This window comes from Aquarana catesbeiana, linkage group LG09, assembly GCF_042186555.1.
Source record: "Aquarana catesbeiana isolate 2022-GZ linkage group LG09, ASM4218655v1, whole genome shotgun sequence".
In the NCBI taxonomy this organism is placed as follows: Eukaryota; Metazoa; Chordata; class Amphibia; order Anura; family Ranidae; genus Aquarana; species Aquarana catesbeiana.
Window position 1 is genome coordinate 320352344 of NC_133332.1, and position 72089 is coordinate 320424432.

Here is a 72089-nt window from a genome sequence, read left to right on the forward strand (position 1 = left end):
TCTAACTGGATGACATTTAGTTTGCTCTGTGTATCATAAATGCTGGGGCATCCCAATGAGGGAAATGAGGTGGCCACCTCAGTGGGAGGTGGCACTAAGGCTGGAGTGTCCATACTGGATCCTTCTAACCTTTATAGAAACATTGTTTTGTATGTAGATTACAAGCATGCGCTTTAACTACACAGGCATGGCCACTGCTGTCATCATCAGGAAAGCTGTTTCCTATCTACCTGTACTCCAGCATTGCCTTCTGTCAGAAACCATGAAATCAGGCTGACACAGAAGTACAGTTAAATCACACTTGTTTAATAATATAAGTAAAGAGAACAAATGCAGTCAACACAAAAAGCCAAAGTTCAGTAACTGGAACGGATAGTCAGCCAAGCCAGTAGTCAGGGATCAATGTAGTGGAACAGCAAGCAGGACCCGGAGCCAGAAGGGATGTCAGCAAAGCAAGCCTTGAACAGGATCGCAGGAGATAGTCTCTGTGATGTTGACCAAGGCGAAGGCAGAGATCCACTGGGCTGGACGGCTTAAGTAGGCAGGACTGACGAGCAGGATATCATCAACAGCTGAGTAGCTGGAGAGATAGGATCTGGCAATTAGCCGACAGCTGAGCGGCCAGCTCTGAGAAGGAAGGGCTGAGCCCAGCCCTGTCAGCTTTGTGGCATTTCTTAGGGGGGTTCCTGATGGGTACAACAGTGGACCATGTCTGTGCCCAGCTTCTTGTAGTCTTTGTAATAAAACTATGTTATTAAACAAAAAAACTATGTTATCAAAGAAAAAAAAAAGGAAAATGTACTGGGCTGGGACTTCTGAGGCCCACCATTTATTTGATATCAATAGTCATAAAATGGATTTTCCATATTAATCCACAAAATATCATAGGACATCCAAATCCAATACAAATGTTAAAACATCAATGGGATCAAGCAAAACATTGTATCAAAAGTAGTCGATTTCTTGTGGCTCGACGCGTTTCATGGACTTAATCTGCTTCTTCAGGAGCCGTAAAAGTGCTTATTTGTACAATAATCTGAACAGAAACAATCAAGATTATTCAAAAATCATTATTCCTGATAATTATATTATTAGGGTGACATCCACTAGCAAATCATAGATGGGGGGAAAAATGTGCTAGGAGGTGTCACCCTAATAATATAATTACCGGGATTATGAATTTTGAATAATCTTTCACACAATAATCTAAAACAATCAAAATTATTCAAAATTCATCGTCCCGATAATTATATTATGGGGGTGACACCCACTAGCACATCATAGATGGGGGGGAACGGGCTAGGAGGTGTCACCCTAATAATATAATTATCGGGGCGATGAATATTGATTAATCTTGATTGTTTCTGTTTAGATTATGGTGTGAAAGATTATTAAAAATTCATAATCCCAGTAATTATATTATTAGGGTGACACCTCCTAGCACATTTTTTTCCCCCCATCTATGATTTGCTAGTGGGTGTCACCCTAATAATATAATTATCAGGAATAATGAATTTTGAATAATCTTGATTGTTTCTGTTCCGATTATTGTACAAATAAGCACTTTTACGGCTCCTGAAGAAACAGATCATGTCCATGAAACGCGTCGGCCCACAAGAAATAGACTACTTTAGCTACAATGCTTTGCTTGATCCCATTGACATTTTAACATTTGTGTTGTATTTGGATGTCCTATGATATTTTGTGGATTAATGTAGACAAATCCATTTTATGACTATTGATATCAAATAAAGGGTGTTTTCAGCTATATGGAGTGCCTCAAAAGTCCCATTCTAGTGCATTTACTTTTTTGTTTTTCTTCTAGTCTTCATTGGAAACCCCTGTGATAGGTGACAACGCAGAAGCAGGATTACCAGACATTGACAGAGCGTTGTCACCCTATAACAGGAAGTGCCTGAACAAAGACCTTCATGGCAGGATCACTAGGGATTATTTTAACCCCTTCCTGCCGACGCAACGCATATATGTTACCCCACTGCACTGGGCTTTTTTCCGTTGGGGCCACATATATGCATATCTCCCTTTGTGCTGGGAGCGCGCCGCACGGTGTGCTCCCAGCACAGAGAACGGGGTCACACCAAGAGCCCTGGGCCCTGTACTGACAATTGGGACCCGGATCTGCCCGATTTCGGGTCACCTGATCTCCGTGGAAGCCTCTGATTGGCTACCACACTAATTAGTCACTGTGAAGCCCGCCCCTGTGTTTTTCTCTCTGTGAATGGAGAGGGAAGATACAAGGTATCTTTCTTTTTCCTTGCAGAGAGAAAAAAAAGTGTGTGTAAAATAAATAAACAAATAAAAAATAAAATAAATACATAATAAAAAATAAAATAAAAATAAAGAAAAAATAGCTAAATCAAGATTTGATCTGGGTCAGTGCCAGGGTTAGTGTTTGGGTCAAGTAAGAGTGATGATCAGTTACTGTGAAGCCCGTCCCTGTGTTTTTCTCTTTGTGAATGGAGAGGAAAGATACATTTTTTATCTTTCTCTTTCCTTGCAGGGAAGGAAAAAAAAGTGTGTGTAAAATAAATAAACAAATAAAAAATAAAATAAAATTTTCTTGTGAAAACATAAATAAATAAATAAATACTGTACATAATAAGAAAAATAAATAAATAAAAAAATAGCTAGATCAAGATTTGATCTGGGTTAGTGCCAGGGTTAGTGTTTGGGTCAAGTAAGAGTGATGATCAGTTACTGTGAAGCCCGTCCCTGTGTTTTTCTCTCTGTGAATGGAGAGGAACGATACAATTTGTCTTTCTCTTTCCTTGCAGAGAAGGAAATAAAAAGTGTGTGTAAAATAAATAAACAAATAAAAAAATAAAATAAAATAAATACATAATAAAAAAATAAAGAAAAAATTGCTAGATCAAGATTTGATCTGGGTCAGTGCCAGGGTTAGTGTTTGGGTCAAGTAAGGGTGATGATCAGTTACTGTGAAGCCCGTCCCTGTGTTTTTCTCTCTGTGAATGGAGAGGAACGATACAATTTGTCTTTCTCTTTCCTTACAGAGAAGGAAATAAAAAGTGTGTGTAAAATAAATAAACAAATAAAAAAATAAAATAAAATAAATACATAATAAAAAAATAAAGAAAAAATTGCTAGATCAAGATTTGATCTGGGTCAGTGCCGGGGTTAGTGTTTGGGTCAAGTAAGGGTGATGATCAGTTACTGTGAAGCCCGTCCCTGTGTTTTTCTCTCTGTGAATGGAGAGGAAAGATACAATGTATCTTCCTCTTTCATAGAGGAGAAGGAAAAAAAGTGTGTGTAAAATAAATAAACAAATAAAAAAATAAAATAAAATAAATACATAATAAAAAAATAAAGAAAAAATTGCTAGATCAAGATTTGATCTGGGTCAGTGCCAGGGTTAGTGTTTGGGTCAAGTAAGGGTGATGATCAGTTACTGTGAAGCCCGTCCCTGTGTTTTTCTCTCTGTGAATGGAGAGGAACGATACAATTTGTCTTTCTCTTTCCTTACAGAGAAGGAAATAAAAAGTGTGTGTAAAATAAATAAACAAATAAAAAAATAAAATAAAATAAATACATAATAAAAAAATAAAGAAAAAATTGCTAGATCAAGATTTGATCTGGGTCAGTGCCGGGGTTAGTGTTTGGGTCAAGTAAGGGTGATGATCAGTTACTGTGAAGCCCGTCCCTGTGTTTTTCTCTCTGTGAATGGAGAGGAAAGATACAATGTATCTTCCTCTTTCATAGAGGAGAAGGAAAAAAAGTGTGTGTAAAATAAACAAATACAAAATAAAATAAAACAAATACATAATTAAAAAAAAAATAAATAAAAAATAGCTAGGTCTAGATTTGATCTTGGTCAGTGCCAGGGTTAGTGTTTGGGTCAAGAAAGGTGATGATCATTTACTGTGAAGCCCATCCCTGTGTTTTTCTCTCTGTGAATGGAGAGGAAAGATACAATTTATCTTTCCCTTTCCTTGCAAAGAAGGAAATAAAAAGTGTGTGTAAAATAAATAAATGAATAAAAAATAAAATAAAAATAAAGAAAAAAACAGCTAGATCTAGATTTGATCTTGGTGAGTGCCAGGGTTAGGCTTAACGCGGTAACTTGCGTTTAGCCGCGTTTCGTTTGCAGGCATTTTTCATTTTTGGCTATTTTGAAAAAAACAAAAAAAAAATATTTTTTTTCAAACACTTTTAAACGCAAACGTGGCAAAACACTGCTGAACGCGGCATGTAAACGCGGCAAAATGGGCGTTTTAAAGGTGGGTTATTACCTGTCAAGTTAAATAATTCAGGAGAGGTTATAAAAACGTCCCATGTACATTAAGTGTTTGGGTCAAAGGTCTAGGTCAGGATCAGTATATTTTGTGCAGGTTTTTTTTTTTTTTTTTTTTTTTTTTTTTTTTTTTTAAATTAGCATCAGTGTCAATGTGTTTTAGGTAGGACAAAAAAAAAAAAAAAAAAGCAAAATCCAGGCTATTGCTTTTGGGCTGTACTCTCCGGGTACAAACAACAAATAACACATACAGTATGTGGTGTCGCTGCAATCGTCGGGAGCGGGAGAATTTATTTTGGGTTATTCTTTGGTGGTAGTTTATGGTAGTAGCAAGAAATATACAGCAAAATCTAAAAGAAAATTGATTTCTTTTTTGCTATTTTTGTCCAGTTTTCTTTTGATAATGAAAAAAAAAAACCAGAAGATAACAATTAACATTTATTACTGTACCAAATAAAAGCCCAATTTTTCCTGAAACAAACGCGGTATAATCCACCCTGGAGGCACAAAGTAGCTGTGATGAGATGTATGGTTTTATTAACAAAGTTGTCAAATTGTGCTTAGGCATTAACACTTGTTTTACCCTTAAGGGGGGGGGGGAGGGGTTAATGGAAGCTGCAAATATAAAATGATTGAAAATGGCTTTTATAACAAATGTTAACGTTCCTGTGAGATTCTAGTGTTGGGTTGAGATCTACGTTAACAAGCATTTTTGCTCTTTCACTTATTTCTTTTTTTTTTTTTTCTTTGATTCATAAAATTTTGAAAAGTGTCAGTTCATGCAGAATTCTGCTTATCATGTATTCCCTATTTGACTCACTACCAGCCAACGTCCATTTTGCTGTTCTTGAGGAACGTTTTGTCTTTCCTGGTTCTGTGCCCATTTTGCGTCTGTGCACCTCTCAGGTCGCATGCTTGTTTGAAAGCCTCGGTTTTTGTGGGTTATGATGTATTTAATGTCTTCCTTCCTTCTCACTCCTCGCCGAACACGGTGCAATCTACAGCAGCTTATGCAACAGAGAACGTCTATGTGACCGCCATAAGCCAAAACGACAGAAGGTGAGCACATGTGCCAGGCTTTATACGACTGCTTTTATACACTGGTAGCCGTATACCTTGTACACACAGCCTATACACGACCTCAACCATTGAGCCGACCTCGTCTGAGCACAGCTTCACAACTAGTTAGGGTGTAGATTGGCGCTCATTTGGTTGCTTGTTTGTGTGTGTGGTACGTCTACATTTGCATACTTTGCTTATTGATGATGAACTTCTGAAGATAGCTTTCCAAGAGCAGACAGAAGCATGTTATAGAACATTTAGCAATTTGTCAAAGCCGTTCAATGTGTGGGAAGCCTATAGAGTCTTTGGGGACATCTCTGAAGGGGTCACCAGCAGGAGGAAGGAGGTCCTGATTCCTCTATAGAGATCTTTATATCACTAGAGGGATCACCAGCAGGAGGAAGGAGGTCCTGATTCCTCTATATAGGTCTTTATATCACTAGAGGGGTCACCAGCAGGAGGAAGGAGGTCCTGATTCCTCTATATAGATCTTTATATCACTAGAGGGACCACCAGCAGGAGGAAGGAGGTCCTGATTCCTCTATAGAGATCTTTATATCACTAGAGGGATCACCAGCAGGAGGAAGGAGGTCCTGATTCCTCTATATAGATCTTTATATCACTAGAGGGGTCACCAGCAGGTGGAAGGAGGTCCTGATTCCTCTATATAGATCTTTATATCACTAGAGGGATCACCGGCAGGAGGAAGGAGGTCCTGATTCCTCTATATAGATCTTTATATCACTAGAGGGATCACCAGCAGGAGGAAGGAGGTCCTGATTCCTCTATATAGATCTTTATATCACTAGGGGGGTCACCAGCAGGAGGAAGGAGGTCCTGATTCCTCTATATAGATCTTTATATCACTAGAGGGATCACCAGCAGGAGGAAGGAGGTCCTGATTCCTCTATATAGATCTTTATATCACTAGAGGGATCACCAGCAGGAGGAAGGAGGTCCTGATTCCTCTATATAGATCTTTATATCACTAGAGGGGTCACCAGCAGGAGGAAGGAGGTCCTGATTCCTCTATATAAATCTTTATATCACTAGAGTAGAAAGAAGAGAGACCTTCACCGTATCAGATGTAAAGTGTGGTGGTCTCATCCCTGATACAATGGAACAAAGAAAAATACCCCCTGAATGGGACTTTAATAGACCACCAACTTTATGATAAAATGGGTATTAGGGTACACCACCCTATGGAGAGTACATATGATGATTTGTATTGATGTTTTGTTTTTTGTTTGATATATTTATGTAATGTGCAGACAATACACGTCTTTTTATTCTATATCATTAAAAGATATTTTTTATCATAAATTTGGTGTTCTGTTAAAGTCCCATTCAGGGGGTATTTTTCCTTGTTCCATTATATCACTAGAGGGGTCACTCACCAGCAGGAGGAAGGAGGTCCTTATTCCTCCATATAGATCTTTATATCACTAGAGGGATCACCAGCAGGAGGAAGGAGGTCCTGATTCCTCTATATAGATCTTTATATCACTAGAGGGATCACCAGCAGGAGGAAGGAGGTCCTTATTCCTCTATATAGATCTTTATATTCCTAGAGGGATCACTAGCAGGAGGTAGGAGGTCCTGATTCCTCTATATAGATCTTTATATCTCTAGAGGGGTCACCAGCAGGAGGAAGGAGGTCCTGATTCCTCTATATAGATCTTTATATCACTAGAGGGATCACCAGCAGGAGGAAGGAGGTCCTGATTCCTCTATATAGATCTTTATATCACTAGAGGGGTCACCAGCAGGAGGAAGGAGGTCCTGATTCCTCTATATAAATCTTTATATTCCTAGAGGGATCACTAGCAGGAGGTAGGAGGTCCTGATTCCTCTATATAGATCTTTATATCTCTAGAGGGGTCACCAGCAGGAGGAAGGAGGTCCTGATTCCTCTATATAGATCTTTATATCACTAGAGGGATCACCAGCAGGAGGAAGGAGGTCCTGATTCCTCTATATAGATCTTTATATCACTAGAGGGGTCACCAGCAGGAGGAAGGAGGTCCTGATTCCTCTATATAAATCTTTATATTCCTAGAGGGATCACTAGCAGGAGGAAGGAGGTCCTGATTCCTCTATATAGATCTTTATATCACTAGAAGGGTCATCACCGGGAGGAAGGAGGTCCTGATTCCTCTATATAGATCTTTATATCACTAGAGGGGTCACCAGCAGGAGGAAGGAGGTCCTGATTCCTCTATATAGATCTTTATATCACTAGAGGGGTCACCAGCAGGAGGAAGGAAGTCCTGATTCCTCCATATACAAAGAACAGGGTTCCCCCTTATGGGATTTTAATGGCTCCAGTGGTGATATAACAACCACAAACAAAATGCGTATTCTATATAAAAATAGAAATTTATTATGCTATAAATAATTACAAAATATACATGACATACAGATACTTGCTGCAAAAAGAAGTGGCTAATATAATTACATGACAACATGACATAATGACTGGATGTTATGAGGGTCCTGAGACACCGCAATATAGAATGCTGGCTTCACACCCAACGCGTTTCAGAAATGATTTCCTTCTTCAGGGGATTTATCAATAGATGCAGACATTCATACTATAAATGCAAATAGATAAGGTTTAAACCAATGCAGCGTATCAAGGCAAAAACAAAATAGCATTTGTCTATTATGGAAACCAAGTCCAAGGACAGACTTACATGTTGATGATGAAAAATCGAATATTCACCACATAAGTTTAGAAGTAAAAAAACAGCCAAATCCAACCAGAGGTAACCCTTGCGCTAAATGAACCGCTCACCACCACCGGGGCTCTAATTAAGGACACCCAGCGAGGTCAGAAAGAGGAACAGCTCAGCAGGGCTGATGTACAGCGGACAGCGGAGTCCTCCAGACAGGAGTGGTGGGGCTGCTGAACAAAGAAGTGTGTATATATATATATATATATATATATATATATATATATATACATTTATGTTAAACAACAATTAAGCTGTAAATAAAGAACAAAAAACGCTACTTATGAAATATATTGAGTCAGCAGTAGGTGTAGGGAGTGGGGGGGGGGGGGGAGAGATTTTTAACCACTAGTGTGGTGAGATATGGAGATTTTATATCAAATGATCTGCAATATGTGTATGTAATATAGTTGCTGCAATCAGCATAATATGGAAGTAAAGCTTTAGCTATAGAGTTCAAAGAATATATGTATAAAAGGATTCAATAATCAAAATAAAGCATTCCTATCGTTACTTTGTATCCAGCAACAAATGACTCAATGCAAGACCCATATGCTTCATTACAAAACAATTAAATGTGTCCCTACATTACTCACCAGAGAGGATATGGGCTAAAGTGTCCCCTGGAAAGAGGTAGATAAGCCCCTAACTAGCAAAGAGCGTATAGGAGTGACAAAACACATCTTAACTACCCCATACGGGGGGATTAGCCCTGCCGTCACGCAGACCAGCGGCGCATGGCGCCATGCTGGGCTGGCGTGCGTTCCACCGCTCACCCCCGGGAGCACGGCGCGCAGCGCGGGCGTGTCCAGTGGGGCGGAGCCGCCTCCCGCGTCACACTCCCGCCCACGCACATGTGGGCAGAGCTAGAGCGATGCAGCCAAACAGTCCCCAGGGTTGCCAAGCAACTCAGGGGCGGAGCGGCCGCCGTCCAGCAAGAATCCTCGCCCAAGATGGTCACTAGCAGGAGGTCCTGATTCCTCTATATAGATCTTTATATCACTAGAGGGATCACCAGGAGGAGGAAGGAGGTCCTGATTCCTCTATATAGATCTTTATATCACTAGAGGGATCACCAGGAGGAGGAAGGAGGTCCTGATCCCTCTATATAGATCTTTATATCACTAGAGGGATCACCGGCAGGAGGAAGGAGGTCCTGATCCCTCTATATAGATCTTTATATCACTAGAGGGGTCACCGGCAGGAGGAAGGAGGTCCTGATTCCTCTATATAGATCTTTATATCACTAGAGGGGTCACCAGCAGGAGGAAGGAGGTCCTGATTCCTCTATATAGATCTTTATATCACTAGAGGGATCACCAGCAGGAGGAAGGAGGTCCTGATTCCTCTATATAGATCTTTATATCACTAGAGGGATCACCAGCAGGAGGAAGGAGGTCCTGATTCCTCTATATAGATCTTTATATCACTAGAGGGATCATCAGTGGGATGAAGGAGGTCCTGATTCCTCTATATAGATCTTTATATCACTAGAGGGATCACCAGCAGGAGGAAGGAGGTCCTGATTCCTCTATATAGATCTTTATATCACTAGAGGGATCACCAGCAGGAGGAAGGAGGTCCTGATTCCTCTATATAGATCTTTATATCACTAGAGGGATCACCAGGAGGAGGAAGGAGGTCCTGATTCCTCTATATAGATCTTTATATCACTAGAGGGATCACCAGGAGGAGGAAGGAGGTCCTGATCCCTCTATATAGATCTTTATATCACTAGAGGGGTCACCAGCAGGAGGAAGGAGGTCCTGATTCCTCTATATAGACCTTTATATCACTAGAGGGATCACCAGCAGGAGGAAGGAGGTCCTGATTCCTCTATATAGATCTTTATATCACTAGAGGGATCACCAGCAGGAGGAAGGAGGTTCTGATCCCTCTATATAGATCTTTATATCACTAGAGGGGTCACCAGCAGGAGGAAGGAGGTCCTGATCCCTCTATATAGATCTTTATATCACTAGAGGGGTCACCAGCAGGAGGAAGGAGGTCCTGATTCCTCTATATAGATCTTTATATCACTAGAGGAGTCACCAGCAGGAGGAAGGAGGTCCTGATTCCTCTATATAGATCTTTATATCACTAGAGGGATCACCAGCAGGAGGAAGGAGGTCCTGATTCCTCTATATACATTTTTATTCACTTTCTATTGTGGTCAGTGGAGAAAGGACCCCTTTCATTGGTGGTCATTTTGAGAAGGATCTCTGAGGGTCAGTGAAGGTCCCCCTTACATTGGGAGTTAGGCTCTCTTACAATGGGGGTCGGGGGAAAAGTGGCCCCATTACAAAGAAGAAGCTCTACTGGCCCCATGCTGCTGGCTTTGCTGACTGGTATTGGCCCCAGACCTGTGAAGGTCACTGTTCATTGTTCAGGAAATCCTCAGAAAACTCTTCAGGAACCCGTGGATGAGGCCGACAGCTTTATACTATAAGAAATATAAATCAAGTTTTATATTTTTCGCAGTCAGTGAGGTGTGACCTAATTTAGCTCTGGTGGTTTCCTCCAAAACCTCTTTATTTTTCTTATTTCCTGGAAAGATCGGCTCTGATATCTCATGTGAGCGTCTCACTTCTGTGTTCACCTACCTAGGAGGTTCTGTAGCAGTCATTGTACGTTTTTAACAGAATAATTTCTAATAAAGTAAAGCAAATTTGCTTTTGCTACCGTGTGACCTTGTCTGAGTTATATTGTCACATGCTGACTGTTTGGAAATTTTTGGCAGATTTACTATTGGTTAAAGACAGTGCTACTAAACCCGCAACAGTGAAATCGGTGTGTATATGTAGTAATGCTTGTTATACTCACTGTGGAACCTAAGGGGTTAATCCTCTGCATTGTGTAAAAAAGGCTGTTTGATCCTGTCTTCTCTGATCCTCCCCTTCTTCCACTGTCCCCAATCCATCTCCTGATAGTACAGAGTCTTTGGAGTCACTCTGCACATGCTCAGTTTGGTGTGTATTACTAGAGAGTTTTCTCACACAGGGCCAATCAACACTGTCCAGACAGAGGGTCAGGGGTCCTGCAGCCTCATAGGACAATCAGGGGAGAATGAAAACTTCTCCTACAAGCTTTAACCAGACACTGATAGACGCCACAAGACTGCTATACACTGCTGATGAGGAAAAGTATTTAGCAGTTTAAATTTAATAAAATAATAGCATTTCCATGTTCTGTGTACCGTGGGAGAGCAGATATAGTGACTGCAGAGTCCTGGGTTTAGTAACACTTTAATTCCTCCCTCTGACCTTCTCTTCAGTCTTGCACAGGTGTACCGGCTCCTCCCCCTTCAGGCTTGCACAGGTGTACCGGCTCCTCCCCCTTCAGCCTTGCACAGGTGTACCGGCTCCTCCCCCTTCAGCCTTGCACAGTTGTACCGGCTCCTCCCCCTTCAGCCTTGCACAGGTGTACCGGCTCCTCCCCCTTCAGCCTTGCACAGTTGTACCAGCTCCTCCCCCTTCAGCCTTGCACAGGTGTACCGGCTCCTCCCCCCGTCAGTCTTGCACAGGTGTACCGGCTCCTCCCCCTTCAGCCTTGCACAGTTGTACCGGCTCCTCCCCCTTCAGCCTTGCACAGGTGTACCGGCTCCTCCCCCTTCAGCCTTGCACAGGTGTACCGGCTCCTCCCCCTGTCAGTCTTGCACAGGTGTACTGGCTCCTCCCCCTTCAGCCTTGCACAGGTGTACCGGCTCCTCCACCTTCAGCCTTGCACAGGTGTACCGGCTCCTCCCCCATCAGTCTTGCACAGGTGTACTGGATCCTCCCCCGTCAGTCTTGCACAGTTGTACCGGCTCCTCCCCCTTCAGTCTTGCACAGGTGTACCAGCTCCTCCCCCTTCAGCCTTGCACAGGTGTAGCGGCTCCTCCCCCTTCAGCCTTGCACAGGTGTACCGGCTCCTCCCCCTTCAGCCTTGCACAGTTGTACCGGCTCCTCCCCCTTCAGCCTTGCACAGGTGTACCGGCTCCTCCCCCTTCAGCCTTGCACAGGTGTACCGGCTCCTCCCCCTGTCAGTCTTGCACAGGTGTACTGGATCCTCCCCCGTCAGTCTTGCACAGGTGTACCGGCTCCTCCCCCTTCAGTCTTGCACAGGTGTACTGGATCCTCCCCCGTCAGTCTTGCACAGGTGTACCGGCTCCTCCCCCTTCAGTCTTGCACAGGTGTACCGGCTCCTCCCCCTTCAGCCTTGCACAGGTGTAGCGGCTCCTCCCCCTTCAGCCTTGCACAGGTGTACCGGCTCCTCCCCCTTCAGCCTTGCACAGTTGTACCGGCTCCTCCCCCTTCAGCCTTGCACAGGTGTACCGGCTCCTCCCCCTTCAGCCTTGCACAGGTGTACCGGCTCCTCCCCCTGTCAGTCTTGCACAGGTGTACTGGATCCTCCCCCGTCAGTCTTACACAGGTGTACCGGCTCCTCCCCCTTCAGCCTTGCACAGGTGTACCGGCTCCTCCACCTTCAGCCTTGCACAGGTGTACCGGCTCCTCCCCCATCAGTCTTGCACAGGTGTACCGGCTCCTCCCCCTTCAGTCTTGCACAGGTGTACCGGCTCCTCCCCCTTCAGGCTTGCACAGGTGTAGCGGCTCCTCCCCCTTCAGTCTTGCACAGGTGTACCGGCTCCTCCCCCTTCAGCCTTGCACAGGTGTACTGGCTCCTCCCCCGTCAGTCCCTCAATGATCTGTAGCCCCCCAGTGCCGGCAGCACTCATGCAGCCCCAGACCATGACACTCCCACCACCATGCTTGACTGTAGACAAGACACACTTGTCTTTGTCCTCCTCACCTGGTTGCCCCCACACACGCTTGTCACCATCTGAACCAAATACGTTTATCTTGGTCTCATCAGACCACAGGACATGGTTCCAGTAATCCATCTCCTTAGTCTGCTTGTCTTCAGTAAACTGTTTGTGAACTTTCTTGTACATCATCTTTAGAAGAGGCTTCCTTCTGGGATGACAGCCATGGAGACCAATTTGATGCAGTGTGCGGCGTATGGTCTGAGCACTGACAGGCTGACCCCCCCACCCCTACAACCTCTGCAGCAATGCTGGCAGCACTCATACCTCTATTTCCCAAAGACAACCTCTGGATATGACGCTGAGCACGTGACCTCAACTTCTTTGGTGGACCATGGCGAGGCCTGTTCTGAGGGGAACCTGTCCTGTTATACCGCTGTATGGTCTTGGCCACCGTGCTGCAGATCAGTTTCAGGGTCTTGGCAATCTTCTTATAGCCTAGGCCATCTTTATGTAGAGCAACAATTCTTTTTTTTTTTCAGATCCTCAGAGAGTTCTTTGCCATGAGGTGCCATGTTGAACTTCCAGTGACCAGTATGAGAGAGTGAGAGCGATAACACCAAATTTAACACACCTGCTCCCCATTCACACCTGAGACCTTGTAACACTAACGAGTCACATGACACCGGGGGAGGGAAAATGGCTAATTGGGCCCAATTTGGAGATTTTCACTTAGGGGTGTACTGACTTTTGTTGCCAGCGGTTTAGACATTAATGGCTGTGTGTTGAGTTATTTTGAGGGGACAGTAAATTTACACTGTTATACAAGCTGTACACTCACTACTTTACATTGTAGACAAGTGTCATTTCTTCAGTGTTGTCACATGAAAAGATAGAAGAAAAGATTTACACAAATGTCACTGAGGGGTGTACTTACTTTTGTCAGATTCTGTATATTATATAATGTATGTACAGACTTTATTGTAAAAATAAAAAAAATTCTTATACTTAGTACAACCCATAAAGTTGGAATATGTACTTTCCCTTTAAGGAAGAAGATGTGTGAGTGTTGGTACCATCCTGAGCTGAGTCAGACGAGCGCTGAGCAGTTATTGATCCGCGATGGAAGGGACGGAGCGTTCCTCGTGCGCCAGAGCGAGTCTGTGCCCGGAGCGTACGCCATCTGCCTCATGTGAGTGACCTAAATGCCTTCAAATGTTTTAAGCTCCTGTGCTAACAAGGAACATGCTGACAGGAGGAGAGAGCAGAGTGACAGGGAAATGAGCTTATCAGTTTTCTGCTTCTCTTTTTACTGTCCAATCACAGGCTGGGGGAGGGACAAGGGACCTGTAAGGCTCCATTCACACTAGCGCGTTTTTTGATGCATTTTGCATTTTGCAGAAATGCACGGGAATTTTTTAACATGGGTTCCTATGGAACATGTTCACATCAATGCTTTTTTGTATCTCAGCGTTTTTGGAAAGGGTCGGGGACTTTTTTTCATGCAAAAAGCAGCGTTTTGCATGTAATGGTTTTCAATGGACAAGCATCAAAAACGCAAGTGCTGCGTTTTTGCAGCGTTTTTGATGCGTTTTTGATGCGTTTTTGCCGTTTTTTTTTTTTTTTGTAATTTTTTTTAAGACTGTAAAAAAAAATGAAAAAAAAAAAAAAAAACGCAAAACGCAAATCGCGGCAAAAACGCGGCAAAAACGCCGCAAAAACGCGGCAAAAACGCGGCTCAAAAACGTGGCAAGCATGAAAAAAAAACCTCCAAAAACGCTCAAAAGCAACATGCATAGGTGTGAATCGAGCCTTACACACTGATTTGTGGCACCAAAACGCATCGCTGGGAGCGTGCGCTCACGTGGGCATTGTGACAGCCAAGTACACTGATCACATGATTGCTGATCCTTCCTGCCCTCCCCGGGTGTTTACAACCTCTTAAAGGGACGGCAGGGCAGGAACGGGGTGAGAGTGCCGGTATTGGGTTGGCAGAGGACGGCAGGGCAGGCGGGAAGGGGGTGAGAGTGCCCGGTATTGGGTTGGCAGAGGACGGCAGGGCAGGCGGGAAGGGGGTGAGAGTGCCCGGTATTGGGTTGGCAGGGGGGTGGCAGGGCAGGCGGGAAGGGGGTGAGAGTGCCAGTATTGGGTTAGCAGGGGGACGGCAGGGCAGGCGGGAAGGGGGTGAAAGTGCCCGGTATTGGGCTGGCAGGGGGACGGCAGGGCAGGTGGAAACGGGGTGAAAATGCCCGGTATTGAGTTGGCAGGTGCGAAGGGGATGAAAATGCCCAGTATTGGGCTGGCAGGGGGATGGCAGGGCAGCCGGGAAGGGGGTGAAAGTGCCTGGTATTGGGCTGGCAGGGGGACAGCAGGGCAGGTGGGAAGGGGGTGAGAGTGCCGGTATTGGGTTGGCAGGGGACGGCAGGGCAGGCGGGAAGGGGGTGAGAGTGCCCGGTATTGGGTTGGCAGGGGGGTGGCAGGGCAGGCGGGAAGGGGGTGAGAGTGCCCGGTATTGGGTTGGCAGGGGGGTGGCAGGGCAGGCGGGAAGGGGGTGAGAGTGCCCGGTATTGGGTTGGCAGGGGAACAGCAGGGCAGGTGGGAATGGGTTGAGAGTGCCCGATATTGGGTTGGCAGGGGGAAAGCAGGGCAGGTGGGAAGGGGGTGAGAGTGCCGGTATTGGGTTGGCAGGGGGACGGTAGGGCAGGCGGGAATGGGGTGAGAGTGCCCGGTATTGGGTTGGCAGAGGGGTGGCAGGGCAGGCGGGAAGGGGGTGAGAGTGCCCGGTATTGGGTTGGCAGGGGGACGGCAGGGCAGGCGGGAAGGGGGTGAAAGTGCCCAGTATTGGGCTGGCAGGGGGACAGCAGGACAGCCGGGAAGGGGGTGGAAGTGCCCAGTATTGGGCTGGCAGGGGGACAGCAGGACAGCCGGGAAGGGGGTGGAAGTGCCCAGTATTGGGCTGGCAGGGGGACAGCAGGTTAGGCAGGAAGGGGGTGAAAGTGCTGGTTTTGGGCTAACAGGAGGGGGACAGCAGGGCAGGCAAGAAGGGGGCGAAAATGCACAGAATTGGGTTGGCAGGGGGATAGCGGGGCAGGCAGGAAGGGGGTGAGAGTGCCTGGTATTGGGCTGGCAGGGCAGGGGGTGAAAATGCTCAATATTGGGTTGGCAGGGGGACAGCAGGGCAGATGGGAAGTGGGTGAAGGTACCCGGTATTGGGTTGGCAGGGCTGACAGGGGGGTGAATACAGAATATATATGATCCTCTCCTTCCTGGAATTATTGTCATGTGATGTTCTTCCCGCAGGTATCACCAGCAGGTGCACACCTACCGCGTCTTACCGGACGATAACGGACTGCTCGCCGTTCAGGTACGCAAAAGGAAAAAACAAACCGCCATGGGCATAGAGTTCAGGTATGACAGATGGAGGTCCGGGATGTCCTTCTGTAGATACTGAACTTGTCTGTTCTTCTGTCCTCCATGGGCACCCCCTCCCCCCCCCCCCCCTATCACATCCTCCACCCTGCCTGTCGCTCTCTTGTTATATGTGGTGGGTTGTTTGGTTTCCTTTCACAGCTGCATGTCAGAGTGTTAAAGCCCCGCTCACCGCCCAACCTCAAGTGACAGCCAGCTCCTGCACAGTAATATCTACCGGGGGGGAGGGGCCATCACTATGTACCTTTTACACTAACACAAAACTCACTGATATACATTTCATATCCAGAGAGTGTCAGATATTTCTATCATTGTTATCCAATCAAAGTGTCTGTATAGCTAACACCGCCCCCATGTCACAAGAGACTGTCATAGACTGCTTGTATGTCACAAGAGACTGTCACAGACTGCTTGTATGTCACAAGAGACTGTCATAGACTGCTTGTATGTCACAAGAGACTGTCACAGACTGCTTGTATGTCACAAGAGACTGTCATAGACGGCTTGTATGTCACAAGAGACTGTCATAGACTGCTTGTATGTCACAAGAGACTGTCATAGACTGCTTGTATGTCACAAGAGACTGTCATAGACGGCTTGTATGTCACAAGAGACTGTCATAGACGGCTTGTATGTCACAAGAGACTGTCATAGACGGCTTGTATGTCACAGGAGACTGTCATAGACGGCTTGTATGTCACAGGAGACTGTCAGAGACTGCTTGTATGTCACAAGAGACTGTCATAGAATGCTTGTATGTCACAAGAGACTGTCAGAGACTGCTTGTATGTCACAAGAGACTGTCAGAGACTGCTTGTATGTCACAAGAGACTGTCATAGACTGCTTGTATGTCACAAGAGACTGTCATAGATTGCTTGTATGTCACAAGAGACTGTCATAGACTGCTTGTATGTCACAAGAGACTGTCATAGACTGCTTGTATGTCACAAGAGACTGTCATAGACGGCTTGTATGTCACAAGAGACTGTCACAGACTGCTTGTATGTCACAAGAGACTGTCATAGACGGCTTGTATGTCACAAGAGACTGTCATAGACTGCTTGTATGTCACAAGAGACTGTCATAGACGGCTTGTATGTCACAAGAGACTGTCATAGACGGCTTGTATGTCACAAGAGACTGTCATAGACGGCTTGTATGTCACAAGAGACTGTCATAGACGGCTTGTATGTCACAGGAGACTGTCATAGACGGCTTGTATGTCACAGGAGACTGTCAGAGACTGCTTGTATGTCACAAGAGACTGTCATAGAATGCTTGTATGTCACAAGAGACTGTCACAGACTGCTTGTATGTCACAAGAGACTGTCAGAGACTGCTTGTATGTCACAGGAGACTGTCACAGACTGCTTGTATGTCACAAGAGACCGTCATAGACTGCTTGTATGTCACAAGAGACTGTCATAGATTGCTTGTATGTCACAAGAGACTGTCATAGACTGCTTGTATGTCACAAGAGACTGTCATAGACTGCTTGTATGTCACAAGAGACTGTCATAGACGGCTTGTATGTCACAAGAGACTGTCACAGACTGCTTGTATGTCACAAGAGACTGTCATAGACGGCTTGTATGTCACAAGAGACTGTCATAGACTGCTTGTATGTCACAAGAGACTGTCATAGACGGCTTGTATGTCACAAGAGACTGTCATAGACGGCTTGTATGTCACAGGAGACTGTCACAGACTGCTTGTATGTCACAAGAGACTGTCATAGACGGCTTGTATGTCACAGGAGACTGTCACAGACTGCTTGTATGTCACAAGAGACTGTCATAGACGGCTTGTATGTCACAAGAGACTGTCACAGACTGCTTGTATGTCACAAGAGACCGTCATAGACTGCTTGTATGTCACAAGAGACTGTCATAGACGGCTTGTATGTCACAAGAGACTGTCACAGACTGCTTGTATGTCACAAGAGACTGTCATAGACGGCTTGTATGTCACAAGAGACCGTCATAGACTGCTTGTATGTCACAAGAGACTGTCACAGACTGCTTGTATGTCACAAGAGACTGTCACAGACTGCTTGTATGTCACAAGAGACCGTCATAGACTGCTTGTATGTCACAAGAGACTGTCACAGACTGCTTGTATGTCACAAGAGACTGTCACAGACTGCTTGTATGTCACAGGAGACCGTCAGAGACTGCTTGTATGTCACAAGAGACTGTCAGAGACTGCTTGTATGTCACAAGAGACTGTCAGAGACTGCTTGTATGTCACAAGAGACTGTCAGAGACTGCTTGTATGTCACAGGAGACCGTCAGAGACTGCTTGTATGTCACAAGAGATCATCAGAGACTGCTTGTATGTCACAAGAGACTGTCAGAGACTGCTTGTATGTCACAAGAGACTGTCAGAGACTGCTTGTATGTCACAAGAGACTGTCACAGACTGCTTGTATGTCACAGGAGACCGTCAGAGACTGCTTGTATGTCACAAGAGACTGTCAGAGACTGCTTGTATGTCACAAGAGACTGTCACAGACTGCTTGCATGTCACAGGAGACCGTCAGAGACTGCTTGTATGTCACAAGAGACTGTCAGAGACTGCTTGTATGTCACAAGAGACTGTCAGAGACTGCTTGTATGTCACAAGAGACTGTCAGAGACTGCTTGTATGTCACAGGAGACCGTCAGAGACTGCTTGTATGTCACAAGAGACTGTCACAGACTGCTTGTATGTCACAGGAGACTGTCATAGACTGCTTGTATGTCACAAGAGACTGTCAGAGACTGCTTGTATGTCACAAGAGACTGTCACAGACTGCTTGTATGTCACAAGAGACTGTCACAGACGGCTTGTATGTCACAAGAGACTGTCATAGACTGCTTGTATGTCACAAGAGACTGTCACAGACTGCTTGTATGTCACAAGAGACTGTCACAGACTGCTTGTATGTCACAAGAGACTGTCACAGACTGCTTGCATGTCACAAGAGACTGTCACAGACTGCTTGTATGTCACAAGAGACTGTCACAGACTGCTTGTATGTCACAAGAGACTGTCACAGACTGCTTGTATGTCACAAGAGACTGTCACAGACGGCTTGTATGTCACAAGAGACTGTCACAGACTGCTTGTATGTCACAAGAGACTGTCACAGACTGCTTGCATGTCACAAGAGACTGTCACAGACTGCTTGTATGTCACAAGAGACTGTCACAGACTGCTTGTATGTCACAAGAGACTGTCACAGACTGCTTGCATGTCACAAGAGACTGTCAGAGACTGCTTGTATGTCACAAGAGACTGTCACAGACTGCTTGCATGTCACAAGAGACTGTCACAGACTGCTTGTATGTCACAAGAGACTGTCACAGACTGCTTGTATGTCACAAGAGACTGTCACAGACTGCTTGTATGTCACAAGAGACTGTCACAGACTGCTTGTATGTCACAAGAGACCGTCATAGACTGCTTGTATGTCACAAGAGACTGTCAGAGACTGCTTGTATGTCACAGGAGACTGTCAGAGACTGCTTGTATGTCACAGGAGACTGTCACAGACTGCTTGTATGTCACAAGAGACCGTCATAGACTGCTTGTATGTCACAAGAGACTGTCAGAGACTGCTTGTATGTCACAAGAGACTGTCATAGACGGCTTGTATGTCACAGGAGACTGTCATAGACTGCTTGTATGTCACAAGAGACTGTCATAGACGGCTTGTATGTCACAGGAGACTGTCATAGACTGCTTGTATGTCACAAGAGACTGTCACAGACTGCTTGTATGTCACAAGAGACCGTCATAGACTGCTTGTATGTCACAAGAGACTGTCAGAGACTGCTTGTATGTCACAAGAGACTGTCACAGACTGCTTGTATGTCACAAGAGACTGTCATAGACTGCTTGTATGTCACAGGAGACTGTCATAGACTGCTTGTATGTCACAAGAGACCGTCATAGACTGCTTGTATGTCACAAGAGACTGTCATAGACGGCTTGTATGTCACAAGAGACTGTCACAGACTGCTTGTATGTCACAAGAGACTGTCATAGACGGCTTGTATGTCACAGGAGACTGTCACAGACTGCTTGTATGTCACAAGAGACTGTCATAGACGGCTTGTATGTCACAGGAGACTGTCACAGACTGCTTGTATGTCACAAGAGACCGTCATAGACTGCTTGTATGTCACAAGAGACTGTCACAGACTGCTTGTATGTCACAAGAGACTGTCATAGACGGCTTGTATGTCACAAGAGACTGTCATAGATTGCTTGTATGTCACAAGAGACTGTCACAGACTGCTTGTATGTCACAAGAGACTGTCATAGACGGCTTGTATGTCACAAGAGACTGTCATAGATTGCTTGTATGTCACAAGAGACTGTCACAGACTGCTTGTATGTCACAAGAGACTGTCACAGACTGCTTGTATGTCACAAGAGACTGTCACAGACTGCTTGTATGTCACAGGAGACCGTCAGAGACTGCTTGTATGTCACAGGAGACCGTCAGAGACTGCTTGTATGTCACAAGAGACTGTCATAGGCGGCTTGTATGTCACAAGAGACTGTCATAGACTGCTTGTATGTCACAAGAGACTGTCACAGACTGCTTGTATGTCATAGGAGACTGTCAGAGACTGCTTGTATGTCACAGGAGACTGTCATAGACTGCTTGTATGTCACAAGAGACTGTCATAGACTGCTTGTATGTCACAAGAGACTGTCAGAGACTGCTTGTATGTCACAAGAGACTGTCAGAGACTGCTTGTATGTCACAAGAGACTGTCAGAGACGGCTTGTATGTCACAGGAGACCGTCAGAGACTGCTTGTATGTCACAAGAGACTGTCATAGACTGCTTGTATGTCATAGGAGACTGTCAGAGACTGCTTGTATGTCACAGGAGACTGTCATAGACTGCTTGTATGTCACAGGAGACCGTCAGAGACTGCTTGTATGTCACAAGAGACTGTCAGAGACTGCTTGTATGTCACAAGAGACTGTCACAGACTGCTTGTATGTCACAGGAGACCGTCAGAGACTGCTTGTATGTCACAAGAGACTGTCAGAGACTGCTTGTATGTCACAAGAGACTGTCAGAGACTGCTTGTATGTCACAAGAGACTGTCAGAGACTGCTTGTATGTCACAGGAGACCGTCAGAGACTGCTTGTATGTCACAAGAGATCGTCAGAGACTGCTTGTATGTCACAAGAGATCGTCAGAGACTGCTTGTATGTCACAAGAGATCGTCAGAGACTGCTTGTATGTCACAAGAGATCGTCAGAGACTGCTTGTATGTCACAAGAGATCGTCAGAGACTGCTTGTATGTCACAAGAGACCGTCAGAGACTGCTTGTATGTCACAAGAGATCGTCAGAGACTGCTTGTATGTCACAAGAGACTGTCAGAGACTGCTTGTATGTCACAAGAGACTGTCACAGACTGCTTGTATGTCACAGGAGACTGTCATAGACTGCTTGTATGTCACAAGAGACTGTCACAGACTGCTTGTATGTCACAAGAGACTGTCATAGACTGCTTGTATGTCACAAGAGACTGTCACAGACTGCTTGTATGTCACAGGAGACTGTCACAGACTGCTTGTATGTCACAGGAGACTGTCATAGACTGCTTGTATGTCACAAGAGACTGTCAGAGACTGCTTGTATGTCACAAGAGACTGTCACAGACTGCTTGTATGTCACAAGAGACTGTCATAGACTGCTTGTATGTCACAAGAGACTGTCACAGACGGCTTGTATGTCACAAGAGACTGTCACAGACGGCTTGTATGTCACAAGAGACTGTCATAGACTGCTTGTATGTCACAAGAGACTGTCACAGACGGCTTGTATGTCACAAGAGACTGTCACAGACTGCTTGTATGTCACAAGAGACTGTCACAGACTGCTTGCATGTCACAAGAGACTGTCACAGACTGCTTGTATGTCACAAGAGACTGTCATAGACTGCTTGTATGTCACAAGAGACTGTCACAGACGGCTTGTATGTCACAAGAGACTGTCACAGACTGCTTGTATGTCACAAGAGACTGTCACAGACTGCTTGCATGTCACAAGAGACTGTCACAGACTGCTTGTATGTCACAAGAGACTGTCATAGACTGCTTGTATGTCACAAGAGACTGTCACAGACTGCTTGTATGTCACAGGAGACCGTCAGAGACTGCTTGTATGTCACAAGAGACTGTCACAGACTGCTTGTATGTCACAAGAGACTGTCAGAGACTGCTTGTATGTCACAAGAGACTGTCAGAGACTGCTTGTATGTCACAGGAGACCGTCAGAGACTGCTTGTATGTCACAAGAGATCGTCAGAGACTGCTTGTATGTCACAAGAGACTGTCAGAGACTGCTTGTATGTCACAAGAGACTGTCAGAGACTGCTTGTATGTCACAGGAGACTGTCATAGACTGCTTGTATGTCACAGGAGACTGTCATAGACTGCTTGTATGTCACAAGAGACTGTCAGAGACTGCTTGTATGTCACAAGAGACTGTCACAGACTGCTTGTATGTCACAAGAGACTGTCATAGACTGCTTGTATGTCACAAGAGACTGTCACAGACGGCTTGTATGTCACAAGAGACTGTCACAGACGGCTTGTATGTCACAAGAGACTGTCATAGACTGCTTGTATGTCACAAGAGACCGTCAGAGACTGCTTGTATGTCACAGGAGACTGTCACAGACGGCTTGTATGTCACAAGAGACTGTCACAGACTGCTTGTATGTCACAAGAGACTGTCACAGACTGCTTGTATGTCACAAGAGACTGTCACAGACTGCTTGTATGTCACAAGAGACTGTCACAGACTGCTTGTATGTCACAAGAGACTGTCACAGACTGCTTGTATGTCACAAGAGACTGTCACAGACTGCTTGCATGTCACAAGAGACTGTCACAGACTGCTTGTATGTCACAAGAGACTGTCATAGACTGCTTGTATGTCACAAGAGACTGTCACAGACGGCTTGTATGTCACAAGAGACTGTCACAGACTGCTTGTATGTCACAAGAGACTGTCACAGACTGCTTGCATGTCACAAGAGACTGTCACAGACTGCTTGTATGTCACAAGAGACTGTCATAGACTGCTTGTATGTCACAAGAGACTGTCATAGACTGCTTGTATGTCACAAGAGACTGTCACAGACTGCTTGTATGTCACAAGAGACCGTCATAGACTACTTGTATGTCACAAGAGACTGTCACAGACTGCTTGTATGTCACAAGAGACCGTCATAGACTACTTGTATGTCACAAGAGACCGTCATAGACTACTTGTATGTCACATGTAAATATATATATCTTCTCATTGCTCCTCTATGTTATTCCTCAGTCTGCACAAGGAATTGATGTCAGAAGATTCTTTGGACTCACCAACCTCATATCTGCCTACAGAAGGAGGGGGAACGGACTCGCCACCGCCTTACATTTCCCTGTCAGTAAGGAGAAACCAGCAAGAGATTCCCAATCTGGTGAGTCACAATGATTACATCACACAACAATGACATCACACAATGATGACATCACACAACAATCACATCACACAACGATGACATCACACAATGATCACATCACACAATCATGACATCACACAACGATGACATCACACAATGATGACATCACACAACAATCACATCACACAACGATGACATCACACAATGATCACATCACACAATCATGACATCACACAACGATGACATCACACAACGATGACATCACACAACAATCACATCACACAACGATGACATCACACAACGATCACATCACACAACGATGACATCACACAACAATCACATCACACAACGATGACATCACACAACAATCACATCACACAACGATGACATCACACAACGATGACATCACACAACGATGACATCACACAATGATGACATCACACAATGATCACATCACACAATCATGACATCACACAACGATGACATCACACAACGATGACATCACACAACGATCACATCACACAACGATGACATCACACAACGATGACATCACACAATGATGACATCACACAACGATGACATCACACAACGATGACATCACACAACGATCACATCACACAATCATGACATCACACAATGATCACATCACACAACGATGACATCACACAACGATCACATCACACAACGATGACATCACACAACGATGACATCACACAATGATGACATCACACAATGATGACATCACACAATGATCACATCACACAATCATGACATCACACAACGATGACATCACACAACGATGACATCACACAACGATCACATCACACAACGATGACATCACACAACGATGACATCACACAATGATCACATCACACAATCATGACATCACACAATGATCACATCACACAACGATGACATCACACAACGATCACATCACACAACGATGACATCACACAACGATGACATCACACAATGATGACATCACACAACGATGACATCACACAATGATGACATCACACAATGATCACATCACACAATCATGACATCACACAACGATGACATCACACAACGATCACATCACACAACGATCACATCACACAACGATGACATCACACAACGATGACATCACACAATGATCACATCACACAATCATGACATCACACAATGATGACATCACACAATGATCACATCACACAATCATGACATCACACAATGATCACATCACACAACGATGACATCACACAACGATCACATCACACAACGATGACATCACACAACGATCACATCACACAACGATGACATCACACAACGATCACATCACACAATGATGACATCACACAATGATCACTGGAAATCCCCAAATACAGCCAAACACTTCAATCCATACACACCCAATTATTGGATCTTCAGAGAAGAGTCTTCATGTCAATCTTTGTAAATCTGTAGATTTCATTCATTTATCACCCATCTGTCTGTGAGTGTTCTCACCCTGATATACGGCTACAAGTGGCCCTTTCATCACACATGACACCGACATCGGCCTCTGGTGTCCCCATCAGGGGACCCAACCCTGAGAAACGTCATCCCTGGAGTCTATGGAGAAAGGAAGTGGCTGCAAAGAGCCTGCAGAGGATCAGCAGCACTGAGATGCAACAAAGTATAGAAAAACAGCGAATCCGATCCATTAAAATAATAGACAATTGTTTCTGACACACAATGATTCAGTCAGAGCTCCCATCTACTTATGTTCTCATCGGTATTTATTTGGTTATATTTGTCTGTTACATTGTTTTCTTGTTGTAGATGATGATCCCCACAGATGTGCATGTTGGAAAGACGTCACTTCTCTAGATCCTAAAAGACTTCTAAAACCGAGGGGCTTGTCAAACATTACCCATAATGCACCTCTTCAGGAAGGGACTCCGCTGAGCACAGAGCTGGACAATGAATGTCTGAGACTGGACAGGTCAGTGATCACCTGTGATAAACAATGTATATAGAACAATGTATATAGAACAATGTACATAGAACAATGTATATAGAACAATGTATATAGAACAATGTACATAGAACAATGTATATAGAACAATGTACATAGAACAATGTATATAGAACAATGTACATAGAACAATGTATATAGAACAATGCAACAATGTATATAGAACAATGTATATAGAACAATGTACATAGAACAATGTACATAGAAAAATGTATATAGAACAATGCAACAATGTATATAGAACAATGTATGTAGAACAATGTACATAGAACAATGTATATAGAACAATGCAACAATGTATATAGAACAATGTATATAGAACAATGTACATAGAAAAATGTATATAGAACAATGCAACAATGTATATAGAACAATGTATGTAGAACAATGTACATAGAACAATGTATATAGAACAATGCAACAATGTATATAGAACAATGTATATAGAACAATGTACATAGAACAATGTATATAGAACAATGCAACAATGTATATAGAACAATGTATATAGAACAATGTACATAGAACAATGTATATAGAACAATGCAACAATGTATATAGAACAATGTATATAGAACAATGCAACAATGTATATAGAACAATGTACATAGAACAATGTATATAGAACAATGCAACAATGTATATAGAACAATGTATATAGAACAATGTACATAGAACAATGTATATAGAACAATGTACATAGAACAATGTATACAGAACAATGTACATAGAACAATGTATATAGAACAATGCAACAATGTATATAGAACAATCTATGTAGAACAATGTATATAGAACAATGTATATAGAACAACGCAACAATGTATATAGAACAATGTACATAGAACAATGTATATAGAACAATGCAACAATGTATATAGAACAATGTATATAGAACAATGCAACAATGTATATAGAACAATGTATATAGAACAATGTACATAGAACAATGTATATAGAACAATGCAACAATGTATATAGAACAATGTATATAGAACAATGTACATAGAACAATGTATATAGAACAATGCAACAATGTATATAGAACAATGTATGTAGAACAATGTACATAGAACAATGTATATAGAACAATGCAACAATGTATATAGAACAATGTATATAGAACAACGCAACAATGTATATAGAACAATGTATATAGAACAATGCAACAATGTATATAGAACAATGTATATAGAACAATGTGTATAGAACAATGTATATAGAACAATGTATATAGAACAATGTATATAGAACAATGTGTATAGAACAATGTATATAGAACAATGTATATAGAAAAATGTATATAGAAAAATGTATATAGAACAACGCAACAATGTATATAGAACAATGTATATAGAAAAATGTATATAGAAAAATGTATATAGAAAAATGTATATAGAACAACGCAACAATGTACATAGAACAATGTATATAGAAAAATGTATATAGAAAAATGTATATAGAACAACGCAACAATGTATATAGAACAATGTATATAGAACAATGTATATAGAACAATGTGTATAGAACAATGTACATAGAACAATGTATATAGAAAAATGTATATAGAAAAATGTATATAGAACAACGCAACAATGTACATAGAACAATGTATATAGAAAAATGTATATAGAAAAATGTATATAGAACAACGCAACAATGTATATAGAACAATGTGTATAGAACAATGTGTATAGAACAATGTATATAGAAAAATGTATATAGAACAACGCAACAATGTATATAGAACAATGTACATATAACAATGTATATAGAACAATGTATATAGAACAATGCAACAATGTATATAGAACAATGTATATAGAACAACACAACAGTGTATATAGAACAATGCAACAATGTATATAGAACAATGTGTATAGAACAATGCAACAATGTATATAGAACAATGTATATAAAACAATACAACAATGTATATAGAACAATGTATATAGAACAATGTATATAAAACAATACAACAATGTATATAGAACAATGTACATAGAACAATGCAACAATGTATATAGAACAACAGAACAATGTATATAGAACAATGCATATAGAACAATATATATAAAACAATGTATGTAGAACAACGCAACAATATACAGTGCCTTGAAAAAGTATTCATACCCCTTGAAATTCCCCACATTTTCTCATGTTACAACCAAAAACATAAGTATATTTTATTGGGATTTTATGTGATAGACCAACACAAAGTGTCACATAATTGTGAAGAGGAAGGAAAATGATAAATGATACAAATAAATATGTGAAAAGTGTGGGGGAGGGGGATTTGTATGGCGCCCCCCGGAGTCAATACTTTTTAGAACCCCCTTTCTCTACAAGTCTTTTTGGGGATGTCTCTACCAGCTTTGCACATCTAGATATCTCAAGCTCTGTCAGATTGGATGGAGAGCGTCTGTGAACAGCAATTTTCAAGTCTTGCCACAGATTCTCAATGTGATTTGGGTCTGGACTGTGACTGGGCCATTCTAACACATGAATATGCTTTGATCTAAACCATTCCATTGTAGCTCTGGCTGGATGTTTCGGGTCGTTGTCCTGCTGGAAGGTGAACCTCCGCCCCAGTCTCAAGTCTTTTGTAGACTCTAACAGGTTTTCTTCTAAGATTGTCCTGTATTTGTCTCCATCCATCTTCCCATCATCTCTGACCAGCTTCCCTGTCCCTGCTGGAGAAAAGCATCCCCACCACATGATGCTGCCACCACCATGTTTCACGGTGGGGATGGTGTGTTCAGGGTGATGTGCAGTGTTAGTTTTCCCCACACATAGCGTTTTACTTTTAGGCCATAAAGTTGAATTTTGGTCTCATGTGACCAGATCACCTTCTTCCACATGTTTGCTGTGTCCTCCACATGGCTTCTCACAAACTACAAACAGGACTTCTTATGACTTTCTTTCACCAATGTCTTTCTTCTTGTCACTCTTCCATAAAGGGCAGATTTGTGGAGAACACGACTAATAGTTGTCCTGTGGACAGATTCTCCCACCTGAGCTGTGGATCTCTGCAGCTCCTCCAGAGTTACCATGGACCTCTTGGCTCTTCTCTGATGAATGCTCTCCTTGCCCGGCCGGTCAGTTTAGGTGGACGGCCATGTCTTGGTAGGTTTGCAGTTGTGCCATACTCTTTCCATTTTCCGATGATGGATTGAACAGAGCTCCGTGAGATGTTCAAAGCTTGGGAGATTTTTTTATAACCTAAATCTGCTTTATACTTCTCCACAACTTTATCCCTGACCTGTCTGGTGTGTTCCTTGGCCTTCATGATGCTGTTTGTTCACTAAGGTTCTCTAACATACCTCTGAGGGCTTCACAGAACAGCTGTATTTATACTGAGATTAAATGACACACAGGTGGACTCTATTTACTAATTAGGTGACTTCTGAAGGCAATTGGTTCCTCTAGATTTTAGTTATCAGAGTAAAGGGGGCTGAATACAAATGCCCCCCCCCCACACTTTTCACATATTTATTTGTATCATTTATCATTTTCCTTCCACTTCACAATTATGTGACACTTTGTGTTGGTCAATCACATAAAATCCCAATAAAATACATTTATGTTTTTGGTTGTAACAAAATGTGGGAAATGTCAAGGGGTATAAATACTTTTCCAATGGCCCTGTATACAGAACAATGTATACAGAGCAACCGAACATTTTACATTCATGTTTTCATAGTTCTTTCTATTGATCTGAGTAGAGTGACCTGACCTCTGATTGGATTCTGTGTGTTATTGATCTTTTTGTTACATTGTATTATTTTTATTGTTTGTTTGTTTTTCAGAGAAATTGAAGCCACATGGAGCAGTATGAAGATCCTGGCCCAGCTATTTGGCTGCATGTCTATGATTCAGTACAGTGACCAGGTACAAGGCCCTCCGGGGGGGGGGGGGGGGGGGGGGGATGGGGTAAATAGATTTATTACTTATATATCATCAGAGCCAATCAGAGTAGCCACATGCTACAGAAGCCACACCCGGTTGCCTTTTAAGGGCTGTCGGTGAAACATGTTATTGGGCTCTTTCCTGTGCTGGTTGAATGTTTTCATTGATTTAAAAGAGAAAAATACCACATGTAGCCACTAGATGGCGCTAAGTATAATAGGAAATGTCTATGCTATGTCTTAGTGTCATCTAGTGGCCAAGTGAAGCAACTTCGATTTTAAATCGATGGAAAACATTCAACCAGCACAGGAAATACTCCAATAGCATGCATTTTTTCCCCCGTTTACACTGAATGAATGTACACACAGGTGTTTTTTTTTTTTTTTTTTTTTTATAAATACACCGTATGATGTTTTAACAAATTAAATGATGTTCAGCTTTAAATCTACTTCAGAATGTACAAACACCTATACAGCTGCACACCAATAGGTGTCTAAGAATCCTCAGTGCTCTTTATTTAATAAAATCTTGTCATCAGTGTTAATTTTTATATCAGATCTCCGCAGTTGACAAACTCATCCATAGACTGTCAGATGTTCTGCCGCTGCTGTCCGGCCTGGAGATCCGGGTGAGTTATGAGGACTTGTCCTGTCACCTTTATTCTTCATTTTCCTAACTTTTTACGTATTTTTCTTTCCTTGTATTTATCTCACATACGTCCTCCTTATATCTTGTCCTGCTAATAATTCATCATGTTTCTTTCTGCTGGCCTCCAATCAAACACTCGTCAGCCAATGGATGGCGAGTTAATTGGCGATTTAAGTGTCGCATGATGAAGTCATATTGGGGTGGCACCTGTGGTTCTTATTGGTGCCATTCCTAACATGCCCCCCCCCCCCTCCGTCAGTGCAAGGTTACAGAGGACCAAGGGGCATCGCAAGGAGTGTGTAGGGCAGCCTTGGTCCCTCTAAGGCAGTGGTCTCCGAACTGTGGCCATTTGTTTGCTTTTATCTGGCCCTTGGGGTACTATTTCATCCACTGATACTGACAATGGAAAAATAATGCATGATAACCCCCATCCCTGCCCCCCCCCCCCCCCCCCCCCCCCACACACACACACACATACTGATCCCAATGACATGGCACAATTCTTCCCAATGACACCAATAATGGGGCAAAATTCCTCCCAGTGACACCAAAAATAGGGCACAATTCCGCTAAATGACACCAAGGATAGGGCACAATTCCTCTAAATGACACCAAGGATAGGGCACAATTCCTCTAAATGACACCAAGGATAGGGCACAATTCCTATAAATGACACCAAGGATAGGGCACAATTCCTCTAAATGACACCAAGGATAGGGCACAATTCCTATAAATGACACCAAGGATAGGGCACAATTCCTCTAAATGACACCAAGGATAGGGCACAATTCCTCCCAATGACACCAACGATAGGGCACAATTCGCACAATTCCTCCCAATGACACCAATGATAGGGCACAATTCCTCTAAATGACACCAAGGATAGGGCACAATTCCTCTAAATGACACCAAGGATAGGGCACAATTCCTCCCAATGACACCAATGATAGGGCACAATTCCTCCCAATGACACCAACAATAGGGCACAATTCCTCCCAATGACACCAACGAAAGGGCACAATTCCTCTAAATGACACCAAGGACAGGGCACAATTCCTCCCAATGACACCAACAATAGGGCACAATTCCTCTAAATGGCACCAATGATAGGGCACAATTCCTCTAGATGGTGGGTGTGGCAAAATTGCACCAATAGTGGGAGGGGCTTAAAGGGAGAGTATATTCTGCTTTGGGTCAAGGGTGCAGAGATCAGGAGTTAGCAACAGACAGCGTGCCTCCCAATCAAAAATTACCCCCTCCTCCAAATACAATTCACCCCTCCCTCCCTAAACTGCACTTACCGGACCTTGGCATTGTGTTTCATCTGCTGGTGAGTACCTCGGGTCCTGACATGAAACTGCTCACTTTTTTTTAACTCTATATGTGGATTATGCAGTAGCCGACTTCTATCCCTGCCCACTGCCCCCACCCGCTGAATATTAGAACAATAGCACAGAGCCAAGGGAAACTCCTCCTCAGCTCTGTGCTACAGCTCTGCATGCGGTGGTGGAAGTGCCAGGACAAGGCCATTCGGTGCCCAGGGCAAATATGCCAAACTGTGCCCCCCCCCTTCTATTAGGGTTAGGGTCAGGGCTCCTATATCCCTGCAGTAAACCATTGCCCCCAGGGCAACCGCCCTACTGCCCCCCCCCCCCCCCCCAATGTCCCGTCTCTGGGTGGGCAGGCTGGTGAGTTGCACTAGAAGCTGGTTGCTGCCTAATTCACATATAGTGGAGAAAAATGCAGTCAGAGGACTTCACAGGGAGGGACATTGCCAGGGACACTTGTTTTCCAGGAACAGACCCTGCAAAAATTGGGACCATCCCCAACAAATCAGGACAGGTTACAACCTTAGCATTGCAGAACACAAAGACAGTCCTGACATTTCTCTTCATACTTGGGGATGGGAAGGGTAGAGGGGCGGAGGCTTCTATGATATCAATGGATGTTCTCTCTTTCTTCATCCACCAAGGCAACCAAGACGCTCCAGGAGTTCATTATCTCCTCCTCTGCCGCTCACGCTGATGTCTCTCCCAGGGTGCCGTCAGGAAGTAGTCCTGGTGAAAAGACAAGCAGGAGAAATGAGCAACAAGTAAGAAATCAACAGATATCTGAAATTCATAACAATTTAACTGTCAGGATTTTTCAAGTGATCCTCTTGGGGGGAAGTCCACCTATGGAGGTGACCACAGTACCAGGACAAGGTAATCTGGTTTCTAGGGGGACAGATGAAGGGGAAGGAGAGGTTGAGATAAGGGGAAGGTCCACCTATGGAGGTGACCACAGTACCGGGACAAGGTCATCTGGTTCCTAGGGGGACAGATGAAGGGGGAAGGAGAGGTTGAGATAAGGGGGAGGTCCACCTATGGAGATGACCACAGTACCGGGACAAGGTCATCTGGTTTCTAGGGGGACAGATGAAGGGGAATGGAGAGGTTGAGATAAGGGGGAGGTCCACCTATGGAGGTGACCACAGTACCGGGACAAGGTCATCTGGTTTCTAGGGGGACAGATGAAGGGGGAAGGAGAGGTTGAGATAAGGGGGAGGTCCACCTATGGAGGTGACCACAGTACTGGGACAAGGTCATCTGGTTTCTAGGGGGACAGATGAAGGGGGAAGGAGGGGTTGAGATAAGGGGGAGGTCCACCTATGGAGGTGACCACAGTCCAGGGACAAGGTCATCTGGTTTCTAGGGGGACAGATGAAGGGGGAAGGAGAGGTTGAGATGGGGGGGAAGTCCACCACGGCTGTGCAGCAGAGTCGGCTTCCTCACCAACAACTCCGGACTGCAGCCCTCAAGGGGGCGCCAGAGAGGACAGGTGGGGGGAAAAGAAAGAGCTCAAAGGGGTCAAGCATGTCTCCTACATAAGGCGGTGGGAGGTAAGGCATAGCAAATCACCCCTTTTAACTCTAACCCCAAATTACAATTCCTAGTACAAATTTCCCCCCCCCCCCCATCCTAGTACAAATCAGCCCCACCCCAGATTTCCCCTCCTAGCACAAATCCCCCCTCCCAGGACAAATCCTCTCATCCAATATTTCCCCCCCACTCATCTTCCCATTGTGTCCCTTGTTCCACAATGTCCCCACTATACTCCCCCTCCCTGAACCTTACCAATATTTGTTGTCTTTCAGGTGAAGCAGAATGAGAACACTCTTCCCAGGAGGAGCGCCCCCCGAAGTCTTTCAGTATTCATCGGCACTTGGAATATGGGTAATATCACCAACAACAACCTTACCCTTACACTGGTGGTCAATGGGAAAAAAGTACCCCTTATACTGGTGGTCAGTGGGGAAAGGGCCCCCATACACTGGTGATCAATGGAAAAAGTACCCCCTTACACTGGTGTTCAATGGGGGAAGGACCCCCACACACTGGTGGTGAATAGGGGAAGGGCCCCCACATACATGGTGGACAATGGGAAAAGTACTCCCTTATATTGATGGTCAATGGGAGAAGGACCCCCACACACTGGTGGTCAATGGGGGAAGGGCCCCCACACACTGGTGGTCAATGGGGGAAGGGCCCCCACACACTGGTGGTCAATGGGGGAAGGGCCCCCATACATGGTGGACAATGGGAAAAGTACCCCCCCTATATTGGTGGTCAATGGGAAAAGTACCCCTTATACTGGTGGTCAGTGGGGAAAGGGCCCCCATACACTGGTGGTCAATGGACAAAGTACCCCCTTACATTGGTGGTTAATGGGGGAAGAGCCTCTGTACACTGGTGTTCAATGGGGGAAGGGCCCCCACACACTGGTGGTGAATAGGGGAAGGGCCCCTACATACATGGTGGACAATGGGAAAAGTACTCCCTAATATTGATGGTCAATGGGAGAAGGGTCCCTGTATATTGGTGGACAATGGGAAAAGTACCCAAGCACCCCCTTACACTGGTGGTTAATGGGGGAAGGGCCCCCGTACACTGGCGTTCAATGAGAGAAGGGCCCCCGTACACTGGTGCTCAATGGGAGAAGGGCCCCCACACACTGGTGGTCAATGGGGGAAGGGCCCCCATACATGGTGGACAATGGGAAAAGTACTCCCAAATATTGATGGTCAATAGGAGAAGGGTCCCTGTATATTGGTGGACAATGGGAAAAGTACCCAAGCACCCCCTTACACTGGTGGTTAATGGGGGAAGGGCCCCCGTACACTGGCGTTCAATGAGAGAAGGGCCCCCGTACACTGGTGCTCAATGGGAGAAGGGCCCCCACACACTGGTGGTCAATGGGGGAAGGGCCCCCACACACTGGTGGTCAATGGGGGAAGGGCCCCCATACATGGTGGACAATGGGAAAAGTACTCCCAAATATTGATGGTCAATAGGAGAAGGGTCCCTGTACATTGGTGGACAATGGGAAAAGTACCCAAGTACCCCCTTACACTGGTGGTCAATGGGGAAAGTAAAAGTGAATGGAAGAAGTGCCCCTGTACACTGGTGGTCAGTGGGAAAAGTGCCCTTGTACTCTGGTGGTCAGTGGGAAAAGTACCCCCTTACACTGGTGGTAAATGAAAGAAGGAATCCTGTACATTGGTTGTCAGTAGGAAGAATGCTCCTTACAGTATTGGTCAGTGCTAAAGTATCCCCCCCCCTAAACTGGTGGTCAGCAAAAGAATGGCACTTACATTAGGGGTCAGGGAAAAGACCCTCACACAGTAGAGAAGGACCCGCTAAATTGGTGGTTATTGGGAAAAGTACCTGCTACACTGGTGGTCAATGGGGAAAGGGCCCCCACATACTGGTGGTGAATGGAAAAAGTAGCCCTTACACTGGGGGTGAATAGAGGAAGGGCCCCCATACACGGTGGTCAGTTGGGGAAGGGCCCCATACATGGTGGACAATGGAAAAAGTACTCCCCAATATTGGGGCTCATTGCGGGAAGGTTCCCTGTACACTGGTGGACAATGCGAAAAGTACCCAAGTACCCCCTTACATTGGTGGTTAATAAGGGAGGGTCCCCACACACTGGTGGTCAGTAGGAAGAATGCTCCTAACAGTATTGGTCAGTTCTAAAATATCCGAGACACACCCACTTTTACATTATTGGTCAGTGGATTCATGCCACCTCCATTGGAGGTCACTGAACAGCCCCATTGAACAGTAGAGAAGGGCTCGCTAAACTGGTGGTTATTGGGAAAAGTACCCCCTTACATTGGAAGGAAGTGGAGGAAGAATGCTCCTTACAGTATTGGTCAGCAGAGAAGAATCCCCCCTAAAGCTGCTGAGAGAGCACCTCCCCCTCCCCCCTTCTTGTTACTAAAGATGGGACTATCCCTTTAAAACGACGACAGTGGAATAATTAGTTTGTTATTTTTACCATCGCTGAGCCCATCATTATATTTAGCGTTCCCCTAAGAAGCGGATTAGCTCACACCCCTTTGTATTCTCTGCATTGGTCACATCTGATGAATGTTACTTTGTTTCATGTGTTTTTATAAAAAGTAATAATGAAAATCCTTGCAGGTGGCGCCCCCCCGCCTCGTTCCCTGGTTTCCTGGTTCTCCAGCAAAAATCCGAAGGGGAGTCCTGATGACGGCGGATCATGTGACCACCATGACCTGTATGTGGTCGGAACGCAGGAAAATCCACAAGGAGATCGGGAGTGGGCGGAGTCTCTCAGAATGGCGGTGATGTCACACACTGCAAAAATCTATAAAGTGGTAACCAATCGCATTGTAGTCGATAGATCTCTGTAATCATGAGCAGGGCTGCTGATAAGGCAGAGCAATGGGTCCTGTTGTTCTGGGCCGAGGCCCCATCAGCTAAACAGGGGGGCCCAGACCCCATCAGCTAAACAGGGTGCCCCAGGCCCCATCAGCTAACCAGGGTGGCCCAGGCCCCATCAGCTAACCAGGGTGGCTCAGGCCCCATCAGCTAAACAGGGTGGCCCAGACCCCATCAGCTAAAGAGGGGGGCCCAGGCCCCATCAGCTATCCAGGGTGGCTAAGGCCCCATCCTCTATCCAGGGTGGCTCAGGCCTTATCAGCTAAACAGGGGGGCCCAGACCCCATAAGCTAAACAGGGGGGCCCAGGCCCCATCAGCTATCCAGGGTGGCTCAGGCCCCATCAGCTAACCAGGCTGGCCCAGGCCCCATCAGCTATCCAGGGTGGCTCAGGCCCCATCAGCTAACCAGGCTGGCCCAGGCCCTATCAGCTATCCAGGGTGGCTCAGGCCTTATCAGCTAAACAGGGGGGCCCAGGCCTTATCAGCTAAACAGGGTGGCTCAGGCCCCATCAGCTAACCAGGGTGGCCCAGGCCTCATCAGCTAACCAGGGGGGCCCAGGCCTTATCAGCTAAACAGGGGGGCCCAGGCCCCATCAGCTAAACAGGGTGGCTCAGGCCCCATCAGCTATCCAGGGTGGCCAAGGCCCCATCAGCTAAACAGGGGGGCCCATACCCCATCAGCTAAACAGGTGGGCCCAGGTCCCATCAGCTATCCAGGGTGGCTCAGGCCCCATCAGCTAACCAGGTTGTCTCAGGCCCCATCAGCTAAACAGGGGTGCCCATACCCCATCAGCCAAACAGGGGGGCCCAGGCCCCATCAGCTAAACAGGGGTGCCCATACCCCATCAGCCAAACAGGGGGGCCCAGGCCCCATCAGCTAAACAGGGGAGCCCAGGCCCCATCAGCTAACCAGGGTGGTCCAGGCCCCATCAGCTATCCAGGGTGGCTCAGGCCCCATCAGCTAACCAGGGTGGCTCAGGCCCCATCAGCCAAACAGGGGGGCCCAGGTCCCATCAGCTAAACAGGGTGGCTCAGGCCCCATCAGCTATCCAGGGTGGCCAAGGCCCCATCAGCTAAACAGGGGGGCCCATACCCCATCAGCTAAACAGGTGGGCCCAGGTCCCATCAGCTATCCAGGGTGGCTCAGGCCCCATCAGCTAACCAGGTTGTCTCAGGCCCCATCAGCTAAACAGGGGTGCCCATACCCCATCAGCCAAACAGGGGGGCCCAGGCCCCATCAGCTAAACAGGGGTGCCCATACCCCATCAGCCAAACAGGGGGGCCCAGGCCCCATCAGCTAAACAGGGGAGCCCAGGCCCCATCAGCTAACCAGGGTGGTCCAGGCCCCATCAGCTATCCAGGGTGGCTCAGGCCCCATCAGCTAACCAGGGTGGCTCAGGCCCCATCAGCCAAACAGGGGAGCCCAGGCCCCATCAGCTAACCAGGGTGGCCCAGGCCCCATCAGCTAACCAGGGTGGCCCAGGCCCCATCAGCTAAACAGGGGGGCCCATACCCCATCAGCTAAACAGGTGTGCCCAGGCCCCATCAGCTATCCAGGGAGGCCCATACCCCATCAGCCAAACAGGGGGGCCCATACCCCATCAGCCAAACAGGGGGGCCCAGGAGGTGGGAGCAGAGGAGGGACTTTTTTTTCATTTTTGGGGTGTAGACAGATAAAGTCGATGCTGCTGTTCCACTGCACTCTGGGGGCGGGGTGTAGGCGGGGTTTTTAGGGGGGGCTGTAGGGGGCCCTGATCACAAGTCTGCGCGAATCGCCAAAATTTCATGAGGGCATCCAGCAAAAATGCACTGGAGTCAATGGTGGAGGGGAAATTGCGATAGAAGCTCCCGCTGGCAGCTGATTGGCCCAGGATTGACAGCTGCCTTCTGTGATTGGCCGAATGCAAGTTTGGCCCGAACCCAAGTTCAGCAACAGGAAGCCGTCTCTATGGGGGGGGGGGGGGGGTCAGTAATTCTTGAATTGATGAGACATGATTGTAGCGGACTGACGCTCTCCCTACGCCTAGGTGTGCGCACATTCCGCCGGGGGACTCAAACTGGTTTTACTGGTGAGAGAAGAATATGAAGATCTGATCTCCCGCGTACAGACGTCATCTGTGAGGACGCGCATCAGCAACGCGTTGGGTAGGAATTTCATTCTCCTCCAAGCACCTGATATTGGGGTCAGTTCACTAAGAGTTAAATAACAACTGAAAAAAATGCGGTAAAATAACGTAAATCGTTCACAAATGTGCAATTCGCTAAGAGTTTTGTGGTAAATAATTTATCGCACGGTGGGTTGGTTGTTAACCACTTCCCGCCCGGCCGTCAATCAGCCAATAGCACATGACGTCCTTCAGGACGGGCGGCTCGTGTGCGCTCCCTCGGACACACCACATCCCTGATCACAGATATGAGCCAATGACGTAGACTCTTTACCATGTGATCAGCTGTGTCCAATCACAGTGTAAATAGGAAATGCCGGTTATCGGCATTCCTCTCCTCACACTGACAGCACCTAAGGAGAGCCAATGAGCTGCATTCCTCAGTGAGGACAGACACACCGCTATTCAGTGCAATGATTACCAGTGCAGCCCCCGCAGAAATGCCTGCCAGTGCCCATCAGTGATGCCAATTAGTGCTCATCAGTGCCGCATTTCAGTGCCCATCAGTGATGCCTGCCAGTGCCCATCAGTGATGTCAATTAGTGCTCATCAGTGCCGCCTTTCAGTGCCCATCAGTGATGCCTGTCAGTGCCATGAATCAGTGCCCATCAATGCCACCCATCAGTGCTGCATATCAGTTCCCATTAGTGATGCCTGTCAGTCCCACCAACCAGTTCCATCTATCAATGCCCATCAGTGCTGCCTATCGGTGCCACCCATCAGTACTGCATATCAGTGCCCATTGGTGCTGCATATTAGTGCCGCCCATCAGTGCTGCATATCAGTGCCCATCCGTGATGCCTGTCAGTTCCACCAATCAGTGCCATCTATCAATGCCCATCAGTGCTGCATATCAGTGTACATCGGTGCTGCATATTAGTGCTGCCTATCAGTGCCCATCAGTGCTGTCCATCAATGCCAATCGGTGCTGCCTATCAGTGCCATCCATCAGTGCTTATCGGTGCTGCATATTAGTGCCCCTCACCAGTGCTGTCTATAAGTGCCCGTCAAAGCCGCCCATAAGTGCTGCATACCAGTGCCAATCAGTGCTGCCTATCAGTGCCCATCAGTGCTGTCCATCAATGCACATCAGTGCCACCTATCATTGCCCATCAGTGCCGCCTATCAGTGCTATCCATCAGTGCCCATCGGTGCTGCATATTAGTGCCGCCCATCAGTGTCACCCATCAGTGCTGCATATCAGTGCCCATCTGTGATGCCTGTCAGTGCCGCGTATCATTTCCCATCAGTGCTGCATATCCGTGCCCATTAGTGATGCCTACCAGTCCCACCAATCAGTGCCATCTATCATTGCCCATCAGTGCTGCCTATCATTGCCCATCAGTGCTGCCTATCAGTGCCGCATATCAGTGCACATCCATGATGCCTGTCAGTGCCACGTATCATTGCCCATCAGTGTCGCCTATCAGTGCCCATTAGTGATGTCTGTCAGTTCCACCAATCAGTGCCATCTATCAATACCCATCAGTGCTGCCTATCAGTGCTGCATATCAGTGCCCATCAGTGCTGCCTATCAGTGCCATCCATCAGTGCCCATCAGTGCTGCATATCAGTGCCTCCTCATCATTGAAGGAGAAAAAATACTTATTTACAAAATTTTATAACAGAAACTAAGAAAAACTTATTTTTTCCAAAATTGTTGGCCTTTTTCATTTGTTTAGCAAAAAATAACCCCCCCCCCTAGTGATGATTAAATACCACCAATAGAAAGCTCTATCTGTGTGAATAAAATGATATAAATGTCATATGGGTACAGTGTTACATGACTGAGTAATTGTCATTCAAAGTGTGAGAGCGCTGAAAGCTGAAAATTGTCACCTGGGCAGGAAGGGGGGTGAGAGTGGCCGGGATTGAAGGGGTTAAGGAGTGGCTGGGATTGAAGGGGTTAAGGAGTGGCCGGGATTGAAGGGGTTAAGGAGTGGCTGGGATTGAAGGGGTTAAGGAGTGCCCGGGATTGAAGGGGTTAAGGAGTGGCCGGGATTGAAGGGGTTAAGGAGTGGCCGGGATTGAAGGGGTTAAGGAGTGGCCGGGATTGAAGGGGTTAAGGAGTGGCTGGGATTGAAGGGGTTAAGGAGTGGCCGGGATTGAAGGGGTTAAGGAGTGGCCGGGATTGAAGGGGTTAAGGAGTGGCCGGGATTTCCAGCTGAATGTCGGCATGATGGCTCCCCTCCCCCAAATCCATACCAGACCCTTATCTGAGCATGGGGGGGGGGGGGGGGTGCCAGCTATGGGGGAGGGGACGCAGCATGTGATACGGCCAGCAAAACCCTGGTGATAAATATCGCATCGCTTTTTACTTTCTTTCACCGCACTTTTTTTTTTTTTTTTGCGATATTTACCGACACATTTTTCATTTCGCATTAAAAATATCGCAGAATCTTTATTTATTTTTTTCGTGAATTGTACATTTTCTTACCGCATGCGATCATTTATGCGAATGAGTCACGTGACCGCGTTATCACCTACGGTAACCTTTAGTGAACTGACTGTACCTGAGTTGCGACCGATGACAAATGGCCGATCCGTTTTTCTCTGTAGGCATCCGAGGAGCTGCCGGGGCTTCATTTGACTTTAATGGGACGTCGTTCGGTTTCGTCACTTGTCACCTCGTCTCCGGAGCCGAGAAAGTACAAAAGTGAGTAGAGAATGTGCGTGCATTGAACCCGACTTCCGGGCAGATATGAAATGACGCCAAGTAATGGTTAAAACAACTTTATTCACACTCTGCTCACTTTTTTGTTTCACTCTTTATCGGGGGAGACAAAACGCGTCAGTGGGGGGTGTGGCTACAGGCAGGAACCTACAGCCAACAGACTTTGAATAATCTTGTTTTTAAGGATTTGGCGTCATTAGCTTGCGGCCTCCTTTGTATAAATGCTGATCAGGGCTGTCAGACTCAACTTCATTGGATTTGTAAGACTAGATGTCCAGACCACCCCCCCCCCCTTTACATCAGAGGTCAGGAGTCCCCCCCCCTTTACATCAGAGGTCAGGAGTCCCCCCCCTTTACATCAGAGGTCAGGTGTCACCCACCCTCCCTTTACATCAGAGGTCAGGAGTCCCCCCCTTTACATCAGGGGTCAGGAGTCCCCCACCCTCCTTTTACATCAGAGGTCAGGAGTCCCCCCCCCTTTACATCAGAGGTCAGGAGTCCCCCACCCTCCCTTTACATCAGAGGTCAGGAGCCCCCCCTTTACATCAGAGGTCAGGAGTCCCCCCCCTTTACATCAGAGGTCAGGAGTCCCCCCCCTTTACATCAGAGGTCAGGGGTTCCCCCCTTTACATCAGAGGTCAGGGGTTCCCCCCTTTACATCAGAGGTCAGGAGTCCCCCCCCCTTTACATCAGAGGTCAGGAGTCCCCCCCCCCCTTTACATCAGAGGTCAGGAGTCCCCCCCCCTTTACATCAGAGGTCAGGAGTCCCCCCCTTTACATCAGAAGTCAGGAGTCCCCCACCCTCCCTTTACATCAGAGGTCAGGAGCCCCCCCTTTACATCAGAGGTCAGGAGTCCCCCCCCCCCTTTACATCAGAGGTCAGGAGTCCCCCACCCTCCCTTTACATCAGGGGTTAAGAGCCCCCCCCTTTACATCAGAGGTCAGGAGCCCCCCCTTTACATCAGAGGTCAGGAGTCCCCCACCCTCCCTTTACATCAGAGGTTAGGAGTCCCCCCCCCTTTACATCAGAGGTCAGGAGCCCCCCCTTTACATCAGAGGTCAGGAGTCCCCCCCTTTACATCAGAGGTCAGGAGCCCCCCCCTTTACATCAGAGGTCAGGAGTCCCCCCCTTTACATCAGAGGTCAGGAGTCCCCCACCCTCCCTTTACATCAGAGGTCAGGAGCCCCCCCTTTACATCAGAGGTCAGGAGTCCCCCACCCCCCCTTTACATCAGAGGTCAGGAGTCCCCCTTTACATCAGAGGTCAGGAGTCCCCCACCCCCCCTTTACATCAGAGGTCAGGAGTCCCCCACCCCCCCTTTACATCAGAGGTCAGGAGTCCCCCCCCCTCCCTTTACATCAGAGGTCAGGAGTCCCCCCCCCTCCCTTTACATCAGAGGTCAGGAGTCCCCCACCCTCCCTTTACATCAGCGGTCAGGAGTCCCTCCCCTTTACATCAGAGGTCAGGAGTCCCCCCCCTTTACATCAGAGGTCAGGAGTCCCTCCCCTTTACATCAGAGGCCACCCTCCCTTGGATCACAGTGCGCCCAACTTACCTTGTGCTGCTCCTGGGAAGAATCTGGGGGCGGAGCTGGGAAGCTAAAAGTGCAGGATCTGAAGGAGAACCAGAGGAGCATCAATGATAAAAGCCCCCCCTATATTGTGTGTATTTTCAGCTTTAACTCCCTCAGATCCGCGCTATAGCTGAATGACGGCCACAGCGCGGATCTACTTTGCCGGGAGGCCGTCAATAGACGTCCTCTCCTTTGCACGCTCCCTGTGCGCCCACTGCAGGGCGTGCGGAATGCGCGCTGTGATCACGGAGTCACCGATCCCGGCCCCTTACCACGTGATCCGCTGTCAGCCAATAACAGCTGATCATGTGATGTAAACAGAAGGTCGGTAATCTTTTTTTTTTTTCTCCTCACGCTGACAGCATGAGGAGAAAAAATGCCGATCAACAGCTTCAGTGCAAGGGACATCGGTCCCGAAGAGGAAGAGGAGAAGCCACCTCATCTGTGCCAACCAGTACCTCCTGCCAGTGTCATGAATCAGTGCATAAGTGCCAGCAATCAGTGGCACCTATCAATGCCCACCAGTGGTGCCAATCAGTGCCTCATCAGTGCCACCCAGTAGTGCTGCCTATCAGTGTCACCTACCAGTGCCGATCAGTGCCCATCACTGAGACTCATCAGTGCCCATCACTGCCACCCATCAGTGTCCGTCACTGCCACCTATCAGTACCACCTATCAATGCCCTTCAGTGCTGCCTATCAATGCCCTTCAGTGCTGCCCATCAGTGCCACCTCTCAGTGCCCACCAGTGTCGCCTATTAGTGCCCATCAGTGCGCATCAATGCAGCCTATCGGTGCAGCCTCATCAGTTCCCATCAATGAAGGAGAAAAATGACCTGTTTGCAAAATTTATTAACAAAATATAAAACAGTTTTGTATTTTTTTGTAAGAATTTCAGTCTTTTTAAATTTTTTTAACAAAAAATAAAACACCGCAGAGGTGATGAAATACCACCAAAAGGAAGCTCTATTTGTGGGGAAAAAATGATAAAAATGTCATTTGTGTACAGCGTTGTATGACCGCGTAATTGTCATTCAAAGTGGGACAGCGCTGAAAGCTGAACATTGGCCCGGGCAGGAGGGGGGGTTTAGGTGCCCGGTAAGCGAGGGGGTAACATTGCTGTCGCTGATCTCCCATGCAGAGCGTAATCAAGCTTTATTGTGTTCAGTCCTGGAGGGGGATTGTCTATCGCTCTTCTCACTCTCTTTTCAGGAGGAATCAGAGTTACGGGGAGATCCTCCGTGGTCTGGCCCTCGGAGACGAGGCTTTACGAGGGTTCCAGCTCCCCCTGAGACTCACCTATCTGTTTTGGGCTGGAGACGTGAACTACAAGCTGGAGATGCCGGTGCAGGTACAAGCCAACCACCTATACTCTGTGCAATCTCCTACAGACTTCACCGATTGGTCAGAAATGTAGCCGTGAAAGTCGACGAACACCCCGATTGAAAGTGATAATACAGATGGTACTTTTCATTGACCAACAAAATATACCCTATATTACCAACAGTATTGGGACACCTGCCTTTACACGAGTTCCCTTCACTGGAACTAAGGGGCCAAGCCCAACCCCTGAAAAACAACCCCCACATCATAACCCCCTCCAAATGATTTGGACCAATGCACAAAGCAAGGTCCATAAAGACATGGATGAGCAAGTTTGGGCTGGAGGAACTTGACTGGCCTGCACGGAGTCCTGACCTCAACCCCATAGAACACCTTTTGGATGAATTAGAGTGGAGACTGCGAGGCAGGCCTTCTAATCCAACATAAGTGCCTGACCTCACAAATGCTCTTCTGGAAGAATGGTCAAACATTCCCATAGACACCCTCCTAAACCTTGTGGACGGCCTTCCCAGAAGAGTTGAAGCTGTTATAGCTGCAAAGGGCGGAGCCAACTCAATATTGAACCCTACGGACTAAGACTGGGATGTCATTAAATTTCATGTGTGTGTAAAGGCAGGCGTCCCAATACTTTTGGCAGTAGAGTATGTGCGTTACATAGCAATTAGGGCTCACTCGCCTTCCTGACGCATGTATGCATTCGACAGTCGGCCAAATGTTCCAAGTGCTGAAAGTAATAAGTAAAAAATCATCTGTTGATCCTGCCAGAAATCTCTGCATTAACTCTTACTGATCCCTCCCCTCCCCCCCACAGGATGTTCTGCAGTGTGTGTACAGCGGGCAGCACCAACTTCTCCTTCCTGTAGATCAGCTGAACCAGGAGCGTGAGAAGAAGAAAGTCTTCCTGGGATTCAGTAAGAAATATTCTCACCTTCCACTGTGACATCATCTCACCCCTTACCTTCCACTGTGACATCATCTCACCCCTTACCTTCCACTGTGACATCATCTCACACCTCACCTTCCACTGTGACATCATCTCACCCCTTACCTTCCACTGTGACATCATCTCACCCATTACCTTCCACTGTGACATCATCTCACCCCTCACATTCCACTGTGACATCACCTCACCCCTCACCTTCCACTGTGACATCATCTCACCCCTCACCTTCCACTGTGACATCACCTCACCCCTCACCTTCCACTGTGACATCACCTCATCCCTCACCATTTTACTGAGAGGAGGAAAAGAAAAAACAATTTTCTGAGCAGTGGCGGCCGGTTGTATTTGTTTTTACAGTAACACCCATCCCCCCCCCGATCGGTCGGTCGGGTATGGAGCACTTACCCCATGGTGGGCAGCGGCTTCTCTGGGGCTTTGGCAGTGGCTTCCCCTGCTCTCCACGGGCATTGTGGCGGCTTCCGTTTCCTCACTCCTCGTCGGCAGACAATCGGGACTCTTCTCTTTTCAGCCAATTGGAAAACGGGTCTCAGTCCTGCATCTGATTGGATTGAAGATCAGTGTTTCAATAGCAAATATCCATTCGCTGTTGTAACACCTGGGTGGGCTCCTGGCGCAATGCTCTGCGCCACAAGCCCACCCTATTTTGAAGCCTATTAGAGCCTCTGGCTCTAATCAGGTTCTTCAAAAAACACCCCCTCCGCTGTAATTCACGCACCCGGACGTATGCACCCGGACGCATGAATAGGGGGAGGCCACGGCAGCCATGGATAGAGCTCATGCTATGAATGAATCTATCTATTCATATAGGGGGTGGCGGCCATGGATAGAGGGGGTGGCGCCCGGGCGCCCCTAATGGACGGTCCGCCACTGAGCAGACTATAGGGAGACATTATACTGCGAAGGTGGAGAATATTAATAGGTTATAAAGATAAAATAATTTGTCAGACTAGTGTACTCTCTTACCTGTCAATCAAAGCCAATCATCTACTGTATCCCAAACTAAACTGGAGCCTTTCCCCCGCAGTGCCCCCCAGTGGAAGAAATGCATACTTTTCTTGTTTGAGAATTGCATTATGAAGTACAGTGTTACTTGAACTGTATTCCAGGATTTGCTTGTCTTCTGCTGAGAGAACTTGCAATAATTTAAGACTTTACATAAAGTCTTAGAAATCTTCCATTAAGGTTTTCATAGTTTGAATACCATGCCATGGATATATTACTTATCATTGTAAAAGAATATGTTCCACACTACTTTTTTTTTTTCAATTTTTCGGGAAAAAAAATTAATTAAAAAAAAGCCTTTGAAAAAAAAACTGGAAATTTATTTTCTTACCAATTTTTCCAGGGCCTTCATATCTCTAGTTTTAACTGTTCACTTCTCTATTCTGAATAAAAACCATGTTAGCGAATTTTTAATTAAAGATGATCATTTTAAAAAATAACAAAAAATTAAAAGAAGATCATTTTCCCCCAACCACTTCAGTGTTTTGTCTGTCACTCCTTTGTCCGGACACTTTGATAGGTGAGCTCCAATGACTTTGATAACTTTCATAAATTTATGATGTATTTTCCATATATACACAATGAAAGTGAAGGTTTGATAAATGCTCATGTTACAATGTATCAATGTGTGTCTTCACTGTGGATCTTTATTTACAGAAGAGGAACCAATCACCTTTCCCCCCACGTGCCGCTTCGAAAGAGGTTCTCGCACATATGATCTGCAGAAGGCCAAGACCAGTGGAGTGAGACCCATTTGTCCTCATGTTAATGTACACGTCTGTCTTGTGATACAATGGGGGGGGGGGGGGGATTTACTAAAACTGGAGAGTGCAAAATCTGGTGCAGCTCTGCATAGAAACCAATTGGCTTCCAGTTTTTATTGTCAAAGCTTAACTGAACAAGCTGAAGTTAGAAGCTGATTGGCTACCACGGAGAGCTACACCTAATACTGAGTGCCCCAGTTTTAGTAAATCTCCCCACAACGTCTTTGAAGGTTCTCATTGATCCCAGTCATGGTATATCTTGTAGTAGTTGGTCACAGCCAGTCTGAAGTTTTGGGGCTTCTCCAAGCCACTCCTTCAGTTTTAATGAATGCCAGGAAGATACCCCATAAAATAAATGCTGGGGTGTTTTCCTGACAGTCATTAGAAATGAAGAAGTTGCTTAGAGGAGCTCCAAAATCTCTTCAACATTACAGATCAAGTCCAGATGAATGTGACCAACTACTACTAGCTATGGTGTGACCACTCATGTTTGTGAGGGTTTATATTCATTCAGGTCATGGTGTACATCAACCTTTTTATCCTATAATTATTAGGTCTCAGATATTAGCCTTGGTGCCTTGATATTAGTGGTCAGGGAAGAAGCCCCCCCCCCCTTTTTTTCCCCTTATAGTGATGGTCAGAATGCCACCCTTCCAGACAGTTAGAAAGATCATTGGTGTCATGTTGCTTGCTCAGCCAAGTGGCATTGGACCTGGAACTAGGCTCCATCAGATGGGAGGTCAATCAATCAGCAACAACTCAAGAAATCCCCAGCAACCTCCTGAGGAACCATGCTTGAGAATGGCTGGTATAAATAGTAGTGGTTGGTCACATTCACCTGGACTAGTTCTGTAATGTTGAAGATGTTTCTTAGCTCCTCCAAGATACCTCTTGCATTATAATGAGTGTCGGGAAGATACCCCAACATTTTAAATCCAGATGGATAGCACCAACACCTTCATTAAGCCACCCAGCCACCATGGGATATTTTAAGTTGTTGATTGTCCAGGAAAAGGATTGTGGGGTATCTTCCTGACACTCATTAGTGCAGAAGATATGAAAGATTAGATTACAGAACAAGTTCAGTTGAATGTGACTAACTTCTACTGGATTTATGGCCTGAATGATGTGCTCCCTCAAGTTGATGGAGTTCAGGTGACCCCAGTGAAGAGTCCTGGTAATCCTCCATCATACAAAGACATTGTAAACAATTGTGCTCTTCCAACCTTGTGGTAACAGTTTGGTAAAGACCCTTTTTGTTCCACCATGACCAGCTCCAAAAAGACATGGTGTGACCAGTTTGGTCTGGAGGAACTTCAGGTATGTGACCCCCATGCCATCTCAATACACTTCATGACCAAAGGTATGTCACCCCCAATGCCATCTCAATACACCCTAGGGCCAAAGGTATGTGACCCCCCCCCCCCCAATGCTATCCCAATACACTATATGACCAAAGGTATGCGACTCCCCAATGCCATCTCAATACACTATATTACCAAAGGTATGTGACCCCCCTCCCCAATGCCATCTCAATACACTATATGGCCAAAGGTATGTGACCCCCCACCCCCCCCCTCCAATGATGGATTTCAGGTGTCTCCAGTGAAGGAAGATGGTAAAACTTCATCATACAAACACATTGTAGACAATTGTGCTCTTCCAACTATGTGGTAACAGTTTGGTAAGGACCCTTTTCTGTTCCACCATGACCAGCTCCAAAAAGACATGGTGTGACCAGTTTGGTGTGGAGGAACTTCAGTGTCCTGTACAGAGCCATGACCTCAACCCTACTGATCACCTTGGGGGTGAACTGGAACACCGATGGTGAGCCAGACCTTATACATGGAACAAATTCCCACAGACACCCTCCAAAATCTTGTGGAAAACCCTCCCAGAAGATTGGAAAATATAATAGCCACAAAGGGGGCAACTCCATATTAATGGGAGGGAGGCACAGAGCTCTGGCCTCAACCCTACTGATCACCTTTGGGATGAATTGGAACGCTGACGGTGACCCAGGTTTTCTCATCCAACATCAGTACCTGACCTCACAAATGGGCACAAATTCCCACAGACATCCTCCAAAATCTTGAGGAGAGCCTTCCCAGAAGAGTGAAGAATGTTGTAGCCACAAAGGGAGCAATTCCATATTAATGTAAATAGGGACGGGAGGAGGACAACACTATATTAATGGCCATGGTTTTGGAATTGGATAGCCAGCAAGCTCATATAGGTGTGATAGGTGGAGGAACTTGAGAGTCCTGCACAGAGTCCCGACCTCGACCCTACTGAACCCCTTTGGGATGAATTGGAATGCCAACAGGTCTCTTTTTTTGGTGCCCAGTGTAGAGCCTGGTCTTCTCATCTCAACCAATATCAGTACTTGACCTTACAATGGCCATGGGGCGGGGCAAATCCATATAAATGGGTATCGTTTTGGAATGGGATATCCAACAAGCTCATATAGGTGTGATGGTCAGAGGTACACAAGACTTTTCGCCATATAGTGTATGTGTTATTTCCTCATTGCGTAGCAACCTAGCATTGTGTTTTAATCAACTATATGTGATGCTGACCACCCTTCTGTTTAAAGCGTTGCTATATGTTGTATTTTCTTATAGACTCGTATAGCTGCACCTTCGTGGAGTGATCGAATCCTATGGACGTGTTACCCGGACGCTGAGGTTAAATGCACCTCATATGGTGAGAACCAAAAAATGCCTGCCCCAAACATAAGCCCCACACAATTTGTCTAATATAAGCATTTGTTATAAATAACAGCGCCACCCAGTGGCCGTAATGTAGTATTTTCCTAACTGAGGTATTTCTGGGGAGATATCACATTATAGCCACTAGATGGCGCTGATGGTCACAGGAAATGGGCATATCAGACACATTATGGGGATTATTCGTGCCGAATCATTTGCACAGCAGATTTCTTTTATAAACAGACCCCTGTTATTCAAAGAAGAATGCCTCTTGTACATAGAATATATTTGTTTTACGTTTGGCTGGCAGTTTGGATTTATCGCCGTTGGTTTCCTTCTCTTCATAGGTTGTACTGATGACATTGTGAGCAGTGACCACGCTCCAGTTTTCGCCACTTTTGAAATCGGTGTGAATTTTTGGTCGCAGAGAGGTGAGTGAATTGTTCCTCATCCACGTGAATTCTTCTCCTGTAGTTTAGTATTGGAATTTTTTTTTTAAGTTCCGTATTTGTTCCCAGATTGCAGTTACACGCTCCGATTTCTGCATATCGAGTCCATCGTGAAAACCCAGAGCCGGTCCAAAGCGTGCATAGAGTTCAGATCACTGTGCTTGAAGGGTAAGACGGTTCTCTTCCTGCTCAGACCTTCATTGGGGGTTCAGACCTCCTTTGTGCCCGGAGAAGACGGGGGGGGGGGGAGGACATGAGCTAACGGATTAAATTTACCATAGATGGTCAAAAATAGGATTAAGACAACGTTTTTTTTTAAGTTAAAGCAGCTGTCAGGTATTTATTGATTTTTATTGGCAGTTTGGTAAATACTTCTGGTCCAGGCCTCATAGCACCCCCAAGATCTCCCATGGCTGTACAGCCCTGGCCAAAAGTTTGGAGAGTTACACAAATAATCATTTTTTTACAAAGTCTGTTGCCTCAGTGTTTTTAGATCTTTTTGTCAGATGTTACTATGGGATACTGAAGTATAATTACAAGCATTTGATAAGTGTCAAAGGCTTTTATTAACAATTCTTTAAAGAGGAGGTCCGCCCCACCCGTGCTAAAAATAAAAAGACAGCAGCTACACATTCTGTAGCTGCTGACTTTTAATAATAGGACACTTACCTGTCCTGGAGTCCAGCGATGTCGGCACTGGCACAAATGGGGTGACGTCAGCGCATCACTACCTCCCAATGCGTGCCCCAGGATGACGTCACCTGTGACGAAACGCATAGGAAGGAGCGGCGTGCTGACCTCACTGAGTTTGTGCCAGTCCCAGACCACGGGCTGTACTTTGAGCCAGCGAGTTTTTCCTTATATTGATGTAAGTGCAACATCCATTTTTTACTTAAACCTCAAAGATTATACACTATGGAGGCTTTATCTTTTTTTGGAACCCCTCCATCATCGAGTCCATTGGGCGGTGGAGGCTCAAGAGCATGATCTCCCTGGATGATCAAAGGCCCTGGCTGGGTATATAGCCATAAGTGTCTTAGACCTCCCGTGATAGGAGGTCTTAGGAGCTGGTAAGCGGCCATTTTTTAAGGTGGGGGTGTCGCTCTGAACTGTCACCACCTTTTGGTGAAATTACCCACGATTAAGGGACTCTTCAGATACCACGTCACTATATGGACTTTCTTCATCATTTACTTATAATTTAATTTAGCTCACTTTAATTTTTGGTTGATGTTTCCTTCAGCTGCCGGGGGCTGCCGCCGCTATTGCGGGTAAGGGAGCCCGGCAGTGTAGCATTACGGCTTCACACTGGGTGCCTACTGCGCATGCGCGAGGCATTGCTGCGCTCTTATACTGGCCCAGGGGAGGGAGCTGAGCTGCTGACGTAATGCGCCCTGGTCTGGACTCCCGGAAGTGGGGATGGGATCACTGTCAAAGACAGGTATCCGCCCCCCCCCCGAAAGGTGCCAAATGTGGCACTGGAGGGGGAGGGAGAAAAATTAGCGGAAGTTCCACTTTTGGGAACTTAACTCCGCTTTAAGTTTATGAAAAGAGTCAATATTTGCAGTGTTGACCCTTCTTTTTCAAGACCTCTGCAATTCCCCCCGGCATGCTGTCACTCATCTTCTGGGCCACACCCTGACTGATGGCCGACCCTATTCTTCCATAATCAATGCTTGGAGTTTGTCAGAATTTGTGGGGTTTTTTTTAATCACCCACCTCTTGAGGATTGACCACAAGTTCTCAATGGGATTAAGGTCTGGGGAGTTTCCTGGCCATGGACCCAAAATGTCCATATTTTGTTCCCAAAGTCACTTAGTTCTCACTTTTCTCTTATGGCAAGGTGCTCCACCATGCTGGAAAAGGCATTGTTCCTCACCAAACTGTTCCTGGATGGTTGGGAGAAGTTGCTCTCAGAAGATGTTTTTGGAACCATTCTTTATTCATGGCTGTTTTCTTCAATTCTTCAAAATTGTGAGTGAGCCCCCCCACTCCCTTGGCTGAGAAGCAACCCCACTCATGAATGGTCTCAGGATGCATGACACAGGACTGATGGTAGCCCTCGCCTTTTCTTCTCCAGACAAGGTTTTTTTCCGGGTGCCCCCCACCAATCGGAGAGGGGATTTATCAGTGGAAATGACTTTACCCCAGTCCTCAGCAGTCCAATCCCTGGACCTTTTGCGGAATATCAGTCTGTCCCTGAGGTATTTCCTGAAGAGAAGTGGCTTCTTTGCTGTCCTACCTGATACCAGGCCATCCTCCTAAAGTCTTCTCCTTACTGTCCGTGCAGACGTACTCACACTTGCCTACTACCATTCCTGAGCAAGCTCTGCACTAGTGGTACCCCGATTTCCCCCCCGCCCCATCCCCTCCCTCTGTACTGGTGGTGCCCCGAACCCATGGGCTGAATGAATAAACTGTAGGAGACGTCTTGGTGCTTGCTGGACTTTCATGGGTGCCCTGAAGCCTTCTTCACAGATGCAGTGGAAAAGTTTTTTCTTTTATGAGATTAGGTTCATTTTCATTGCAAAGAGGAAATTTACAATAATTTGCAATTAATCTGATCACTCTTCATAACATTCTGGTTATATATGCAAATTGCCATCATAAAAACTGAGGCAGCGGACTTAGTGAAAATTAATGTTTGTGTCATTCTCAAAACTTTTGGCCACAGCTGTAGTTGAAGCCCAATTGAAGTTACAGAAGAAATGATGTATATAAATGCAGTGTTCTATCGTTATTTTTCCTAGAAAAGCAGACCCATTGAGAGTAGGAAATTCTTTGTCCTGCACTATGCTGAAGAGAAGGACCGCTGTGCTCTGTGTGGAAGCAGTGGTCTCACTGTAGAGGTCCAACACACCCTTCAGTCACAGCTACAGTCCAGCAATCAGCAAAGCTCATGTCTCTACTCATATTTTGACATGGCTATGGACCTCCCATGTGGCAATGATGATGGTACACATGCTCCATACCTGGAAGTACAGGGTATGTCTTTCCTAAGTATTAAAGGGAAGGAACATACATGGAAAGGATGGGGGTGGGATTAAAGCCTGTTCCTATACCTGTGGTTTCCGCACATGATCCTGATCAGAAGTGGAATTTAAAGCTTCAGCGTCATTGTTCAAAATCTTTGAAGGCCTCCTTTAGATCTTTTGAACTGCAGCATTAATGTATTACTACCTCCTGCTTGCTCACTTTTTGTCTTTTTCCTGGAATAATGCAGACTCTCCACAAAGTAATATGAATAGCACACACAGTACAGAGGGATCTGCCTTTCTCAAGCTGGGATGGTCAGAGCAAGACTTACCAGAGGTGAGAAATTAAGAGTGTAAATAATACACTATAGGGGCAAATGTTGGTGGACACCTGAACATCACATCTACATGAGCTTGCTGGGCATACCAACAAACAAAATCATGACCATTAATATGGAGTAGCCCCTTCCCCACCATAGCCATTAATATGGAGTTGCCCTCTCCCCACCATAGCCATTAATATGTAGTTGCCCCCTTCCCCCCCATAGCCATTAATATGAATTTTCCCCCCTTTTTGCCCCCTTTGGCTATGACATCCCCCATTTTTGTGGGAAGGCTTCCCACAAGATTTTGGAGGGTGTCTGTAGGAATTTGTGCCCATTTGTGAGGTCAGGTACTGATGTTGGGGGAGAAGACCTGGCTGACATGGTTGAGCCAAACCACGGCCATTAATATGGAGTCAGCACCCTTTACAGCGTTACAAGCCTCCACTCTTCTGGGAAGACTTTCCACAAGATTTTGGAGTGTGACCATGAGAAAGTATGGCTATTTAGTCAAAAGAGCATTTGTAGGGTCAGGTACTGATGTTGGTTGAGTAGACCTGCCTCACCATCAGTGTTCCAATTCATCCCAAAGGTGTTCAGTAGGGTTGGGGTCAGGGCTCTGTGTGGGACACTCGAGTTCCTCCACCCATCACACCTATATAAGCCAACCCAGGTCAACCCATGTCTTTATGGAGCTGGCTTTGTACACAGGGGGGCACAGTCATGCTGGAACAGAAAAGGGTCTTCACCAAACTGTTACCACAAGGTTGGAAGAGCACAGTTGTCAAAAATGTCTTTGTATGATGTAGTATGAACAGGTTCCCCTCAGGTACTGATGTTGGATGAAAAGACCTGGCTCCCAACTGGTGTCCCAATCCATCACAAAGGTGTTCAGTAGGGTTGGGGTTAGGGTTCTGTACAGGACACTGGAGTTCCTCCATGATCTCAAACCTACTGAACACCTTTGGGGTGAGAAAATCTTATCCCAAAGGTGTTCTGTAGGGTTAATGGCTGGTACTGATGTTGGAAAAGAAGACCTTATACCAAAGGTCTTCCAAAAGTAGGGTTGTGGTCAGGGCTCTGTGCAGGGCACTTGAGCTCCTTCACACCAAACTGGTCACATTGAGTCTTTATGGAGCTCTCTTTGTACACGGGGGGAGGGGCACAGTCATGCTGGAACAGAAAACGGTCTTCACCAAACTGCTAAAACAAGGTTGGAAGAGCACAATTGTCTACAATGTCTCTGTATGATGGAGTATTACCAGGGCCCTTCACTGGAGACACCTGAACTCCATCATTTGGACAGGTGACTACATACTTTTGGCCATGCAATGTGGGTTTGGTGGTCAGGTGTCCAAAATCCTTTGGCCTTATAGTTTATCTACCTGAAGCCATATGTTTTATCTGACATAAGATTTGTATTCCCCACAGATAACATTGGTTGGTGGAGACACATTTACTGGACATTTGCTTCTCAGTATCCGACCAACGGATGGCGGAGAAACCTTTGGTATGAGGTTTTGGTTTGGCTTATGGATACAAAAATCTTTGATGAATACAGGAATATAGTGTGCGGTAGAACACTTGCAATTGTATTTGTCCTCTCATTTGATTTAATGTGTTTCTAGGTGAATGTTGTGTGTCGGTGCTCTCAGCCAATAGCAATACTGATCATCAGTTTCAAGCTTTTCTGTCCCAACGTGGAGAAGAAACAGGATCCTTGAGAGGAAAAGTGAGAGTGACCCAATATCCAAATATGAACCCAGACAGGAGCCCCAGTATGATCAACAGAGAAGCTGAGAAAGGCAAGAATTTAATGGTTACACTATGTGATCAAATGCTGGTGGACACCCAACCATCACACCTTTCTGAGCCTCTTGGATGTACCGTTCCAATTATTATTGAGTTGCAATCCCATAGCCATTAATGTGGAGTTTCTCCCCTCCTCCCATGACCATAAATATAGAGTTGCCCCTTTGTGGCAATACCATCCTCCACTCTTCTGGGAATACTTTACATAAGATTTTGGAGGATTTCTGGTAGAACATTTGTGAGTTCAGGTACTGATGTTGGATGAGAAGACCTGGTTCAACATTGGGCACCAAGAAAAAGACCTGGCTTGCAATCAACGTTCCAATTCATCCCAAAGGTGATCAGTAGGGATGAGGTCAGGGCTCTGTACAAGAAACTCAAGTTCCTCCATGACCTCAAACCTACTCAACACCTTTGGGATGACCTAATGGTGGATGAGAAGACCTTGTACCAAAGTTCCTTCTTGAGTTCCTCCATACCAAACTGGTCACACCATGTCTTTATGGAGCTGGCTTTGTACATGGGGTGGATGGGGGGGGGGGGGGGACACAGGGGACGCAGTCATGCTGGAACGGAAAAGGGTCTTCACCTAACTATTACCACAAGGTTGGAAGAGCGCAATTGTCTACAGTGTCTTTGTATGATAAAGTATTACCATCTTCCTTCACTGGAGACACCTGAAATCCATCATCGGATTGGGGGGGCACATACCTTTGGTCATATAGTTTATTGAGATAGCATTTGGGGGTCACATACCTTTGGCCATAGAGTGTATTGAGATGTCATTGGGGGGGGGGGTCACATACCTTTGGTCATGAAGTGTATTGAGATGGCATGGGGGGGTCACATACCTTTGGCCATATAGTGTATTGAGATGACATTGGGGGGGGGTCACATACCTTTGGCCATATAGTGTATTGAGATGACATTGGGGGGGGGTCACATACCTTTGGCCATATAGTGTATTGAGATGACATTGGGGGGGGGGGGTCACATACCTTTGGCCATATAGTGTATTGAGATGACATTGGGGGGGGGGGGTCACATACCTTTGGCCATATAGTGTATTGAGATGACATTGGGGGGGGGGGGGGTCACATACCTTTGGCCATATAGTGTATTGAGATGACATTGGGGGGGGGGTCACATACCTTTGGCCATATAGTGTATTGAGATGACATTGGGGGGGGGGGGTCACATACCTTTGGCCATATAGTGTATTGAGATGACATGGGGGGGGGGTCACATTCCTTTGGCCATATGAGGTGACAGAAAACAATGTATCCTCTATAAAGTCTGAATGTAATCTGTTTCCTTTGTAGCCGCAGTTACAGAGAATTCCATCAAGAAATCCCATTCTCCCGGATCTCCTCGCCACTCTCCGGCATTACGCTCCTCCAAACGCTCCGCCAGGTACGCGCCGCTCTCTGATTCGCTGACTTCTTCCTGTATCAGTGATGTGCGCAGAGGGGGTTTTGGCGAGTGCACGTTATCGTTGCTCAGAGAATGTTTGAATTTTTATTTCAATATATATATATATATATATAATTTTTTAAAAATCTGTCAGTGATGTCATTATAAACGAAGCAGCCTATAGGAGGAGAGGGCGGGGCAACATTACTCGGATGTGCAATAAGTATGGCGGCCTCCTAGGAGCGCGCCGTAGGTGCGCAGGAGAACGGCTTATCCTACTTTAGTTCCCTTTCTTCGGTAAATCAGCATCACATCTATACACAAAGCTGACCTCCGGATCAAAGATTAGGAAGGTTTAAAGATTAAACTTTGGAGACCATGTCACTGCTGAAGGCAAAAAAGTTCACCCAACCGGAAATAACACCTGAGACTTTGATAGAAAATAGAAGTTGTACAAAAATGTTATAGAAAGAAAAGGGTATAGTAAAGGGTAACTCCACTTTTGTGAAAAAAAAAATATAGCAAATAAAAAAAAAAAAAATAAAATAACAAACTATAGCTAATAAAAAAAGTAATAAAATATTTGTGAAGAAAAATATAGCAAATAAAAAAATAATAAACTATAGCTAACAAAGAAGTAATAAAATACTGCAAATAAAAAAAATATAGCAATTACAAAAACAAAAAAATATAGCAAATACAAAAAATATAGCAAAGAAACAAATAATGAAATATAGCAAAGAAAAAAAAATATAGCGAATAAAAAAAAGAATAAAAGGAAACAAATATTTAAAAAAAAAAAATATATATATATATATACACACACATCATATACAATTATGATCACATTGTTCTGTTAGTGATTGGCTGTATAGCTACATTCACCCTCCTTCCCTCTGTGAGAACCCAATAAATTAATTTTCTCTCCTCCGTTTCTAAAAATGGTTTAAAATGAACAATATTATTTGCACATGCTTGAAAATATGCTCGTCCTGGATTTGTAAGAAATATGTCCCAAACCTCTGGAATCCCTGCAATGTCTGTATGATTTATGGGCTCCGGACATTTTCACAGACCCTGCCCCCCCCTCCAAGCTCTGGCTGTTCTGCAGACCGTTAGCAGGCTATGCAGTAAGTGGTTCATTAGCGCCATCTTGTGGGTGACTTTTGTATTTCTCTGTTTATAGATGTCTTGTGTTTATGATTACATTGAACAGATGTGATATTTAATAGACTAATAGGGAGAAAGAAAAGAGCTAGCCATTTTAATTACACTTTAAATTTGAAGAAAAAAAACTAAGCTAGCTGTTCCAAAGTCTATTTCTTGTGGCATCTTCTTGTGAAGGATTTTTTTTTTTTTAATTCTAAATGTCTTTATTCTTCCAGACGTCGTCCTGCGAGTATCTGTTGCGGCAGTTACAGTAACGCTGAGTATTTCCTATTTGAAGGTTTGTGTTCCCCCTCCACGCCGATATCTCCCAGACCACGCTCAGCGCTGGTGGGTGGGGAGCAGACGGTGGAACATGGAGAGACGATGTTCACGACTGAATCCGGGAGGAAGCCAACATCACCACACTGTATGAGGAACATCTCCAAGTGATACAAGAAGGAAAGTGTCATGGTGTGTGTGTTGGGGGGGGGGGGGGGGGTGAAAGCCACCAACATCACCACACTGTATGAGGAACATCTCCAAGTGATACAAGCAGAAAAGTGTCATGGTGGGGGGGGGGGGGGTGGAAAGCCACCAACATCACCGTACTGCATGAGGAACATCTCCAAATGATACAAGAAGGAAAGTGTCATGGTGTGTGTGTGTGGGGGGTGAAAGCCACCAACATCACCACACTGTATGAGGAGCATCTCCAAATGATACAAGAAGGAAAGTGTCATGGTGGGGGGGGGGGGATGGAAAGCCACCAACATCACCGTACTGTATGAGGAACATCTCCAAATGATACAAGAAAGAAGGTGTCATGGTGGGGGGGGGGGGGGGGGATGAAAGCCACCAACATCACCGTACTGCATGAGGAACATCTCCAAGTGATACAAGAAGGAAGGTGTCATGGTGGAGGAGTGGGGGGATGAAAGCCACCAACATCAACGCACTGTATAAGAAACATCTCCAAGTGATACAAGAAGGCAGGTGTCATGGGGGGGGGGGTGGAAAGCCACCAACATCAACGCACTGTATAAGAAACATCTCCAAGAGATACAAGAAGGAAGGTGTCATGGTGGAGGGGTGGGGGGATGAAAGAAACCAACATCACTGCACTGTATGAGGAACATCTCCAAATGATACAAGAAGCAGGATGTCATGATGGGGGGATGGAAAGCCACCAACATCAGCGCACTGTATGAGGAACATCTCCAAGTGATACCAGTAGGAAGGTGTCATGGTGGGGGGGGGGGGGGGGGTGGATGGAAAGCACCCAACATCCCCACACTGTATGAGGAACATCTTCAAGTCTTATATTTTGACCGTCACCACACCTCGTGAATTAACACCCCTATGGTCATGAACTCACCAGATAAATGGTAATAGTGAGCCCGTATGATGATCTGTTCATGGAGCAGCAAATACCGTCCTTCCATCTACGTGTCACTCATGACAAGGAAACACATATACATAGCGTAATTCCGTAAAACCAAAATGTATTCAATCCATTTCCCCCCTTACAAGTTGCACTCACAAGAAAAATATTTCAAACAAGCATTTCAATATAAATAGTTCTGTCGCATTTGGTTTTTAGCTCTCACCACCAGATGGAGCACTCTCACGGCGGTGTACCCGGGTTGAGCTGACCGTTGATAGACAGACTGGATGGCAATGTAGCCACGCCCTGAGGTACGTTTCATCATTACTTCGTCAGAGGGCGTCTTCTGATGAAGAAAGAGAGTGATCCATCTGGTGGTGAGAGATAAAAACCAAAAGCGACAGGACTGTTTATTATATTGAAATACTTGTTTGAAATATTCTTCTTGTGAGTGCACAAGTACAGCAGGTTAGCGGGGGTGATGCTTGAGGAGTATACAGCGGGTTAGCGGGGGTGACGCTTGAGGAGTATACAGCGGGTTAGCGGAGATGACGCTTGAGGAGTATACAGCGGGTTAGCGGGGGTGACGCTTGAGGAGTATACAGCGGGTTAGCGGAGATGACGCTTGAGGAGTATACAGCGGGTTAGCGGAGGTGACGCTTGAGGAGTATACAGCGGGTTAGCGGGGATGACGCTTGAGGAGTATACAGCGGGTTAGCGGAGGTGACGCTTGAGGAGTATACAGTGGGTTAGCGGGGGTGACGCTAGAGGAGTATACAGTGGGTTAGCGGAGGTGACACTTGAGGAGTATACAGCGGGTTAGCGGGGGTGACACTTGAGGAGTATACAGCGGGTTAGCGGGGGTGACACTTGAGGAGTATACAGCGGGTTAGCGGGGTGACACTTGAGGCGTATACAGCGGGTTAGCAGGGGTGACGCTTGAGGAGTATACAGCGGGTTAGCGGGGGTGACACTTGAGGAGTATACAGCGGGTTAGCGGGGGTAACACTTGAGGAGTATACAGCGGGTTAGCGGGGGTGACACTTGAGGAGTATACAGCGGGTTAGCGGGGGTGACACTTGAGGAGTATACAGCGGGTTAGCTGTGGAGGAGCTCGGTGGTTCTGGTGATGACTGGGATCTTGAAGTCTAGGGGGAGATCGGGAGCTCAGTGAGTGAAGATCTACAGTGGGACACTGTGAGATGTAAGAAAAGATCTACAAGTTACTGTGAGTTCAATGTCTGGACTTTTCTTGGATTGCTGGTCTCTTGTGGACAGTATATGATGCCCTCTGTTTGTTTGTTGACTTTTCTTTTTGTTTCTTTTATGTTGTTATGTGAAAGAAAACTCTAATAAAAATTGTCAATTTAAAAAAAAAAAAAAGGAATGAATTGCCTTTGATCGGCGGTTGACCTGCATTTGAATTCTTTTTCATCCTCGGAGACTTGTATGGTGGAGAGATCCTTCATCTCCTTTAAAATCTCAGAATCCCAATCAAAATATAACACACAATAGAGAGACGTGTGTGGTAGATCGATCTTCAGCAAACGTTGCTTGTGAGAAATCTGCATTCCCAACATGAACATTACCCCGGGGGGCGGCACTTCTCAGAGGTTCGCACTTCGTGTACAAATGACGTTACTGACCCCCGCCATCCACCGACCACAACGCACATCATCAAAAAAGGGAGAATTAAGGATTTGGACTCATGAAATATAATCTGACCTTCTATACATCACTCTGTAAATGTCACACAAGACTGCCTGGCATCCGTCCAAGTATACATATTGTTGGGAAATCGGCATTTTGCCGGGTCGGTAATTATAACGTTCCCAGGATGGATCGCAAACAATAAATCTGGTTGAAATTTAGAGAATCCCAAATTAGAATTCCAGACCTCAGAGGTCACCATTGGAGTGTTAACATGAGAAAGGAAAACTCATTATTGATGTACTTCTTATCATCATATATGGGCTTACTTCACAGAGAATGGGTGCGCGTACCCCCTTCCGAATTGTCTCCACCCCCTACCCACCTCCCAGCACCGCCCCTTGGTTCGGCCACCTACCCACCTTTCAGTGCTGCCCCTTTGTTCGGCCCCCTACCCACCTCCCTATACCGCTCCTTCGTTCCACCCCCCTACCCACTTCCTAGTATTGTCCCTTCGTTCCACCCTATATTCACCCCTCAGTACCGCTCATTGGTTCCACCCCCTACCTTCCTCTCAATACCGCTCCTTCGTTCCACCCCCTACCCTCCTCCCAGTACCACCCCTTGGTTCCACTCCCTACCCACCACCAAGTACCACTCTGTTTCCACCCCCTACCCACCTCCCAGTGCTGCCCCTTGCTTCCATCCGTTACCCACTTCCCAGTACCGTCCCTTGGTTCCACCCCTTATTCACCTCCCAGTACCGCTCATTGGTTCCACCCCTTCCCACCTCCCAATACTACCCCTTCGTTCCACCCCCTACCCACCTCCCAGCACCGCCCCTACCCACCTCCCAGTATCGCCCCTTTGTTCCACCCCCTACCCACCTCCCAGTATCGCCCCTTTGTTCCACCCCCTACCCACCTCCCAGTATCGCCCCTTTGTTCCACCCCCTACCCACCTTCCAGTATCGCCCCTTTATTCCACCCCCTACCCACCTCCCAGCACCGCCCCTACCCACCTCCCAGTATCGCCCCTTTGTTCCACTCCCTACCCACCACCAAGTATCACTCTTTGTTTTATTCACCTCCCAGTACCACTCATTGGTTCCACCCCTTCCCACCTGCCAATACTACCCCTTCGTTCCACCCCCTACCCACCTCCCAGCACCGCCCCTACCCACCTCCCAGTATCGCCCCTTTGTTCCACCCCCTACCCACCTCCTAGTATCGCCCCTTTGTTCCACCCCCTACCCACCTCCTAGTATCGCCCCTTTGTTCCACCCCCTACCCACCTCCCAGTATCGCTTCTTGGTTCCACCCCTTATTCACCTCCCAGTACTGCACCTTGGTTCCACCCCTTACCCACCTCCAAGTACCACACTTTGTTTCCACCCCCTAACCACCTCCCAGTGCTGCTCCTTGCTTCCACCCTCTACCCACCTCCCAGCACCGTATCTTGGTTCCACCCCCTACCCACCTCCCAGTAACGCCCCTTGGTTCCACCACCTACCCACCCCCCAGTATTGTCCATTGGTTCCACCCCCTACCCACCTCCCAGTAACATCCCTTGGTTCCACCCTCTACCCACATCCCAGAAACGCCCCTTGGTTCCACCCCTACCCACCTCCCAGTGCTGCCCCTTGGTTCAACCCTCTACCCACCTCCCAGTTACATCCTTTGTTTCCAACACCTACCCACCTCCCAGTACTGCTCCTTGGTTCCACCCCCTACCCACCTCCCAGTGCTGCCCCTTAGTTCCACCCTCTACCCACCTCCCAGTACCGTCCCTTGGTTCCACCCCTAGCCACCTCCCAGTGCTGCCCCTTGGTTCCACCCTCTACCCACCTCCCAGTACTGTCCTTTGGTTCCTTCCCTTACCCTCCCCCCAGTATCGTCCCTTGGTTCCATCCCACTACCCACCTCCTATTACCATCCCTTGATTCCACCCCCTACCCAACTCCCAGTGTTGTCTCTTGGTTCCACCCCCTACCTATCTCCCAGCATCACCCCTTGGTTCCACCCCCTACCCACCTCCTATTACCACCCCTTGGTTCCACCCCCTACCCTCCTCCCAGCACTGTCCCTTGTTTCCACCCCCTACCCACCTCAAAGTACCACCCCTTGGTTCCACTCCCTACCCACCTCCAAGGACCACTCTTTGTTTCCACCCCCTAACCACCTCCCAGTGCTGCCCCTTGCTTCCACCCTCTACCCACCTCCCAGTACCGTCCCTTGGTTCCACCCCCTACCCACCTCCCAGTAACGCCCCTTGGTTCCAGCACCTACCCATCCCCCAGTATCGTCCATTGGTTCCACCCCCTACCCACCTCCCAGTAACATCCCTTGGTTCCACCACCTACTCACCTCCCAGTACCGTCCCTTGGTTCCACCCTCTACCCACATCCCAGAAACGCCCCTTGGTTCCACCCCTACCCACCTCCCAGTTACATCCTTTGTTTCCAACACCTACTCACCTCCCAGTACTGCTCCTTTCCACCCCCTACCCACCTCCCAGTGCTGCCCCTTAGTTCCACCCTCTACCCACCTCCCAGTACCGTCCCTTGGTTCCACCCCTAGCCACCTCCCAGTGCTGCCCCTTGGTTCCACCCTCTACCCACCTCCCAGTACTGTCCTTTGGTTCCTTCCCTTACCCTCCCCCCAGTATCGTCCCTTGGTTCCACCCCACTACCCACCTCCTATTACCATCCCTTGATTCCACCCCCTACCCAACTCCCAGTGTTGTCTCTTGGTTCCACCCCCTACCTATCTCCCAGCACCACCCCTTGGTTCCACCCCATACCCACCTCCTATTATCACCCCTTGGTTCCACCCCTACCCACCTCCCAGTGTTGTCCCTTGGTTCCACCCACTACCCACCTCTCAGTGTTGTCCCCTTGTTCTACCCCCTACCCACCTCCCAGTACCATCCCTTGGTTCCACCCCTACCCACTTCCCAGTACTGCTCCTTGGTTCCACCACTACCCACCTCCCAGCACTGTCCCTTGGTTCCACCACTACCCACCTCCCAGTGTTGTTCCTTGGTTTTACCCCCTACCCACCTCCCAGTACCATCCCTTGGTTTCACCCCCTACCCACATCCCAGTAATGTCCCAGCAACAATAGACCCTCCACAATAAAATACCCCCTCAGCAACAAAAGATCCACCCCAGCAACAGCAGACCCCTGCCAACAACAATACACCCCCTAGCATAAATAGTTCCCCTAGCAACAATAGAACCCCCCCCCCCCCCCCCAGCAATAATAGGCCCTCCGCAACAAAATACTTGTGACTGTGGTCTTGTAGTCCAACCAGAAGTAACAGTTCCACTGGCCGGGGAACCAGTCGTGGTCGGAGGTAGAGGGAAAACTGAAGCCACAAAGGGACCATCCACCTTGTTACTGGAGACCCCGGGACTTTGCTACACGTAATTGTCATCTGATCAGATTCACCATCCACCTCTGTCCACTAGAGGTGAACTCAGCACTGGAGATCCATCAGGTAGAGATATCACTGCTATCTATGAGTGCTTCCTTCCTGTCAATGGTTGCTAGGAAAGCAGCAGGTGCCGGCACCCGCCGTGTCACCCGATCCCATTCATTTACTGGCTGGGAATGCCCAGGCAAGGAAACAAAGGGATGGGCACTGACACCAATGATGGGGCACCATTTCTCCTCCTAATGCCAATGATGGGGCACTATTCCTCCCACTGATACCAATGATGGGACACTATTCCTCCCACTGATACCAATGATGGGGCACTATTCCTCCCACTGACACCAATGATGGGGCACTATTCCTCCCACTCACACCAATGATGGGGCACTATTCCTCCAACTGACACCAATGATGGGGCACTATTCCTCCCACTGATACCAATGATGGGGCGCTATTCCTCCCACTGATACCAATGATGGGGCGCTATTCCTCCCACTGATACCAATGATGGGACACTATTCCTCCCACTGACACCAATGATGGGGCACTATTCCTCCCACTGATACCAATGATGGGGCACTATTCCTCCCACTGACACCAATGATGGGGCACTATTCCTCCCACTCATACCAATGATGGGGCACTATTTCTCCCACTGATACCAATGATGGGGCACTATTCCTCCCACTGATACCAATGATGGGACACTATTCCTCTCACTGATACCAATGATGGGGCACTATTCCTCCCACTGACACCAATGATGGGGCACTATTCCTCCCACTGATACCAATGATGGGGTACTATTCCTCCCACTGACACCAATGATGGGACACTATTCCTCCCACTGATACCAATGATGGGACACTATTCCTCCCACTGATACCAATGATGGGACACTATTCCTCCCACTGATACCAATGATGGGACACTATTCCTCCCACTGATACCAATGATGGGACACTATTCCTCCCACTGATACCAATGATGGGGCACTATTCCTCCCACTGACACCAATGATGGGACACTATTCCTCCCACTGACACCAATGATGGGACACTATTCCTCCCACTGACACCAATGATGGGGCACTATTCCTTCCACTGATACCAATGAGGGGGCACTATTCCTCCCACTGACACCAATGATGGGGCACTATTCCTCCCACTGATACCAATGAGGGGGCACTATTCCTCCCACTGACACCAATGATGGGACACTATTCCTCCCACTGATACCAATGATGGGGCACTATTCCTCCCACTGATATCAATGATGGGGCACTATTCCTCCCACTGACACCAATGATGGGACACTATTCCTCCCACTGACACCAATGATGGGGCACTATTCCTCCCACTGATACCAATGATGGGGCACTATTCCACTGATACCAATGATGGGGCACTATTCCTCCCACTGACACCAATGATGGGGCACTATTCCTCCCACTGACACCAATGATGGGGCACTATTCCATCCACTGATACCAATGATGGGGCACTATTCCTCCCACTGACACCAATGATGGGGCACTATTCCACCCACTGATACCAATGATGGGGCACTATTCCTTCCACTGATACCAATGAGGGGGCACTATTCCTCCCACTGACACCAATGATGGGGCACTATTCCTCCCACTGATACCAATGAGGGGCACTATTCCTCCCACTGACACCAATGATGGGGCACTATTCCTCCCACTGATACCAATGATGGGGCACTATTCCTCCCACTGACACCAATGATGGGGCACTATTCCTCCCACTGATACCAATGATGGGACACTATTCCTCCCACTGACACCAATGATGGGGCACTATTCCTCCCACTGATACCAATGATGGGGCACTATTCCTCCCACTGATACCAATGATGGGGCACTATTCCACTGATACCAAGGATGGGGCACTATTCCTCCCACTGATACCAATGATGGGGCACTATTCCACTGATACCAAGGATGGGGCAGCTCCTCTGTAAGGGAGGACTTTTATTTTTCCCGGAGTTCAGCTTCAGCTCTGGTGATGTGGGGGGGGGGGGGGGGGGGGGACTATCGGAGTCATCCGCTCCCAAGCTCTGCGTTTTTTGGGACTTTGTGTTTGGATCGATAGGAATCTGTGAGATCGATCGTCCGCTGAGCCTTCCAGTCTTCCGGATCTCCAGCCACCTTGATGTGATCGAACCTCATCGCCTCCCTCTGGATTGCTGCACCTCCAGTGATTGGTCACCAGATGGCAGCACCTGCCTGGACCTCCATCGATTGTTTAGATGAGGAATCAAAATTTGACTAAAGCCGAACTCCGGGCTGAAGGCTGAATACATGGGGGGGGGGGCTGTTCTACTCGTTTTCTGTCCATCCAGTCCTGAGATTTTACCAGCTCTGCCACACTGCAAAGCAGGAGAGGTGGGGGGGGACACCTGATTTTTTTGTGAAAGGGGAAGCAGCGGAATGATGAGCTCCTCTCTCTGTCACTCTGCTCCTTCCTCCTATCAGCATACTTCTTGCACTGCAGCACAACTGATTGGCTCTTTGCGCTGCTTCTCCTTCCCCCCAGCCTGAGCTCTGCTGCACAGGGGCTGCAGGAGGCTGATAGCGGGTCCCATTCAGGTACTGAGAGCCACAAAAAAAACAGAAATGTAATGTGTGGTAATGAGGGCAGAGCTGCAATAACTGTCCGTTATATCTCCCCGCAGTTCACATTCAACGTTTATTTCCAACCAAAACGTTTTCTTTTTTTATTATTATTAGTGGATGGGGTGCTGAATCACCGCTGGGAGGGGGAGCTGAGCTTCTCAATCATTGCTGGAAGGGGGATAGGTGAAGACGAACTGGAATCTCGGTGATCTTTTTGTATTTCCTCCAGATCTGTGCAGTCATCCAGTGTGAGACTTCCTGTAATAAAGACCGCCCACTGCTGATCTCTCTCCTTGTGCAGGGGGACTGGTCTGGTCTCCGCCCCCCTCCTGTAGTGGGTGGAGAATGCTGGGCCCCTCCCACAGCTCTGCCCTCTGCACAGCTATGTATAGAACAGTGATGATGTCACGGCTGCTTTTACAAGGTAATATCTGAGTTTATAGAGGCATTTGGTGCTCACAGAGCAGATTTATATCCTTACATCGAGATCCCCATCAGAGTCCCCCCCTTACATCAAGATCCCAATCAGAGTCCCCCCTTACATCGAGATCCCCATCAGAGTCCCCCCTTACATCAAGATCCCAATCAGAGTCCCCCCCTTACATCAAGATCCCTATCAGAGTCCCCCCTTACATCAAGATCCCCATCAGAGTCCCCCCTTACATCAAGATCCCCATCAGAGTCCCCCCTTACATCAAGATCCCCATCAGAGTCCCCCCTTACATCAAGATCCCCATCAGAGCCTCCCCCTTACATCAAGATCCCCATCAGAGTCCCCCCCTTACATCAAGATCCCTATCAGAGTCCCCCCTTACATCAAGATCCCCATCAGAGTCCCCCCTTACATCAAGATCCCCATCAGAGTCCCCCCCTTACATCAAGATCCCTATCAGAGTCCCCCCTTACATCAAGATCCCCATCAGAGTCCCCCCCTTACATCAAGATCCCTATCAGAGTCCCCCCTTACATCGAGATCCCCATCAGAGTCCCCCCTTACATCGAGATCCCCATCAGAGTCCCCCCCTTACATCAAGATCCCCATCAGAGTCCCCCCTTACATCAAGATCCCCATCAGAGTCCCCCCTTACATCAAGATCCCCATCAGAGTCCCCCCCTTACATCAAGATCCCTATCAGAGTCCCCCCTTACATCAAGATCCCCATCAGAGTCCCCCCCTTACATCAAGATCCTCATCAGAGTCCCCCCCTTACATCAAGATCCCCATCAGAGTCCCCCCTTACATCAAGATCCCCATCAGAGTCCCCCCCTTACATCAAGATCCCCATCAGAGTCCCCCCCTTACATCAAGATCCCCATCAGAGCCCCCCCCCTTACAATAAGATCCCCATCAGAGTCCCCCCTTACATCAAGATCCCCATCAGAGTCCCCCCTTACATCAAGATCCCCATCAGAGTCCCCCCCTTACATCAAGATCCCTATCAGAGTCCCCCCTTACATCAAGATCCCCATCAGAGTCCCCCCCTTACATCAAGATCCCCATCAGAGTCCCCCCTTACATCAAGATCCCCATCAGAGTCCCCCCTTACATCAAGATCCCCATCAGAGTCCCCCCTTACATCAAGATCCCCATTGGAGTCCCCCCTTACATCAAGATCCCCATCAGAGTCCCCCCTTACATCAAGATCCCCATCAGAGTCCCCCCTTTACATCAAGATCCCCATCAGAGTCTCCCCCTTACATCAAGATCCCCATCAGAGCCCCCCCCTTACAATAAGATCCCCATCAGAGTCCCCCCTTACATCAAGATCCCCATCAGAGTCCCTCCTTTACATCAAGATCCCCATCAGAGTCCCCCCCTTACATGAAGATCCCCATCAGAGTCCCCCCCTTACATGAAGATCCCCATCAGAGTCCCCCCTTTACATCAAGATCCCCATCAGAGCCCCCCCTTACATCAAGATCCCCATCAGAGTCCCACCCCTTACATCAAGATCCCCATCAGAGTCCCCCCTTACATCAAGATCCCCATCAGAGTCCCCCCCTTACATCAAGATCTCCATCAGAGTCCTCCCCCTTATATCAAGATCCCCATCAGAATCCCCCCTTACATCAAGATCCCCATCAGAGTCCCCCCTTACATCAAGATCCCCATCAGAGTCCCCCCTTACATCAAGATCTCCATCAGAGTCCTCCCCCTTACATCAAGATCCCCATCAGAGTCCCCCCCTTGCAATAAGATCCCCATCAGAGCCCCCCCTTACAATAAGATCCCCATCAGAGTCCCCCCCTTACAATAAGATCCCCATCAGAGCCCCCCCCTTACATCAAGATCACCATCAGAGTCCCCCCCTTACATCAAGATCCCCATCAGAGTCCCCCCCTTACATCAAGATCCCCATCAGAGTCCCCCCCTTACAATAAGATCCCCATCAGAGCCCCCCCCCTTACATCAAGATCACCATCAGAGTCCCCCCCTTACATCAAGATCCCCATCAGAGTCCCCCCTTACATCAAGATCCCCATCAGAGTCCCCCCTTACATCGAGATCCCCACCAGAGTCCCCCCTTACATCGAGATCCCCATCAGAGTCCCCCCTTACATCGAGATCCCCATCAGAGTCCCCCCTTACATCGAGATCCCCATCAGCGTCCCCCCTTACATCAAGATCCCCATCAGAGTCCCCCCTTACATCAAGATCCCCATCAGAGTCCCCCCTTACATCAAGATCCCCATCAGAGTCCCCCCTTACATCAAGATCCCCATCAGCGTCCCCCCTTACATCAAGATCCCCATCAGCGTCCCCCCTTACATCAAGATCCCCATCAGAGTCCCCCCTTACATCAAGATCCCCATCAGAGTCCCCCCTTACATCAAGATCCCCATCAGAGTCCCCCCTTACATCGAGATCCCCATCAGAGTCCCCCCTTACATCGAGATCCCCATCAGCGTCCCCCCTTACATCAAGATCCCCATCAGAGTCCCCCCTTACATCAAGATCCCCATCAGAGCCCCCCTTACATCAAGATCCCCATCAGAATCCCCCCTTACATCAAGATCCCCATCAGAGTCCCTCCTTACATCAAGATCCCCATCAGAGTCCCCCCTTACATCAAGATCTCCATCAGAGTCCTCCCCCTTATATCAAGATCCCCATCAGAATCCCCCCCTTACATCAAGATCCCCATCAGAGTCCCCCCTTACATCAAGATCCCCATCAGAGCCCCCCTTACATCTAGATCCCCATCAGAGTCCCCCCTTACATCAAGATCCCTATCAGAGTCCCCCCCTTACATCAAGATCCCCATCAGAATCCCCCCTTACATCAAGATCCCCATCAGAGTCCCCCCTTACATCAAGATCCCCATCAGAATCCCCCCTTACATCAAGATCCCCATCAGAGTCCCCCCTTACATCAAGATCCCCATCAGAGTCCCCCCTTACATCAAGATCCCCATCAGAGTCCCCCTACAGTTTGGTGACCCCCGGCTTACACAATGTTTTTCTGGGCTATGGTCCCAACCCCCAGGTCAGAATACACAATAAAAAAAGTGAATTAACACTTAAAAAACAAAAATAAACTCAAAGAGAATTTTCAGAGAATTTTTAGGTTTCCTGAAGATGGAGATCCCCCAACAATCAGCGGAGGATCGGAGGGCCACCCACAGAACAATCTCTCCATTGCACATCTGTAGATGTGATCTCCTCCATGTAACTCTGTCCATTGTCCAGGCGTCACTCTGTCCCCTCCCCCGTGTCACCCCCCCCCTGCTGACAACACATTGAAAGACTCAGAAGAACGTCCCGGGACAGAGGACAGAAGAATCTACAGAGGACTCAGCGGGGACTTCTCTGATCTACAACCCATGAAGAACTCAACAACAATCAATTATTTCAAATGTTGCAAAATAAAAACTAAAAGGAGCCCGAAAATCAGAGCGCGGAGGGGGGAGTTCTCCTCGAAGAGGTCCATACACGACGACTCCGAGAATAAAGGATCATAACAGAGGTGAGCCAATCAGAGAGCTCCGGGAAGGTTCTCACTAGAATTGGGGAGGGGGGGGAGCGGATTGATTGGTAAAAAAAAATCGATTTCGCTACAAAACTGCAGATTTCGCCATCGCCAGATATTCCGGGAAATCTCCATTTCCCTCATTGAGCTGACTGGGGTGAAATTTGGTGCAAAAACGTTTTTTCCTGTATTTTGTGTATTTTAGAAAAGTTTATTTATTTTTTTAGTTTATATTTATATTTTTTTTCCTTTTTTTGTTGTTTTTTTTTTTTTTTCAAAAAAGTTTATTTATTTATTTTTTAGTTTATATTTGTATTTTTTTCCTTTTCTTTTGTGTTTTTCAGAAAAGTTTTATATATTTTCTTAGTTTATATTTGTATTTTTTTTCTTTTTTTTTTGTGTTTTTTTAGAAAAGTTATTTTTTTAGTTTATATTTGTAAATTTTTTGCTTTTATTTTGTGTTTTTTTTTTTTTTGTGTGTTTATATTTGTATTTTTTTTCCTTTTATTTTGCGTTTTTTAGAAAAGGTTTGTTTATTTTCTTGGTTTATATTTGTATTTGTTTTCCTTTTTTGTGTGTTTTTTTTTAGAGAAGTTTATTTATTTTTTGAGTTCATATTTGTATTTTTTTTACCTTTTCTTTTGTGTTTTTTCTTATATTTGTATTTTGTTTTCTTGTGTTTATATTTGTGTTTATATTTGTATTTTTTTTCCTTTTATTTTGTGTTGTTTAGAAAAGTTTTGTTTATTTTCTTAGTTTATATTTGTCTTCCTTTTTTGCGTGTTTATTTATTTTTTGAGTTTATATTTTTTGAGTTTATATTTGTATTTTTTTACCTTTTCTTTTGTGTTTTTTAGAAAATGTTTTATTTTTTTTCTTAGTTTATATTTGTATTTTTTTTTTTGTGTTTTTTTTTAGAAAAGTTTATTTTTTTCTTAAAATATACTTGTAGTTTTTTTTTCATTTTTTAATTATGATTTGTATAGTGACTCCAAATAAACTGTACATATCCTCTACTTAAAGCAGACCTCCAGCACTGCTCTGTATTGGCTCCGCCCCCTCTATACTGGCTCCACCCCTACTACTCCCGCCAGCACTGCCATTGTAGCGCGTTCACAGATGCCGTCGCTGCTCCCCGGCAGAGCCCATCAGTGTAGCGGCGCACACATCGGTGATTTCCCGCATATGTGAAACCCCCCCCACTATGCGCAGATGTGCAGAAGGACTTGCTTGGTACCTGAAGCCTCGGTGGCACATCTGAGCACATAAAGGGGAGCGGGGGAGGGGGGATGGGGGATGGGGGGGCTCTGTGAGCTCCTAAACCTCTCCTTTTTCATCTCACTTTCATTTGTTTGGAATGAGTAGTGCATGTTGGTTGCAGTCATGTACCCTACTCTATGCGCACTACACATCCCACAGTCCATAGTTCATAGTCCCTAGTTCTATAGTCCATAGTTTCCCATCCATAGTTCTCTGTCCATTGTCCCTCATCCCTAGTTCATACACCCTAGTCCATAATTCATAGACCATAGTCCCATAGTTTCTAGTCCATAGTCCCTAGTCCATAGTTTCTAGTCCATAGTACCATAGTACATAGTTTCTAGTCCATAGTCCCACAGCCCATAGTTTCTAGTCTATAGTCCCATAGTACATAGTTTCTAGTCCATAGTCCCTAGTCCATAGTCCTTA

The 72089-nt window shown here is 46.6% G+C and overlaps 2 protein-coding genes across 2 annotated transcripts in view; both read left to right on the top strand.

Moving 5' to 3' along the window:
• The first annotated feature begins 5118 nt into the window (after positions 1–5118).
• LOC141108824 (phosphatidylinositol 3,4,5-trisphosphate 5-phosphatase 2A-like) lies at positions 5119–57824 on the top strand. Its single transcript, XM_073600781.1, has 23 exons — positions 5119–5329; positions 13860–14000; positions 16109–16172; positions 23589–23727; positions 25513–25675; positions 29518–29599; positions 30174–30245; positions 32238–32357; positions 33402–33480; positions 35737–35933; positions 38026–38143; positions 40723–40819; positions 43624–43762; positions 44567–44666; positions 46379–46464; positions 49110–49191; positions 49544–49627; positions 49715–49813; positions 52869–52957; positions 54375–54453; positions 54572–54748; positions 56078–56168; positions 57554–57824. The coding sequence occupies exons 2-23, from the start codon at positions 13867–13869 to the stop codon at positions 57765–57767; spliced, it is 2505 nt and encodes an 834-aa protein (XP_073456882.1). The 5' UTR covers positions 5119–5329; positions 13860–13866; the 3' UTR covers positions 57768–57824.
• A 12343-nt stretch (positions 57825–70167) lies between these two features.
• Positions 70168–72089, top strand: part of P2RY4 (pyrimidinergic receptor P2Y4) — a 17443-nt gene continuing 15521 nt past the window's right edge. The window contains exon 1 of the mRNA XM_073600782.1: positions 70168–70397. The gene's annotated coding sequence lies outside the window, so the exon portion shown is untranslated. The remainder of the gene's footprint in view (positions 70398–72089) is intronic.

What these genes read in the sequence shown, in the direction of transcription:
- LOC141108824 (XM_073600781.1), top strand. Translation starts at nt 13,867, where the DNA reads ATGTGTGAGTGTTGGTACCATCCTGAGCTGAGTCAGACGAGCGCTGAG. An exon ending in GCGTACGCCATCTGCCTCAT is followed by an intron (nt 14,001 to 16,108) that starts GTGAGTGACCTA and finishes TTCTTCCCGCAG; the next exon opens with GTATCACCAGCAGGTGCACA. An exon ending in CTGCAAAAATCTATAAAGTG is followed by an intron (nt 35,934 to 38,025) that starts GTAACCAATCGC and finishes CCCTACGCCTAG; the next exon opens with GTGTGCGCACATTCCGCCGG.